This window comes from Girardinichthys multiradiatus, chromosome 2 (assembly GCF_021462225.1).
Source record: "Girardinichthys multiradiatus isolate DD_20200921_A chromosome 2, DD_fGirMul_XY1, whole genome shotgun sequence".
NCBI lineage: Eukaryota > Metazoa > Chordata > Actinopteri > Cyprinodontiformes > Goodeidae > Girardinichthys > Girardinichthys multiradiatus.
Window position 1 is genome coordinate 13787462 of NC_061795.1, and position 72089 is coordinate 13859550.

Sequence of the window (72089 nt, forward strand, 5' to 3'; positions counted from 1 at the left end):
TGAGCCACCGGTAGGTCACATGTTGTTATTAATTTCTCGACCTGCGCATGCGCAAGAATGATCATTCAGTGCTTCTGGCAGTCATCCGGGATTCATAGAACCGTAGTTACATTCGTAACTTTCGTTCAGCCTTCCTGTTATCTACTAAAAAAACAATCTTCCTTTCTTGTCCAGCCTCTATAAACTACAGACATGTTTTAACATGTCGTAGAAAATACCTTTCCTGTAAATATCTTATTTTCTGTACTTTCTCTGACTTCAGTTTTACCCACCTTAGAAATACTGAAAATAGCTGAGTGTTCTTAACTCAAAAACAGCAGACACACCAGAGCTGAGTGGTTGTCAGCATAACCAGGTAGCATTTATGTATGCTGCATTCACTGACCGGGAACCTGTGGGATTTTTCCGACAGTCCAGCCACTAGTTTGGGCTAAGGTTGTCACGACACTAACATTTCAAACTCGATACTGATACTAACAAAAATACTCGATACCATTTTCGATACTGCGGCATCATTTTCTGAAGGTACAAGGTTCTTTCTAGCTAAGAGCAAAAAATATGAATATTGACAATATTTCAACTTCCTTACTTAGAACAATACAATTACGTAGAGTATAATTGAGACCTTATCTAGAAAAATCTATGATTTAAGTGTCACTTCCCTGTTTGGCAAAAACTGTAGACAAGATGATGCTAAGTAAAGGTGTTAACATTCGTTTTAAAATGCTTTAGTTTGTATCCTTTTCGTTTATTTCCTTCATACTCCTGTATTCTTGCCAACTTCATGTGTGTCATGTTCCTATTTTGTTGTTTTTAATAGAGTTTGAAAAAAGGAAAGTGATGGTCTGACAAAGACTGATCAGTCTAGCAGGTGTCTTCTAAGGGCAAGAACACTAGTTCTTTACGGTACGTTTGTTCATTTAACAACCCCTACCCTGTGTTTTTATCCTAACCCTGTTTTCTGTTTACTTCATGTATTTTTACCTAACCCTTAACTCAGTGTTTTTCTGTTTAAAATTAAAAGGAGACAAAAGTCTCTATAAAGTCCTTGACAAACAAATTTGTGTTTTCTTAATGTTAATTTTGTATGATTGGCCGAATTTTTGACATGCAACCGTTGCGCTGATCACTTTTTGGCAGACCATCACTTTATGGCACAGCATCGGAGTGGTTCAGGACTCTGCACCTGGGAAGCGCTTCTCGACGCAGGAGCTCAAACTGACAGAACTGTGTCATTGGGCCGTCCGTGAAGCTAATATTTGAACAGACAGCATAAGCTAATGTGCTCCAGGAGACTTATTACTTCACTGTTGCAAATACAGAAGCTTCACTGAACTTCTGAAGTTGCTCTCAAACATCCGTGCCATAGCATCTCTTCTCCCTGAAGAAGTCCAACAATTTGGGCAAATGTGAATGGGTTAGTTTAAATCTATTTTGACGCAAATGAGTATCTTTAAATACTTAGGGTTTCTAGCATCAATTATATCGATATTTTGATTATTTTTACAACCTCAGTTTGGGCCGATACTGAAAACACAAAACAGTATTTTATTTTTAATTTAGAATCGGCGCCAATCAGTATTGGCAAATAAAAGTCCTTTAAAGTATCGGTCACACAAACTCGGGCAAAAAAACCACCATCAGTGCAGTTCTTGTAATGAAATAGTGCGTGACACATGGTAAACGGGCTCTCTTATGCCCTTCCTGTTAATTTTAGAGAGAACAAATGACCAAGGAAACGAACAATTAAAAAGAAAACTCAACAAGGGGCTTCATAGGCTACAAATGTCATTTTTTATTATTACTTTAAATAAGGTCTAAGTAAAGGGACTAAAGACATGCTTGTGTGACTTCTTACATTATCAAAAATATGGTGTGGTTTGCAGAAAACTACCCGGGAAGAAGGAAGCGTGCCGAGGGGTCCGCTCTTCTGAGCTCTGAAATAAGTCTCACTATTACCTTGGACGGTGCTGTCAAAAGGAGGCAGTGATTTTTGACCTATCAGTTGTCACAGGCAAGAGGACGACAAAAAAAAACAAAACAAAAAACACAAGACCTGGATACATTTCTACTTCCCTCTCCCCTCCAAATGTTCTTACTACAGAAATTTAAAAGCAAAGACATAAAGAAAAAACACAAAGGGGGCAAAAAAATTATAATTATCAACTCCCTTTGGTAGAAATGGTAATAAATGGGCTTGCATTTGTGGGTTTCATATACATCCTAACTTTAGCCGTTAATCACTAAAGTCCACAATAAGCTTGGAAAGACTAGCACAACAACATGGATCTGTCATAAAAAGTCTGAGATTATTTACAGAGTATTTACAACATGAGTGGGACAAGGACAGTCCTCCCAGAATGAGCCAGGTGTGTGTGTATGTGTGTGTGTGTGTGTTTAGTGAGTGAGCTGGTGTATTGGCAGAGGGCATCTTTAAAAGGTTGACTTTCCAGGGCGGCGAGGATTTTGTGTTAATAGAATTATATATAATATATATACACAACACATACACTGGAATACATGTCAGGATCTGACATTTACACGCTATACAGTTTTACAGTCTGAGACCAAACAGTGTTGTGAGTTTATTTTTTTTTCCTTTTCCTTTTTTTTTTTTTTTACATGAAATGCAACAGTGCTTTTCTACGGTAACCCGACAGCACCACTTAGGGCTCAGGCACAGTCTTTGATAATGCTGCCATGTGTTTTGGAAAAAAGAAATGTGACCCCTCTTTCCGGCTAGTGATGATGCACCATCGGGATTTGGCCGTGAAGGCAGGAATGTCGGAACCAGATGTCTCTGACGTGACTGAGCCCCCTTCCAGTAACCCTCTTCCTCTTCCTGAATAAGTGCACTTGTCCATCACATTGTTTTCCATAAATAACACCTCAGTAGGAAGATGGGAGCTCTGATGGCTTCTGACGGGGCTAGCTAAAGCGAAGCTCAGTTCTGATAAAAGTCCACAAAGCACCACTCTTCTGTTTTGCACCGCCTGTCGACCTGGCTCAAGGAAGTTAGTGCCGTGGCTCTGAGTGCTGGTAAGAGCTGAGGTCTGTGACTGGAACGTGAGCACTCCTAAGTTTTGGCACCAAAGGCCCTGTGAAAAAACTGGGCCCAGCTAAAAACGCTGGTAAAACAAACAGAAAAATCTGTCATCCTGCCGCCCTGGATGCAACACACAAGGGAGCGACTATCACTGTTGCTCCCATGTTGGCCTTGTAAAAAAAAAAAAAAATCACATGAAGCCCTAATCCCTACCTATAAATCGTGGCCTCAGGCCACACCTTCCACCCCCTCCTCCACAGGAGTCCAACAGGCCCCCTTTTTTTCCTCCACACTGACCGGGTCGGCTACGGCGCCTTGCTCGGCGTCCCGTATTTTACACGGTACTTGTTGATGTTCATGTACTGAAGGACCTCCGGGTGGCGTGTGGTGGTGCAGGGCAGCAGGCCGTCGCGTCCTTCGCCCATCAGCCATTTGGTGGTCTCAGCGCTCATGTCACGGGTGACATGCTCTTTGACCCAGGAATCCACCCAGGCCTGGAAGCGCTTGTGCAGTCGCGTGCTCACCCTCTCGTGGGACTGAGGAAAAAATTAAATCAAAATCAGAGTTGTTTGTTAAAAGGATGCAACGGTCTGCGATTCGAAATGCGAGCCCAAAGTTCAATGGATTTCATGTGACAGACAAATAAACAGAAAAAAAACAACAAATGTCTAAGACAGCAATTACCTTTTAACTGCCTTGCAGGTGCTGCAAACAGCTGCAGGGTTAAAAGGGAATTTCACGGGAAAGCCTCGGCTTTCTAAGAACAACATGGCCGTGCAGCCCTTATTTTGAAACGCTACACCGGATCAAGCAATGAGACGTGTTGTCCAAGGCCCTTTGGACCAAAGCCCAGATGTTTGTCCAGGCTGGTCAAGCATGGTGGGAGGGGTCATGATTTGAGCTTGTTGTGCAGACACTGAGTAGACTCCATATAGCAAACAGGGTTCCTACACAATTTTCATTTCTAAAATTCAATATTTATATACACTAAAAATGACTTTAAAAAGTTTCTGGACATTTGAGTATGAAAAAAAACCCGGTTTTGGTCTTAATATAAGCTCTATCAATCATGATACACCACAGTTCTTAGGTTAGCTTCTGAATCAAAAGCGGGGTAAAGGGCACTGGTTTATTTATTCGTTTTTTATTTACTCGGCTGCATTTTAAAATCAAGTCTGGACTCAATTATCCAACAATAAACTAAGTTATTTTAAAGCAAAGTTTGTAAGGTTATGATAACATTAAACTTTGTAAAAGTTCAAAAAGAATAACCCCTTCTTAAAGTCAGATATATGAAGGTTTTGATGCCGGGAAAAAAGCAGGTAAACATTATTCTTTAGGTTCTCTTGCTCACCAGCTAAAACTAGCACCCTAGAAAAGCTGTTATTTTTACTGTTTATTCTTTTTTTTAACAATGTGGTTACATCCTAGATTATGGAAGAAAGTAATAAAGAATGTAAATGAAACCAATGCAAGACGCTCTGTATTGTTTAGAAATTCTGGATTTTTTTCCCACGCGATAAACTAATTTTCTATATTTTTTCCTTTTTTCCCTACTTATCCAGACAGTGTAGGAAACTTGAAAAGTCTTCTAGAGTCAAATGTGAGGCTTCTTAACAGCTGAAGCTTGGCTGAAATTGGGTTCCAGTACCATCCCAAACACAGCAGCAGATCTACATGCTGGCTCAATCTTTTGCAATGGCCCAGTCGAACTCCAGACTGGACCATCATCTGATCAAATCGTTTTTTCCCCATATTTTGTCCCGTCGTGTAAAATCTTAATGTAAAGGCGGATGAATCTACTTCTTTTCATGGCTGGAAGTCAGAGAATGTGAGTTTACAGCGAAATGCCATACTGAAAGGCTTAATTTTCAGGTGAACAACTGAGGCCCTGTTTACATGGAGTTTTCTGGTGAAAACGGAAAAGTTTATTAGCGTTTCTACTGTTTGTTTACCTGACAAACGGCTCGCGTTTACTCTGAAAATGGCACAATTTGTTGTGTAGACGGGAAAAATTCTTTCTTACAGGGAAGCCCTGGCTCATTTCTGTATGATTGAAATCTGTAGAAATGAATCCACACGCGTATAACACCTGCTGACCAGTTTAAAACCCACAGAAGAAGAAATCAACAATAACAATGTCTGACTGCAGTCTACTAACTTGTGCTGCTTAATCTATTGATGGTTCTCCAATAAACTGCCCATTTTCTCCCCCTTTTTTAAGCAGGAAGTGTTTGCGCATGTCGCTCAGTTTCAAAGAACACACTGCCTACTAGTGGCATGGCAGGGGAATACCATTTTCATGTCTACTGTTGTGTTAATGGGAGATTTTAATTAAAACGTTGTGAGGATGTGTTCACAAACGGGATGTTGAGCATAAATAATTTTGCTACTACTATTATTATTCTGGAATTATTCATAATATTTGTAACTTTACATAACACAGAGCAATGTTTTTGAGTCAATAAAGCCGATCAGAACCCTGCAAATGTTCTTAAATGACCCAGAAGGTTTATGCCAGCTGTACCACCATGCTGTGGTAAACATAGCAGCAGAGTTGGAGGGATGTCCATCTGGAATTGTAACTCTGTGAAAGGTTTCGGTGAATACCTGGTGAGCCCTCATCAGGGCCGTGCGTCGATACATGTAGTCCTCAGACTTGAAGACGTAGACCATTTTGTAGGAGTTTAGTTTGAACATGCACTCCATCTTCTCCTTCTCCAGGGATTTCTTTCCTCCCTCGCAGACCTCCTTGTCCATCTGCTCCTTGCCTTTCTGGTTCTTCCTGATCCGTCTCAGGTTCCTGGTAGGGGGTGTGGAATGTACTGAGAAGGTTAATTGGCAATGTGACTGGGCAAATTTGTCAAACTCAAATGAATCCAGGACTCATGTCCGACTCTCATAGGGACATATAGCTATGACTAACTGTTCAGAAACTGGATATAGGAGGAGGAAGAATGAAAGAGTGAAAGAATGAAAGACCTTGGAAGAAACACGGGCTTCTGGGCGAGATGCTCCCTCAGCTCGGGAGTGGTGGAGTCTGGGTTTAGGTAGCGTTCAACGTAATCGGACCAACGCTGCAAACACAAAACAAGTCCAAGACAACCGCAACATTAAATGTACAGGTCCATTGCAGGAGGTTGGTAACTGGTTCTTACTAGTATTCCCACTCCAGCTGGAGAAGGGAACCTTCTTACTAGACAATATGTAAAAACAACATGACTTTTCAGTTTCGGCAAACACATGACAACGAAGTTCCTACACATTTTTGGGATGGAGCAGATAGATGGGTGGATGATGAAAAAAATCAAATGCCTTGGTGGATAGATAGGCCTCTGAATTTAATAATCAAATAGATGAACAATGGTCGAGTGGACGGATAGAGAGATCAGGCAAATGGCTGAGTGGAATTTCAGATAAATGGATGGACAGATGAAAAAGAGATTGACAAATTGATGGATGGACAGACGGATGAATTAATAAATAAATGGGTGGATAAACAGAAATAACTCAATGGATAGATGAACAGGCAGAAAGACTAATACGTGGACGGACAGATGGATGGACAACTGAAGAGATGGAAGGACAAACGGATGAATGGACAGATGGAAAGTCAAACATAGCTGGATGGAAAAAAAAAAGATGAACTGGTAGATATATGCGTGGATGGAGGGCTAGGCAGACAGATGGATGATGGATGAATAGATGGGTAGACTCAACGATGACTGGATAATATGTGGATGGACGAATGGATGGAGAGAACGTTTAGACAGCAAATTAGAATATAAAGTCTGGAAATACTTTCCAAACATATTTTGACTAAAAAATTACTTTAAATTCTACATTTTTCCAGCCTGCAGGAACCCTGAGAAACTAATGCAATACCAACTAAGTGTTTATGGAGCTTACATATAAATGAGCAGGTTAACACTCTTATAGGCCCATGTGTGTTAGCTGCAGTGCTTTATTTCCTTCTTTATCACACAGTAGAATAAGTAGAGCAAAGCATCACAAATATATTCTGTTTTGTAATGTGGAACTGCAGTAGGGATTATTAAATGTTCAAACCAATCGGACCTCAGAACCGACAGGCATCAGGTGAGCAGCTTCTTACCTCGGCTTCCATGGGCTCGTCAGAGTTCTCCTCCTCCGTGTCGAGCAACTCCACTATGAGCTGCACTTGCCCTCTTTTTTTTGAAAACATCACCTGTGAGAGCAAGAAAGAAAAAGTCAAACCATTAAAAAACACAAAAACGTGATTTTAAAAATATTCAACAGTCTGCAAAGACTGGATGTTCCTCCGAGCAGTGAAGCTCATCAAGGAACTAACAAAATTTTTAATGGGCAAAAAAAAAATTAAAAATCATATTATAAAGAAAGAAAACCTAAAAATCTTAAAAGTGTGATGTTGTCTTTGGATTGCTTTATTAAATAAGTTATTCGTGGGCCCAAGAAAACTTTCTTTTTCATCAGTGTCTCAGCCCAATAAACAATAAATTGTACACAGCAGACAAACAGATTTTCTTCCACACATTAGCTTGAAGGGATTTCTGAGGGGAGTTGACAACATTATATTTTGAGAAAGGTTGGGAGACTTTTCAATTCAGTCAGTCAGTTTCTACCGCTTATTCCATAGTGGGTCGCGGGGAAGCTGGTGCCTATCTCCAGCAGTCTATGGGCGAGAGGCAGGGTACACCCTGGACAGGTCGCCAAGTCCATCACAGGGCAACAGACAGGACACACAACCACACACACCTAAGGCAATTAACCTAACAGGCATGTCTTTGGACTGTGGGAGGAAGCCAGAGTACCCGGTGAGAATCCATGCATGCACGGGGAGAACAATTCAAACTCCACGCAGAAAGACCCCGGCTGGGAATCGAACCCAGGATCTTCTTGCTGAAAGGCAACTGTGCTACCAACCGCGCCACAATTCAATTCAGTTCATTTATATAGCGCCAATTCACAACACATGTTGTCTCAAGGCACTTCACAAAGTCAGGTACATACATTTCAATTAATCCTAACCATTGAACAGTGCAGTCAGATTCAGTTATTTATTCAAATTGGATAAAACGTTTTTTTATCTAAGGAAACCCAGCAGATTGCATCGAGTCAGAGATTTGCAGCATTCCCTCCTCCCAGATGAGCATCTAGAGACAGTGGACAGTCACTGGCGTTAACTTTGCAGCAATCCTTCATACTGAGCATGCATGTAGCGACGGTGGAGAGGAAAAACTCCCTTTTAACAGGAAGAAACCTCCAGCAGAACCAGGCTCAGTGTGAGCGGCCATCTGCCACGACCGACTGGGGGTTTGAGAGAACAGAGCAGAGACACAAAAAGAACACAGAAGCACTGATCCAGGAGTACTTTCTACGGGAAGGAAAAGTAAATGTTAATGGATGTAGCTCCTTTAGTCGTTTCATCTAGAAAGAAAGAACAGATAAACTCTGAGCCAGTTTTCAAGGATACAGTCTGAAAGAGAGCACATAGAGTTAGTTACAGTAAAAGCTCAGTCAATTGTCATGTCTAGGAGAGAGAAAGGGTTAAACACTGAAAGACAGGGCTATGTGGATCATCAGTAGAGGGTGAGCATTAAGTTGTTGCCAGCAGAAGCTCGGACGATTTCCCTCTCCAGAAAGGTGTCACAGGTAGACACAGAGTCAGGCCAGGTGTAGCTTCTAGGAAGAGAATAGAGAGAGAACATAAAGTTAGAAGCTGAAATAACAGCAAATAATGCAGAATTAGAGAGTAGTGTGAGAATGTAGCGAAGAGGGTGAAAGTGGTCATTATGTCCTCCTTTTAAGAGTTTGACTGCCCTTAAAATCTTGTTTTAACAGCTTCATAACTGTAGAACGTTCAAATTATCACGTGCAGAAAAATGAGACATTCAGTTACTTCCATTCACTACTGCTATTTCACAACATTCATGGCATGGCTCACTAATAAAAAAGCAGGCCCTTCAGTTGTTGCAACTGAAATCTTTCATATTCCTGGGTAAGGTGGTGGTTTGTTAGGTCTCCAAAACAACCGGTTTTTCACCCTGACTGGACATATCGACATTCAAATCTTTGCTTTAACTGAGCCTGGATAGCTTTTCTATTCCTACTTTTGTTTTGAGTAGCCATTACGCTCTGCGCCGCTGTTCAGTATTCTCAATATGTAACATCATCACTCTATAGAAATGCTTGTTTTCTTTCCTTCACGCTTTTCTACGGCTTGTTAGATTAATGATTCCCAATGAGTTTGTTTCTCATCCGTTCTTGAATTTCTTTAAATTTGGGTGCAATGTGTTGTTTTTTTGAGATGTCTTGGCCTACTTCATGTTGTCAGACAAGTTCAGTTTAAGTAGTTTTTTTGATTTTACAGATCAGACAGTAATCTGGGCTAAGTGAAACCTGGGAAATAAACTCCTCACTTTACGAAGGGCACAATTGCCTTTTCACACTCCGTCACGCTGGCTAAGATATTATTTAGAATTTTAATACATGAAATCATGACTTGAAAACCACCTTTTGCATTTACTGTCTTTGTCTGATTTTAAGATTTTTTTTTTCATGATCTGAAAATTTAAGTCTGACAAAAAAGGAAAAACAGAAGAAATATTTTTTCAGTTTTTCTCAACTTAAGATAAAAAGATAATTGTGAACTTCAAACTCTAAGTTTAACTAAAAATAAAATGTAAAAATGATGATTTATGCCCTTTAATATACTAAGATTGTATGCTCAGCTGAAGGTTTTTCCAGGGACTTCACACCATGTCACTTACCTTGAAGCAGTTCTCATCAGACATGAGCTGCTCGGCTTTCCGCTGGTAGATCGCCTCAGCCGAGCTCCTTGAAGGCTGTGCAGACAAGGCTCCCCCGGTGGCCCCGTTCCCACTCTCCGCAAGGTAGAGGTCTGTCACCTGGATGCAGATCTCGTCGCTCACTATGTGCTGCAGCTATCGAGGGAGTGGGAAGACAAACAACTGTTACAGATCCGGCAACTCATTCCAAGACGCTTTTGAGAGACCGGGCTATTACCTGCCGGACTATGCTCTGGATGAGCTTGTCCATGGTGAAGGCGATGTAAGCATGGATGGTGAACATTTCCCTCAGAGAGTCCTCATACTGAGAAGCTTCCATGTTTCCATCAAGCAAATTCCGAACCATCTCCAGGAAAGCTGAATAGTAATCCTCCACTTCGATGTCCACTGGAGAGCAGAAACATTATGAAAATCTCAACCTAGTTTTTGAAGCTGCCCAAGAAAATGTCTTTTTTAGAGAGGCACCGATCAGAAACTTGTGTCCAAGTTCTGAGCTTGTTTTAGTAAGGTTCTGACCTGCCGATACAGATTGTGGATGATTCTGTCTTACAGGGTTACATCAGGGTTTTACCAATTAAAACAAAGACAAAATGATAAAGGCGCTGAAATTTAAGCTAACTTTAGCATCCTGTATTAGCAATTAGCATGATTAGCATAGCTAACTTCAAACAGCAGTCTCCACGATGCCCAGCCACCACTCCACAGCTGGTGGATCTTCTTTGTACAATAGTCTTGTGATGGCTTTCTTAGTTGCAGTAAGCAAGATTTTTACCAGGTACACATCTTTTTGAATTATATCATGTGTAAGACACCCAAAATAGAGTGCCTTACATGATCTGGGTATTCCATATCCAAATATTTTTTTTCAAAATAACACATGTTATCCAAGTATCCACTTAATCTTGGGCAGGACCAAAATATGTGGGTGTGGCCTACATCCATCTGACCGCAGAGCCTCCAGCATGGCTGAGAGCTGGTTACCATCCTCTTTCTAATCTTTGGGGTTATAAAAAATCTGATTATATTTTTCCAATTGAATTCTCTCCAAACTTTGAAGCAAGTGGCTGTACACTGTGTTTTACAGATTTTAAACCATTCATTCTCACTTATATGATCCTGCAGTTCCTTTTCCCATTTTTCTTTAATATATACAGTAGATGTTTCCCTGCCTCCCATCAACCCCCGATACAGTACTGAAATAGCTCTACATTTCTTCCCCTCATAAGCCTTCTGAAATATTTCAATTATTGTACCTATTTCAGTCCTCACCTCTTTCTCATAGTAGTCTTTTATCTGTAAATATCAATATTGATCATGATCACCCAGTCCAAATTTTGTCTTCAAGTTCTCAAAACTCAGCAGCCTATCTTGTTCTAGCATTTTGCATGTCGCTGTAATCCCTTTATCTGCCCAATGCTTGAACCCTTTATCATAAACCCCCGGTCTAAACCTCGGGTCCCAAGCAAACCAGCTTGGGCTCCTCACTTCTAGAGTGTAACTAAACACCGATGTAATATCAAAAGAGATGTCTGTGGTTTTCAGAGAGAACATTGTAGCAGCTTAAGAGTCTGGTAAAGATTTAAAGGGGTATAAAAAGAACTTAAAATAAAAAAAGGTACTACATGACAATCAGTCTACTAGTGAAAGACATTCAAAACATCTGCCAAAATTCCTAAGGTTTAGGCCACCCAAGTAAGTTCACTTCGAGAGCAGACCGCAAGATGCTAAAAGAAGTCTCGAAAAACCCTAAATTGTCATGAAGAGATTGCAAGCTCTTGCTACTATTGATCTGAAAGTGTAAAATCAGAGTCTGCACAAGTTTAACATTTATGGGAGATGTGCAAGGAGGAAAGCATTGCTAAGAAAAACATGAAGACCAGAGAGAACATAGCTTCCCATGTATCCTAGAAAAATGTGAGACCATGTGTAAAAACTGAAGCAGAACAGGACTCTGTAACATGGCATTAACCCAAAACATACTGAAAGATCCACCAGGGACAGGATGAAAACTCAAAGCCCAGATCTTGAACTCATTGAAATGTTGTGGAATGAACTGAATCGGGCTCAATCTGTAAGAAACCATCAAACATCTCACAGCTGATAGTGAGGAGTGGGGTAAACCTTCCTCAGGCCAGCATCACAGAGTGGAAGGTGTCCTTTTCTCAGTTAGAAAACAGACTTTATTGCCATCTAATGTTAAGTGACTAAAAACCGGCAAATATTTGATGTTTATATTTTTTGTTTACTGTCTTACTTTTGTTTCCAGAAATGAAGAGAAATGTGATTTCTTTGTCAAGAGCTGAATATTTAATGGGTGGTCCTAGTATTTTCTTGACTATGTTTCTTGACCAGTAAGTCAGTCAGTCATTTCCTATTGCTTATCCATAGTTTCTTAACACAAATTCTAAGTGCACTGTGCTGTGATGGCTTTGTAGTTACTCACTAGGCTCCTTGAGTCTGAGCTGGATCGCAGGATTATCGTTCTTCTCCTTCTTGAGCCCCAGGACCTCTCGCTCCCAGTCCCGCTCCCTGACGTCCTCTTCGATCTGCCGCTCCGCTTGCTCGTACAGTCTCAGTAAGCGCGAGCACAGCGTTTGGTGCAAGCGCAGGAAGATGTACCAGTTGTTGTTGACAAAGAAGAGGTTATAGGCGTCGTCGCAGGAGCGCAGCTTCTGCGCTGCTGTGTTGCCAAACAGCAGCTTGGACTTGGAGGGGCTCCCGCTACCCGAGACGCCGTTGTGCTTTTTGGAAGCGTCCTCCTCCAGCTCTACGTCCTCTTCTTCCTCCTCCTCCTCCAAGTCCGACAGCTCGCCGCGCTGCGCGAACAGCATGTCGGGGATGAAGTGGTGGATGATCTGCTTGATCTTGTACTTGTCCTCCTTCTGAATGCTGGTCTGCCGCTTCACGTGGTGGATGATGAGCGCTGCTGCGTCCTCCAGGATCTGGCTATCCTCGTACGCTAGGGTCAGGTGGGGGCCTGTGGGTGCGGAGGAATTCTCCTCCGACGCCTGCTCCTGCCGCTGGAAGTCGAGACAAAGCTTTAGAGCCACTTTGTTCTCCTACTAAGCACTAAAAATAAATAAATATGCAGTGAAAAATCATTACCTCATCATATATGGTTTCAATTTCATTTAGCAAAGACTTGGATCGAAACACTTTGGTGTCGTTCTGTTTGAAGTTGATGCCTTGATGGTCCAGAGATTTGAGGTAATATTTCTCATTCTGTTCCCTCCAGATCTTGTTGAAGCCCCGCTGGGCTTCCCGCCATTCCTCCTCCTTCGTCTTTAACCTGGTCGCAAAGAGCAGCTGAAGTCAAGAGAAAACTCTAACTCCGAGAGGCGTTCTTTATGCAGAAACCATAAACTTTAACACGATTTATAGCAAAAAGTGACAGAGAATCAGCTAAACGGGACAAAAATGAATTAATATAGTAAGTTGTCGGTTCAGCGGATACCTTTTCAACACGATGGGAACAGAAACAGCAGGGTTCTTCTTCAGGCCGTCAAGGATATCTGGAGCTTTGTCTCCGTATATCCTCTGGATGGCCTTGCGGTGTATAACCTCCGAGAAACCACCCAGCGTGTTGTCCAGGCGAAACTTGGCCTGCTCCTCCGCGGACATGCGGGACAACTTCCGCTGCACCGTCTCCAGCACCCTGATGGTGGCCAGGTTGGTCTCGATCACCACATCCAGCTGTGTTGAGACAAAGCTTTTAATACCTGTTCGCTTATTGCAGTTAGAAACCAGCCAAAAAACGACAAAAAAACACTCGCTGTCAGAATAAAAAGCACGCAAAAGGCACGGTTGAGAAAGTTCCTGCTCACCTCAAAACGTTCGTCCTCACACCTATAGATGTGCTCCTCATACTGGGTTTTCTTGGAGCTGACGAACGTGGAGTCCTCGGACCACGAGGGAAAGGAGACCCAGGTGTCGTTCAGGACCTGGACATGGTGGCAGAATTCAGGAAATCTACATTTCGATTGCATGCAGTGATCAGAAACTCAAACAATGTCAACAGATGAGACAGTAAAGGCGCATTTCGCTCCAACAATATACAGACCTCTGCAAAAAACAGTCTTACCCAATGAACATCTTCACATCATGTCAGGTTAAAAGCACAACAGTCATAATCTTAACGTAATGGTAACGTGGATGGTAAATGATCCATGATAAAGTTTTTACCATGAAAAAGTGCGTTTGTTTTCGTCCTCAATATGAACTGCCTTCAGAAGTCACTTGATTAGAAAATAGTCCATAACAGCCTCAGAGGTTTGTTAGAGAACATTAGTGAACAAACAGCATCATGAACTGGTCAAATCAGACCAAACTTGAACTTCTTAGTTTATAGGTATAACGCCATGTGTGACAGAAAACTACTACAGCACATAACCCTGACCCAAACACAACATCTCCCTGGTAAAGCAGGGTGTTGGAAGCATCACGCTGCATCATGCTGGACGATACAGAAGTGACGGGGAAGCTGGTCAGAGCTCACAGAAAGGCAAATGAAGCTAAATACAGAGCAATCCTGGCAGAGAACTTCTGAAAGACTTGAGACTGGGACGGAGATTCACCTTCCAGCAGGACAACAACCATAAATATACAGCCAGACCACTAAACACAGCCCAATTACTGAACAGCTAGCAGGAAACTCAAAAATCTGTTTTTACAAATCACTGTGAGTATTGCAAGTACAATGAGGCTGCACAGAAAATAACACTCCTCAGGGCGGATGTAGTTACTGAGTAAAGAAGATGTTTTTAGGCAGATAGATCAAGATGTTTAACATAAGGTCAGAGGAAACACAGAGATGTAAGAAGCTATCTAAAATGAAAAAGTATTATCTACGACACAATGATTTCAAAGTGTCCACTCCTCTCTGGCCGTTTGTGTCTCACCTCTTTACAAAGCGGAGTTCTGCCGGTACACTTGGGCTGCTGGTAGCTTTTGGGCAGAGCTCTGTAACTAGAACCCAGTCGCTTACAGGAAGCATAATCAATCTCCATGGCGATACCCTCCGTGGCCCGTTCCTTGGGGTATGTCTCAATATGGGACATTTCGCGATAGCCCAGGAAGTTTTTGAACCAGCCGAACAACTCGGGAAATTTTCTGTGAATCAGAATGAAGCAATTCAACAAAAAAACAAGACAATAAACAAACAAACATTAAGAGACAAAGGCTGTTTAAAGAAATTTAGATCACATGCAAAGAGAAACAGGGTTACATACCCCAAAAAGGGCAGCACCAGCTGCACCAGTTCAGCTCTGGAGATCACCTCCTGGTTAAAGATGACCAGACAGCGCAGGAAGTTGTCATAAGCCTCGGCACTCCGCAGGGCTTTGCGAACCTAAGAATATATTAGTCTTTAGAAAATGTACAAGCAGTGGTTAAGTTTTAAAGCTACCTTTCCCTTCATTATAGAGTAGGAAATAAAGTAAACTCCACTGTTGTCTCAGGTGTGTTCATTTGAACCTTTTCTCCCTAGACACGACAGAAACCAACTTAAGCCAAAGTTACCTTTTCAAAGAACAGAGACTCTGTGCCGACTCCATGCTTGTTGGGATCTGCCACCGGGGAATCCTTTAGATTCAGTAACTTGGGCTTCTTCTGTAGCATTACCGAGAGAGTAAATACAGAAACACAGGTATGATCATTAACGACCAACCAGAGGTGGAGGTAAAACAAAAACACAAAAACGGAGCTGAAATAAAGCTGTGGTGGTATGTGTGTGAAAAACCTTGACGGGTGGAGTGGCCCCTGGAGTCGGGTGGCGCCGGATCTGACACCCATTCTGATTGGGCCTCTGTTTGTTGTTGAGCTGCAGCTTTTTGGTGGTGAGGCCGTGGTCGTTCTTTACGGATTCTGCCTTTTCTGCGTTGGTCTTATTTAGCATCTGGCGAGAACACACAACAGTGATTGAGAAAGCGCTCGCGACATCTGACACAGATAACTATTCATTCATGTTCATCAATAGTGCCGTGCAAAAACATGCAGACTTGTTGAACTTCTTCACATTTTACCACATAACACCCCTAAACCTTAAGGTTTTATATTGAGATATCATGTAAAAGACCAACACAAAGTTGCACTTTTTCTTTTTGACAAGTCTGGCATATACAGGTCCTTCTCAAAAAATTAGCATATTGTGATAAAGTTCATTATTTTCCATAATGTCATGATGAAAATGTAACATTCATATATTTTAGATTCATTGCACACTAACTGAAATATTTCAAGTCTTTTATTGTCTTAATACGGATGATTTTGGCATACAGCTCATGAAAACCCAAAATTCCTATCTCACAAAATTAGCATATCATTAAAAGGGTCTCTAAACGAGCTATGAACCTAATCATCTGAATTAACGAGTTAACTCTAAACACCTGCAAAAGATTCCTGAGGCCTTTAAAACTCCCAGCCTGGTTCATCACTCAAAACCCCAATCATGGGTAAGACTGCCGACCTGACTGCTGTCCAGAAGGCCACTATTGACACCCTCAAGCAAGAGGGTAAGACACAGAAAGAAATTTCTGAACGAATAGGCTGTTCCCAGAGTGCTGTATCAAGGCACCTCAGTGGGAAGTCTGTGGGAAAGAAAAAGTGTGGCAGAAAACGCTGCACAACGAGAAGAGGTGACCGGACCCTGAGGAAGATTGTGGAGAAGGGCCGATTCCAGACCTTGGGGGACCTGCAGAAGCAGTGGACTGAGTCTGGAGTAGAAACATCTAGAGCCACCGTGCACAGGCGTGTGCAGGAAATGGGCTACAGGTGCCGCATTCCCCAGACCTGGGCTACAGAGAAGCAGCACTGGACTGTTGCTCAGTGGTCCAAAGTACTTTTTTCGGATGAAAGCAAATTCTGCATGTCATTCGGAAATCAAGGTGCCAGAGTCTGGAGGAAGACTGGGGAGAAGGAAATGCCAAAATGCCAGAAGTCCAGTGTCAAGTACCCACAGTCAGTGATGGTCTGGGGTGCCGTGTCAGCTGCTGGTGTTGGTCCACTGTGTTTTATCAAGGGCAAGGTCAATGCAGCTAGCTATCAGGAGATTTTGGAGCACTTCATGCTTCCATCTGCTGAAAAGCTTTATGGAGATGAAGATTTCATTTTTCAGCACGACCTGGCACCTGCTCACAGTGCCAAAACCACTGGTAAATGGTTTACTGACCATGGTATCACTGTGCTCAATTGGCCGGCGAACTCTCCTGACCTGAACCCCATAGAGAATCTGTGGGATATTGTGAAGAGAACGTTGAGAGACTCAAGACCCAACACTCTGGATGAGCTAAAGGCCGCTATCGAAGCATCCTGGGCCTCCATAAGACCTCAGCAGTGCCACAGGCTGATTGCCTCCATGCCACGCCGCATTGAAGCAGTCATTTCTGCAAAAGGATTCCCGACCAAGTATTGAGTGCATAACTGTACATGATTATTTGAAGGTTGACGTTGTTTGTATTAAAAACGCTTTTCTTTTATTGGTCGGATGAAATATGCTAATTTTGTGAGATAGGAATTTTGGGTTTTCATGAGCTGTATGCCAAAATCATCCGTATTAAGACAATAAAAGACCTGAAATATTTCAGTTAGTGTGCAATGAATCTAAAATATATGAATGTTAAATTTTCATCATTACATTATAGAAAATAATGAACTTTATCACAATATGCTAATTTTTTGAGAAGGACCTGTATTTGTATTCAGCCTCCATTTTTCTGCTACCCTTAAATAAAATCCAGTCTGACCGTGTTAATAAATAGAGTCCAAATGTGCGCAATTTCTATCTAATTTTGCTGTGAAAGCCTCAGAGGTTCGTTAGAGAACATTAGACAGGAAACGGCATCATGAAGACCAAGGAACACAGCATACAGTTAATGGAGGAACATGTGGAGAAGTTAAAAACAAGACGTTTAAAAATGGAAAGAGTATAGCTAAACTCCAAACCCACCAAGACCCAACTGTTCACCTATATTGACAGGCCGGGGGGGCTTTAAAGCTCACAGAGGTTTAAAGTTGTTAAACGTTCAAGGGGGATATGGGAAGGGGAATTAAACTAGAAAGTCCTAATACGTCCTAAAAAGAATCTGTAGATACGTTGCTGCTGCAAAAAAGGGAAAGTAGCTCCTGTCATCTTACTGCTGAACTGTTGGCATCAGGGAGAAACTGTCCAAACTCCGAGAGCAGATCCTCTTGGTTCTTGAAGAGCCTGGCAACCTGAGCGTAGACCTCCTGCTCTGTCAGAGCCGGCGTATAGTTCCCTCCAGCCTCTTTAGCATTACGCTGCTCCTTCTTTAGTGTATCAGCATAAAAAAACCAAAATCAATTCACCCTAATTACAGCATGCATCAAATAACAAATTCATCTGAATGTTACCACGTTGTAGTTTCAACCCGACGGACCTGGTATGTGTGGAGAATCTCTAGAAAGGCTTTATAGATGTCTGGCTGGCCCTGGAAGCGGTTCTTGATCTTGTTGACGTAGTTGATGGCGTGGTTGAACTCCACGGGCTGGTTGTTCTGCATGGGTGGACCAGCGGGGGTCCCACCGAGAGGTGGGTGGAGCTGCACTGGCGGAGAGCGGGGAGAGGTGTACGTGGGGATGGACGGATTGGTCTGGCTGCTTGGTGTCACCGCCTGTGGCTGAGGAGGCTAAGGCATAGAAATGCTCCTTTAAAACACATCCAGATTCACAAAGAAAAACCTTTTTTGTTCCACCTCACCTTGTTAATCTTGGCGGGGGTTGGCTGCGTCAGAAGCGGTGGAGCTGTGATGGCAGCAGCAGACGGGAGCTGGGGCGGATGCTGGGTGGCCGCTCCCGTTATGGGGATGTTCTGGACCGAAATGCCATGAGGGGTTATATGGTGAATCTGACCCGGAGTCGTCACATTGACCAGGTCATTGGTCTGGACCTCGATCTTGTAACCCGGGGGCAGAAAAGTGTTGAAGCCCATGATGAGGTCAGGGTGGCCTTTGAAGAGCTGCGACACTCTGCTTATGACCCCGGGAGTGTCGATGCTGATGAACACACACAAACACACACAACACAGCAGAGATGAGTTGACTTGAAGTGCTGAAGCAGCTGGGTTACCTGATTAGTGAGTTCTACTTAAGGTTGCCTCACCTTTGGGACTTGAACTCTTTCATTATATCTAAAAAGTCATTGTAGACCTGAGGCTGGTTCCCAAACTGTAGTTTCACTTGATCCAAGTACGACAAAGCATCTTCCACCTAATGGAGACAGAGGACAAGGCCAACTTTATCTACAGCATTCCCTGCAGACATTTTCATGTTTAACGACTCAACATTCAGATGCAACACCCTGCTGGGAATCACTTTCAACACGCATGGATTCGCTCACCTTGAGCCTCTGGAACTGCTGATGACCCTGTGCAGAGGATGGGGAGGGCGCCGTGTGCCCATGCCCCGACATCACTGATGGCCCATGGGGCTGAACGACGGGGCTGTGATGGTGGGGCCCGGTGTGGACCGCCGGACTCGGAGCATGCCCGTGTCCGCTGCTGTTCTGGGCCACAGTGGGGACCTAGGAAAGGAAAAGTTGTTTTTTTTTACCTGAATGGTCTCAGTGTAGATTCAAGAGTTACTGAACACAGTTAGTGCCCAGCAATTCGCTTACATTGACTTGCAAAAGTATTCATACCTCTTGAAATTTTACACATGATCAACCACAAACAAGTTGACAATCCCAAGCCTCAGTGTATTTTACTGGGATTGTACGCCATAGACCAACACAAGTTAGAACATAACTATGAACTAGGAACAAATTTATACATGTTTTTTTAACTTTATTTGTGGTATAAATCCAGCTGTTCTGTGATTGCCTTAGATGTTTGTTAGAAAACATTAGTGAACAAAGAGCATCATAAGCAGACAGGTCAGGGATAAAGATGTACGGGGGTTTAAAGCAGGGTTGGGTTCTAAAACAATATTCCCGACTTTGAACATCTCACAGAGCTCTGTTCAATCCGTTATCTGAAAATGTACAGAGAAAGGCCTAATGCAAAACTACCAAGATATGACTGTCCGCCTAAACTGACCAAGCATAATTTAGAAAAGACGTCAAGGGGCCCATATTAATTATGGAGGAGCTGGAGAGATCTGCAGCTCAGGTGGTATACACACAAAACACCACATGTAGTGGAAAGTTAACATTGCACATTATGCTCAACATGACTACCCCCCTACAAAACATTGTAGTGGTAGCGTCACGCTTTTCAGATATTTTAGCAAACACATCACAATCTTGTAAAAACAAAACTTGTTAGAGGCTGTAAACCACTTCAGACTGGGCAGAAGGTCCGCCTTCCAGCAGGATGACACTAAACATACAGCCATAGCTGCAACGCATCCCACCCATCACATAAAATCCCAATTAAGTAGACTTTAGTTTGTTGCTTTAATCTGACAAAATGTGAAAAAGTCGAGAGAGAATATTTTTGCAAAATATCAGAGGATGATTGATGATGACCTTTTTTTTTAAAAAAGCTTATAAACCAATTTTGCTTTACCTGGTATCCCTGGGGGATGGAGTACTGGATGCCAGCTGTGGGCTGCATGTTGTCGGTCACGGCTTCATACACGGCCGGAGCAGCAGGGGCAGGGGCCAGGATGCGATGCTGGAAAGGCTCAGGGTTGCCAGCAAGCCTCCGCTGCTGCGATGCAAAAACCGTGTCCTGATCCTCCAGACGCCGCTTCATTATGAACGCATGCCTGTGAGAGCTACAAGACCTGGGAAAACAGGGACAGTCTGAAGATCAACTTTCACTGGCGTGTACCTCAGTCAAGTTTTCAAACCCATGTACTGATTTTATCTGGTCTCTACTTACCTTTTTTTTAACCCCTCTTGTGAATTTATGAAGACACATGCAGTGCCAGCAATTTAGCTTTGACTAAATTGTCTCAGACCGAAAAGGTCTATTGAGACATCGAAGGTTTTAGCAGCAATATCAAGCCAGAAATCAATACCTGGGACCATATTGATTTATTACCAAGTGATTATGCTTTGTTGCTGCACAAACGTACACAGACCAAGAATGTGACCTGTATTGTAAAATAATTTCAAAGGGACACTTCAGAGTTCCTGATGCAAGGTTAAATTAAAACGTCATGAGAAGTTAGAAGTCCATTTACTTAGCTTCAGTAAATGGACTAATTCTATAGCACCGTTGAGGTCATACCTCATATCTCAGTAACTCTGGTTACTTCATCACATTCTCTGGCAGGTCATTAAAAGTGCTGGACCCCTTATGATGGAAAATATAGTGGAAATGTACACATTTTTCAGTTTTAATGCAGTATGTTTTTAAAAGCTCTATAAACGTTGTTACCAATAAAGTAAGCATAGGCATATTTTAACCTATTAACAGAACTTCACCTAAAAAAATCCCGTTATACCTTTAAGTGTCTTTTTTTTTTTTACTAGCTTATGATATTTGGGTCATTTTTCACACCACTGAGTCCAGACAGCCGTATGTTGGTCAGCTGTGACCAAACCACTTTGCTTATGTATCAATAGAGCGAAAAAACATAACTGTGTGTCTATTTAAGCAAGAAAAATAGCTTTAATAACATAAAGTATGGAACATTGTAAACAATTTTAGAGAAGCCACAATAAACTATCATCTTTACTTGACAATTGCAGTCTGGATAAACGTTTATCTGGTTACATTTTAAATGTTTCTATAGTCGCTATTTGTTCCAGCGTTGTATGTTAAAGCCGTATTTTCTTTGCTCCAATCTAAGCAACAGTGTGAATATCTTCTTTCGTTCAGATAGCATGGACTGAATGTGCAGCTCGCGGTCTCTCTAGCCAATGAAAACACGAGAAGCCTACGTCAGCGGTGCAACAAACAGGTGCTGTGGAAACGTGGGAGTCCGTCTACCATTCACAACTTCCTTTAGACACCAGCAGCTTCTAGCCGCTTGAATGAACGGCGTTTTAGGATTTTAAAGCTCCGCGAATAAATAATAAAGGGTTACAAAACACACAAGTCAAAGTGACACAGAGACAAGACTGAGGCGAAGCTTCGAAGCTAGCGGCTTTTTGTCCCGCAGTTGAGCTCCACTGAGCCGTTAACCAACAGTAGCACTGAAAGCAGCAGCGGAATGCTAAGCTATTGCATTTGTGAGGTTTACCGCCTCCGCCCGTAATAACTTTATCATCACACATAAATGCTGCTGTGGTTGTTTCATGATGATGTTGGGCAAAACCACTTCACCGTCGCGTTTATATGGCCTAGCCATTACAAGCACCGACCTCAAGTTAGAGCTCGAAGCTTTCCGCACGCCCGCCATTTAGCGTGGCGAAAAAGTTCGGGATTTTACACACCGTTTTTTTCAGGTAAGCCAAAGACTGACCGAGCCCAGCAACCATGTCATAGAATACTAATGCTAAAGCATGTTATACAGTTTATTTTTGATGACTTTCCCGGAAATGTGTCTTGTCGCCAGCGGTACCGAGCTGCCAGCTAGCTAATGTAAACAACATGGGTAGCCAGATCGGAGGATCCGTCCTGGGCTCGGAGGGAAACACATGCAGGTAACCGTTAGCGATCAGTCTGGTTTACACGGTAACTGTTTAAAATACATCAGTAATTACCGATCGAATTTCTATGAGGCACATTTTAGATCCGTCTGTGATAGAGTGGTAGGCAGGGAGATGCGGATGATCCCGTTTAGTGTACTTAAACCGTCAGCTAACTAGCTTGTATTAGCTTACTGAATGAATACAGCTGAACTCACCCCTCTCCCGAACAGCAAGCAGGAGTGTGCAGGCGATTATATGACGATCCGTTATATTTGGACCAACCTCTGCACCTCTGGTTGTAAAACACACGAGTGTGAAAAGCAACTTGTCGGCGGCGTGTGACTTAAAATAAACAATTCGGGCAGCGGCAGCAAAGTAAAAATCTCCCCGAGAGAGGAAAACAATCTCCGTTCGGTTAGCTGGAGGTAGGCGGACTTGCCAGGCGAAACCCCGCGCCAGAATGCACGCGATTGGTCAGTCCATTCAGATGCTCCGCAGCAGGGGCGGGGCCTCATTTAATGTTTTGAATTTGAGCTGTCAATCAGGAATTTATGGCACGGTTACCAAACACACCCCTCTGGACTTGCCTTGAAGTGCGACAGGCAGCAGAGGCTAAGTTCAGTAAATGAGACAGGTTCGTACTGTTTATAGTTGAAAATGCTCCGCAGTCAAAGCTGCAAAAACAACAAAACAAAAAAAAAAACTATTGGGCAACTTAAACTTACTTTTTTATAACTTCTTATAGAAAATTGTAGAATTATGCTAAATATTACATATTTTTCATTAGACATAATGTTGATATAGCTTCATTATAATGGTTATTGTCATTGTTTTATGTACACTGCGTCTGAATACCCGAGTAGGCCTGCTTGCACTTTTTAAAACAAGTTTTTGGAGTGCTGTGGTGTGGTTGCAGACCATACATCTCACATTAGAGATGATCAGACTATAGTCAAAAAGTCACTTTTTTCAGCAGTTTAATGAAAAACTGAAACACTTGTAATGGTGATCCATTACCCACAGTGACATATTTCAAGTGTTTATTTTTGTTATGATGATTACAGCTTAGCCTACATAAATAAATAAACTCCCCACATTCTTAAAAAACAAAAAAACTGCATAAGAGCAATAACAGCATGTGATTTTTTTATTTAAAAAAATGTTGGCCTGCTAACAAATATGTCCAGGTACTGTACAGTATATGCGCACAATATTTGTCCCGAGCTATGTTTGCATGAATAACTGCATCAGTGTTGAGGTGGCGTGGAGGCGATGAGCCTGAGGCTCTGTTGAGGTGTTAGGGGACCCCAGGTTGCTTTTAGCTTGTCTGGATTGTTGTGTCTGTGGTTGTATCTTCCTCTTGGAATGATCCCAGTGGTAAGGTAAGGTTGGCTTGCTGGCCAGTCTAGTACAGTGATACCATGTTCATTAAGGCATTGGTACCTTGGTTGTGTAGGCAAGGCCCAAGTTCTCCTGGAAAATTAAACCATTTTTCAAATCACTTCTGATTGGAAACTTCACTCTGGACCTCTAGCTGATTTAACTCCACGCCACTGCACTCTTCCCCCAGATTCCGGGAACTTTTTTTTTTATGTTGTAACTTTTTTTCTTACTATTTTTTACCTTTGTGTGCAATTGCATGCTTCCATTCACCGGTCACTTGGCTGCTGCTACACTTAAATTTCCCCACTTTGGGAAAATAAAGGATATTTCTATTTTTTTCTTGATTTCCCATTGCATATGCAAAATGTGCTTCTCATCTGAAAAGAGCACTTTGGACCACCATATAAAACACATGATTTCTGGTTCAGGCATGGGAGTTACATCATAATTGTAGCTCATGTCCTGGATACATCTATGTGTGGTGGCTCCTAAAGCACTGATTCCACACTATGTCAATCTCAAACTCCTGGTAGAACCTGGCTTCATAATCTTCTCAAGGCTGCAATTACCCATGTTGCTTGTGTGCCTTTTTCAACCACAATTTTATCCTTCCACTAAACTATTAACATGCACAGATAAAGCACTGAACAGCCAGCCATCTCCATGTGAAAGGTGTCAATGACTGCTGGTTAGAGAATTTAAAAACTAAAATAAATGGACATTTCCATGATATTCTAATTTATATCATTTATATGGACATGTACAAGGTTTATGTTTTCTAACACTGCTTGTGATTTTACAACCTGGGATCAGAAGAGTGTAGGATGGTACCTTTCCAAAATAAGGCAGGTCCAGGGTTCTAGCTGTTAGTCCTTGTAAGTAGAAATGATGCATATATGCAAACAGAGCAGAAAAATTGAAAACACATTTCAACCCGATAGTTACCTGATTGGCTCTTTGTGTTTTAGCAGGCTAAAGATTTTCCAGTAACTGCAGCCTTTATTTTGACAACGCAATTGCAATCCTCCAATTTCCCATTCAGATCCATCAGGCTCTGTCCACCCATCCTACCAATGGATGCAATGAAAAACCATTTACATAATGGACTACTTCCTGGACTCTAATGACACGTGACTCTGTGAAGGAGGGCCTCTTCCATTGCACTTTCAGACTCCTCCCACTTCATGTGCTGGAGCCAATCACTGCAGGCTAAACGTCATCACAAGTACTCGCCTACAAAAGGTGGAACTTCCAAAATAAACCATCGCCCACGACAGGCGGAGCCTCAGTAGTAGCCCGGGATTCCTTCTTGTAGTCCAGGTTGAGGAGTCATCAGCACCCGTAGGCTGCACCACACGCTCTCTACTCTGCTCTCAATGGTTTCCCCTTCCCTGTGGGATCGGTGCTCTATGCCGAACCAGCAGTTAAGACCACAAAACACCTCGGGGAAACTTCAAGCGCACAATAAACGAGTTTACGTCGATTGGCGTGCATGTTTGTCTTTGCAAGTTTGTGCAGAAGCATGTAACAAAATCGCACTGCGGGCTGCGGAAACACCCCCAACACCCAGCGCCACGGTTAGATAGATCGAGCAGCCCCTTGCAGTGTGCGTCAGTCGACTTTCTGCACGCTCCAAACAAAAGGATCCACGGCGCCTAGCCGCCTTTTCTGTCCATCGAAGCCCTTTTTTCCCTCCAGTGGACGCAAGGAACAGGGGGCCTCGGCAGCGAGCACGGCGTGCTTTCTGCGCGACCTGAGCCCGATCAATTTGCCCTTACTGAACAATGCCAAAGTCAAACGGAACGGGAACTGCTGTGCCGCCGCTGCACAGACACATCGGCGTGGCGGAGACCCGCCATTCCCCGCGACAGAGCAGCCCCGTTTCGGGAGGACCGACGCGCTATATTCTTTGTTTACCGCTTTTCTCCGGGGTTTAAACGTCTACGCTGTCTCACCACAACAACTCCCTCCCTCTCTCTCCACACCGATCCATTCGGAAGCGTTCCATCCGCTCACAAACGCTGGAGGCGTGCAGACAGAGGGACGCCTCGGACGGTCACCGCACATCCCCGAGATTGTTTACCAGCCGACATAATGCTGCAGATTTACCCTCAACTACCACGTTATGTCTTCCGAGCCTTCTCCAGCCTATACAGCCCCGCAATACAATTCATTTACGCGCACAAAAGGCGCGTCTAGCGATAAAACGCCTTCAGATTCTTCTCCATCGCCGCTCACCTGTTAAATACCGCTAGTTTAAATAGTAGTACGTTTAAACAGCTGTTACATACCCAGGGAAAAAGGCTCCTTTACTCCGGAATTGTGTTTGTAACAGAATAGTTGGAGACGCCCCCCTCTGCTGGCATTGGCGCAAAGTGCAGGACACGTCACTTTGTTTTGAATATCACCCGCTAAAAGTGAGGCACTGCCACCATCCACTGCAGTCTGAGACAGAGGGGAGCTCTTGGTTTTCACCCCACCTTCTTCATCAGACAACATCTGCTTTGAGATTAAATCTAGTTTCAGATGTGTGACGCTCAATACATCTATAAGAACAGAAGTTTGCCTTCTCGGATGTCAAAGAAGATTGATTTGGATGGATGGCTTTGAGGGACTAAGCTGTTGAAACTGAAACAGAGGAAGCTAGAGCTACATACAGGTCCTTCTCAAAATATTAGCATATTGTGATAAAGTTAATTATTTTCCATAATATAATTATGAAAATTTAACATTCATGTATTTTAGATTCATTGCACACTAACTGAAATATTTCAGGTCTTTTTTTGTCTTAATACGGATGATTTTGGCATACAGCTCATGAAAACCCAAAATTCCTATCTCACAAAATTAGCATATTTCATCCGACCAATAAAAGAAAACTGTTTTTAATACAAAAAACGTCAACCTTCAAATAATCATGTACAGTAATGCACTCGATACTTGGTCGGGAATCCTTTGGCAGAAATGACTGCTTCAATGCGGCGTGGCATGGAGGCAATCGGCCTGTGGCACTGCTGAGGTCTTATGGAAGCCCATGATGCTTCGATAGCGGCCTTTAGCTCATCCAGAGTGTTGGGTCTTGAGTCTCTCAATGTTCTCTTCACAATATCCCACAGATTCTCTATGGGGTTCAGGTCAGGAGAACTGGCAGGCCAATTGAGCACAGTGATACCATGGTCAGTAAACCATTTACCAGTGGTTTTGGCACTGTGAGCAGGTGCCAGGTCGTGCTGAAAAATGAAATCTTCATCTCCATAAAGCTTTTCAGCAGATGGAAGCATGAAGTGCTCCAAAATCTCCTGATAGCTAGCTGCATTGACCCTGCCCTTGATAAAACACAGTGGACCAACACCAGCAGCTGACACAGCACCCCAGACCATCACTGACTGTGGGTACTTGACACTGGCCCTCTTTCGCCTTTTTTTCATTTCCTTCTCCCCAGTCTTCCTCCAGACTCTGGCACCTTGATTTCCGAATGACATGCAGAATTTGCTTTAATCTGAAAAAAGTACTTTGGACCACTGAACAACAGTCCAGTGCTGCTTCTCTGTAGCCCAGGTCTGGGGAATGCGGCACCTGTAGCCCATTTCCTGCACACGCCTGTGCACGGTGGCTCTGGATGTTTCTACTCCAGACTCAGTCCACTGCTTCTGCAGGTCCCCCAAGGTCTGGAATCGGCCCTTCTCCACAATCTTCCTCAGGGTCCGGTCACCTCTTCTCGTTGTGCAGCGTTTTCTGCCACATTTTTTCCTTCCCACAGACTTCCCACTGAGGTGCCTTGATACAGCACTCTGGGAACAGCCTTTTCGTTCAGAAATTTCTTTCTGTGTCTTACCCTCTTGCTTGAGGGTGTCAATAGTGGCCTTCTGGACAGCAGTCAGGTCGGCAGTCTTACCCATGATTGGGGTTTTGAGTGATGAACCAGGCTGGGAGTTTTAAAGGCCTCAGGAATCTTTTGCAGGTGTTTAGAGTTAACTCGTTAATTCAGATGATTAGGTTCATAGCTTGTTTAGAGACCCTTTTAATGATATGCTAATTTTGTGAGATAGGAATTTTGGGTTTTCATGAGCTGTATGCCAAAATCATCCGTATTAAGACAATAAAAGACCTGAAATATTTCAGTTAGTGTGCAATGAATCTAAAATATATGAATGTTAAATTTTCATCATTACATTATGGAAAATAATGAACTTTATCACAATATACTAATATTTTGAGAAGGACCTGTATATCCTGGATATGCCTTAATACATGCTGTCCAGTGCTGCTCAGTTTGTTTGCACAGCACCAGTTCAACACAATTGTCATCCCAAGGCCCTTTGTGAGACAAACAGGTTCGTTTCATATCCCTAAATCTAATGTTGAAACCACATTTTTACATACACTATTTAAAAAGATACAACCATCTTTTCTTACTATTCGACATTAAATCAGATGAAACAAATATTGTATTAGATCAGTTGGGATTACCAAAACACTTCATATTTCTACAATGCCTGAATAATGAGTGGGACACAGTTTTTTACATATATTTTAACTACTCCCTTCAGTTCCCTTAGTATTTGGCAGTATTGCCTTATAAATTGAAATACTTTGGTCAAACATTTGAGTGTCCTTTCATACCCAGAACTTTAGCTCAACCCTGTGTCAGGTTGTTAGGCCAACTTGTTCACACATAAATCTTTAGCTCAGCCCACACATTTGTTTTTGGTACTGGAATATATAATGGTCACTCTAAGACACTGACTTAGTTATCTTTAAGCCACTTGATAACTAATTTGGCTGTACACTCAATTTCGTTGTGCATTTGGAAGACCCATTTACACCCAGGCTTTATCTTCCTGTTCCGAGATTTTGTATCAGTATTCTCATAATGTGTTCCTTCTTCACAGTCTATTTTGTAAAGTCCATCCTGCAGCAAAACACACACACACCATGATACTACCACCCTCAAACTTCAAGTCGGTATGGTATTCTCAGTTTTGCAAGCTTCCTTATATTCCTACAACTTTAATGATGGCCATTTATGCCAACCACTTGAATTTCAGTTTCATCAGATCATAGGACACGCCTCCACAAATGTATTTCTTTGTTCCATTTGCAAACTTTAACCTGACTTCTTATGTTTCTTTGGAGTTATTGTTTCTTCCATGCTGAGTGGCCTTTTAGCCCATGTCAGCGCAAGACTCGTTTTAAGGTGAATAATGACACTCCCTTACAAACTTCAGCCAGCATCTTCACAAAGTGTTAATAAATAAAGGCTTCCTGGTTTTCCATTAGACTTTGCTTTCATTGCTTGGGATGGTGACATAAAGGGAACATTGTCGCAGTTGATGCCAAGAAGATCCTGCTTACACTATTAGGTGTTCAGTAATACTACAGGATTATACAGAAAGGTAGATCTAAAAAAAAAACGAATATCATGAAAAAGTTCAAGATTTCTTGTCACTCATTTCAGAAAGTGAAACTTATATGTATATGTTTTCATTTTTCCGACAGTAGGTAGGCAGGAAAGAAGGCAAAGAGAGGGGGAGACATTCGGCAAAGGTCAGCAGGTCTAGGACTCAAACCCAGGACAGCCACATTGAGGACTGTAGCCTCTGCACATAGTCGTGCACTTAACCCCTACACCACCAGCGCCAGGTCAGGCCAGTTTGCTGGCCGATCGAGTACAGTAACCCCATGGTCACTGGACCAGCTTTTGGTATCTTGGCAGTGTGGGCAAGTGCCAAATACTGCTAGGAAGATTAAATAAGCATCTCCATAAAGCTTGTCAGCAGAAGGAGGCATGGAGTGCTCTAAAATATCCTGGTAGATGGCTGTGTTGACTGTGGACATTAGAAAACACAGTGGACCAACACCAGGAGATGACATTGCACCCCAAACCATCACTGACTGTGGTAACTCCAGACTCTGGAGACTTGATTTCTAAATATAATGCAAACTTTACTTTAATCTGAAAAGAGGACTTTGGACCAACGAGCAACAGTCCAGTTCCTTTCTCCTTAGCCCAGTTAAGATGCTTGTAGTCCATGTGTAGGATTTTTCTGTGCACAGTGGGTCTTAAAGCAATAACCAGTCTCAGTCAACTCCTTGTGAAGCTACCCCACATTCCTTTATTTTAATCCTTTTTTATTTTTGTGGCATTAGGGGCCTTTATGGAGATGCTTCAGGAGACAGCTTCAGGAGACAGAACCCCCGAAAAGCTGCTGGACCTGATTCTGTCTCACCAGCCAGCCTGAAGCACTGCGCTGATCAGCTGTCTCCAGTCTTCACAGACATTTTTAACACCTCACTGGAGACATGTCATGTGCCAGCCTGCTTCAAGTCCTCCACCATCGTCCCTGTTCCCAAGAAGCCAAGGACCACAGGGCTTAATGACTTCAGACCCGTCGCCCTGACCTCTTTGAGTGTCTTGTGCTCTCACACCTAAAAGACATCACCGACCCCCTCCTGGACCCCCTGCAGTTTGCCTACAGAGCCAACAGGTCTGTAGATGATGCAGTCAACCTAGCCCTTCACTTCATCCTCCGGCACCTGGACTCCACAGGAACCTACGCCAGGATCTTTGTGGATTTCAGCTCTGCCTTCAACACCATCATCCCAGCTCTGACTCCCTGACCATCAGCACCAGTTCCCCCCAAGGCTGTGTTCTCTCTCCTCTGCTCTTCTCCCTGTACACCAACAGCTGCACCTCCAGCCACCAGTCTGTCAAGCTTCTGAAGTTTGCGGACGACACCACCCTGATCGGACTCATCTCTGATGGTGACGAGTCCGCGTACAGGTGGAAGGTGGACCATCTGTTGGACTGGTGCAGCCAGAACAACCTTGAGCTCAACGCTCTAAAGACAGTGGAGATGGTTGTGGACTTCAGGCAGAACCCAGTCCCACCTGCCTCCATCACCCTCTGTGACTCCACAATTGACACTGTGGAATCTTTCCACTTCCTGGGAACCATCATCTCCCGGGACCTCAAGTGGGAGCCAAACATCAGCTCCCTCATCAAGAAAGCCCAGCAGAGGATGTTCTTCCTGCGGCAGCTGAAGAAATTTAACCTGCCAAAGACTATGATGGTGCATTTCTACACAGCCATCATTGAGTCCATCCTCACCTCCTCCATCACCATCTGGTACGCCGCTGCTACAGCCAAGGATAAGGGCAGGCTGCAGCGTGTCATTCGGTCAGCTGAGAAGGTGATTGGCTGCAGTCTACTGTCGCTCCAGGAACTGTACACCTCCAGGACCCTGAAGCGGGCAGGGAAGATTCTGGCTGATCCCTCCCACCCCGGTCACAGACTCTTTGAGACTCTCCCCTCTGGCAGGAGGCTGCGGTCCATCCGGACCAAAACCTCACGCCACAAGAACAGTTTTTTCCCATCTGCCACCAGCCTTGTTAATAAAGCCTGGAAACCACCCTGACACTCTCCCTTTCCCCCACACCCCCTCATTTTTGCTGACAGGACACCTGTAACCTGCAGCTCTATGCGTTACATTACCGCTCAGCTTGGACTCCTGCTTTACTTGCACTGCCATACTTGCACACTGATCATCTGCACTGTTGTACCGCTCTCGCATCTTATACTGCTCTACATTTACTCTCACTCACTTAAAACTGTGCACATATATTTATATTATATTGTAGATATGTTTATACTGTTTAATTTGTACTGTATTGCACCGACTACGCCAAAACAAATTCCTTGTATGTCCAAAAACGTACTTGGCAATAAAGCTTTTCTGATTCTGATTATTTCATAGAATATACAGGAAAAATGGGCAAGGTCAGAGAAGGGGGAAAGACATGCAGCAAAGGTCCCAGAGTCGGGAATCGAATCCCGGACGGCTGTGTCGAGGATTCTTTGCCTCTATGCATGGCTGTGTACAGGTCCTTCTCAAAATATTAGCATATTGTGATGAAGTTCATTATCTTCCATAATGTCATGATGAAAATTTAACATTCATATATTTTAGATTCATTGCACACTAACTGAAATATTTCAGGTCTTTTATTGTCTTAATACGGATGATTTTGGCATACAGCTCATGAAAACCCAAAATTCCTATCTCACAAAATTAGCATATCATTAAAAGGGTCTCTAAACGAGCTATGAACCTAATCATGTGAATCAATGTGTTAACTCTAAACACCTGCAAAAGATTCCTGAGGCCTTTAAAACTCCCAGCCTGGTTCATCACTCAAAACCCCAATCATGGGTAAGACTGCCGAACTGACTGCTGTCCAGAAGGCCACTATTGACACCCTCAAGCAAGAGGGTAAGACACAGAAAGAAATTTCAGAACAAATAGGCTGTTCCCAGAGTGCTGTATCAAGGCACCTCAGTGGGAAGTCTGTGGGAAGGAAAAGGTGTGGCAGAAAATGCTGCACAACGAGAAGAGGTGACCGGACCCTCAGGAAGATTGTGGAGAAGGGCCGATTCCAGACCTTGGGGGACCTGCGGAAGTAGTGGACTGAGTCTGGAATAGAAACATCCAGAGCCACCGTGCACAGGCGTGTGCAGGAAATGGGCTACAGGTGCCGCATTCCCCAGGTCAAGCCACTTTTGAACCAGAAACAGCAGCAGAAGCGCGTGATCTGGGCTACAGAGAAGCAGCACTGGACTGTTGCTCAGTGGTCCAAAGTACTTTTTTCGAATAAAAGCAAATTCTGCATGTCATTCGGAAATCAAGGTGCCAGAGTCTGGAGGAAGACTGGGGAGAAGGAAATGTCAAAATGCCAGAAGTCCAGTGTCAAGTACCCACAGTCAGTGATGGTCTGGGGTGCCGTGTCAGCTGCTGGTGTTGGTCCACTGTATTTTATCAAGGGCAGGGTCAATGCAGCTAGCTATCAGGAGATTTTGGAGCCCTTCATGCTTCCATCTGCTGAAAAGCTTTATGGAGATGAAGATTTCATTTTTCAGCACGACCTGGCACCTGCTCACAGTGCCAAAACCACTGGTAAATGGTTTACTGACCATGGTATCACTGTGCCCAATTGGCCTGCCAACTCTCCTGACCTGAACCCCATAGAGAATCTGTGGGATATTGTGAAGAGAACGTTGAGAGACTCAAGACCCAACACTCTGGATGAGCTAAAGGCTGCTATCGAAGCATCCTGGGCCTCCATAAGACCTCAGCAGTGCCACAGGCTGATTGCCTCCATGCCACGCCGCATTGAAGCAGTCATTTCTGCAAAAGGATTCCCAACCAAGTATTGAGTGCATAACTGTACATGATTATTTGAAGGTTGACGTTTTTTGTATTAAAAACACTTTTCTTTTATTTGTCGGATGAAATATGCTAATTTTGTGAGATAGGAATTTTGGGTTTTCATGAGCTGTTTGCCACAATCATCCGTATTAAGACAATAAAAGACCTAAAATATTTCAGTTAGTGTGCAATGAATCTAAAATATATGAATGTTAAATTTTCATCATGACATTATGGAAAATAATGAACTTTATCACAATATGCTAATATTTTGAGAAGGACCTGTATACGCTCTACCTCTACACCGCTCGCCACCCCAGCTCCCCCAAATTGGTGAATTGATTTTGCTTACCAATCCTCTCAAGGCTTCAGCTATCCCTCCTGCTGGCTCAAAGTTTCCTACCACACTTTTTGCTTCCACTAAACGTTCTATAAATGCTTGGACATAACACTCTGTAAACAACTAGCTTCTTTAGCAATAACCTTTTGTGGGTAACCCTCCTTGTGGAGGGTGTCAATGACAGTCTTCTGGACAACTGTCCAGTCAGCAGTCTCCCCCATCATTGTTTAGCCTACTGACCCAGAGTGAGAGACCATTTAGGGTCAGGAAACGTTTGCATGTGGTTTTTAGTTAATTAACTGATTAGAGTTTCCAAAATATAACTTTTTCACAATATTGATGTTTTCTAAAAGGCTCAATTTATATGCTTTCATTATCTATAAACCATAATCATCTAAATTACTAGAAGTAAAGGCTTATGTTATAATAAAGGACATATATTATAATATATATAAATAAATTTCACTTTCTGAAATGAGTGACAAAAACTATAAAAAGTTTTTAAAAATATATACATTTTCTGAGATGCACCTGTATACCAGCAGGGGTACCAGAGGACCTCAGAGCCTACCACAAGAGCCAGGCGAAGAAAGAATGCAGCTTACCCCTGTGCTGTGGCTTTTACTAGGACTATATGTCATTTGTTTACTTCTCAGTTTGGTTGCTTCCACACATGTTAGTGGTATGCCCCAGCTTCTTTCTACATTCAATGGTTATGGAGTTCATTAAGTAATTTTCAGGGAACTTGAGTGTATTTTAAAGAGCAAAAAAGGCCTTTCAGACATTGATCTGTCAGTTGAAGGGACAAGTAAAGAGCTGAGGTTAAATTCAGAGGATTATATGGCTCAGATGATATTGTTTTCATATTTAGCTGCAAATTAAATGACAACAAATTTTTCTCGAGCTCCACCTAACTGGTTTGTTCTTATCCATAATCTCTCCTGCATCCTTATTTTTAGGAGAATAAATACAGATATACAAAACACACATTTTCCTCTGTATGGTTACACCAATATTTAATACAAAGAAGCAGAAAAGTTCATCATACTTATGTTGAAACAGGTGTTCAGTTATGAAGACGTCTGTAATTATATTAGTCTGTTAGTCAGCTACCACTGAAACAAGATATCTACACACAAATATTTACATACACTATATTAAAAGACATACTATTTATTTGTCCTCACATCAAATCACAAGACCTCTTTTTTTTTGCTCACACACACCTTTTCAGCTCTGCCCACAAGTTTTCTGCGACAATGACATCAGATCTTTGTGATAGCCTCTTCAAAACATCGACTTAGTTGTCCTTAAGCCACTTTATAACTGATTTGGCAATTTGCTTAGGGTCATTGTCTATATCTGTGATGTTGCTTAAATGTTTTCACATAATGTTCTTTCCTCATGATGCCATCCATTTTATGAAGTGCAACCACATTGCCACCCAATTAACTTCACAGTTGGGATGGTGTTCTCAGGCTTGGAAGCTTTTGGCTTATTAGATGTCATTATGGCCAAACACAATTTTAGATTTATCAGTCCACAGGAAATGTTTCCTAAAATAACGTCTTCTTCCTTGCTGAGTGGCGATTCAGCCCACACCAGTAAAGGACTCGTTTCACCCTACAGAGGTTGCACAGGCAGTCCAACTACACCAGAATGGCACATATACGTGTCATTGCCTGTTTGCTGTGTCTCCCAGCACAGTCTCAAGAGCACGGAGGAGATTCCAGTAGACAGGCAGTTGCTCTTGGGGAGGTGGACAGGGATGTCATAGGTCCTTAACCCATCAGTAGGACCAGTATCTGCTTCTTTGTGCAAGGAGGAACAGGATAGGTACTGCAAGAGCCCTTCAAAGTGACCTACAGTGGGCCACTGGCCTAAATGTCTCTGACCAAACCAGTAGACACCAAAACCATTAGAAACTTGTGGCCTCAATGTCCTCTAGTAGGTCCTGTCCCCCCTGCCTGGTACTGTGGAGTTCAACTGAAATTTGGCAGAGAACACTAATTGGCAGGTTCAGCACTGATGCCCTGTTCTTTTAAAGGATGACAGCAGGTTTACCCTGAGCACAGACGTGAAAGGGTCTGGTGAAACTGCGGTGAATGTTATACTGGCTGCAACATTGTTCAGCATGATGGGTTTGGTGGTGGGTCAGTGTTGGTCTGGGAAGGCATATCCATGGAGGGATGCACAGAGCTGTAAAGGATTGACGATGGCACCCTGACTGCCATTAGGTATCAGAATGAAATCCTTAGACCCATTGTTAGACCCTTCTCTAGTGCAGTTGGTCCGTGGTTCCTCCTGGTGCATGATAATCCCCAGCCTCATGTGACAAGAGTATGTAGGGAGTTCCTGGAGGATAAAGGAATTGATACCATTGACTGGCATTCATGCTCTCCAGACCTAAATCCAACAAAACATCTGTGGAACATCATGTTATGGTCCATCCAATGCCACTAGGTTAAACCTCAGACTGTCCAGGAGTTCAGTGATGCCCTAGACAGGATCTGGGAGGAAATACCTTAGGACACAGTCTGTCATCTCAGGGACCATGCCCAGTTTACATTTCTTGGTGACCTCGGATTGAACCCTCTCTGGGTTGATCATTTTCATTATCATCAAATGATGTGGCATCCTTTGGTTCCTAAAACATTACCCACTCCTTATCAAAAGGATATCCAGCATGATATTTTTTCCAATTGAGATCTGATGTGTTTACCAAGTGTTCCTTTAATTTATTAAAGCTGTGTATAAAGGTATTTATTATATTATTAGTGTATATAAACTAGAATTTGATGAAAGTAATAATACAATTTCTAATTATTCTGGCATTTAACATATTTTTGGTAATATGAACTGATCAATATGAACTGATCTAAAACTGGAAACGGTTGGTCTGAAAGATTTTTCTAAAGTCTTTTAGATTTTTTTTAAATAAAAGTTGTAACTAAAATGGCCCGGACAAACAGCTTCTGTTTTCTTAGTAAGATTTATTGTCTGCCCCTTTATACCAAATCCCGACGCCCTCACCAACCATTCTGGCAACTGTAAAATAATACGTAATGGAAGTATTTAAGTATAGGTATTGGCTGGTAATCAATGCCAAGGTACATCGAGGATTTAAAAAGATGCGGTTTCAAAACATCTTACATTTGTACATCCATAACATCCCCACAGATTCAAGAGATTTTAATGAGTACTGATAGTACACAATTTTAACCTGAAGGGAAACTTATTTTGAGGTGAACCCTTTTAGGTCCCATAAGTTAGAAATGCATGAAGTAATTGTTATCTTGCTGTACTATATGTGACAAAACCAAGCAGATCGTTAACTCTGTTGTGCTCTCAGTGGGTATGGGCTGGTTTCTTGAATCAAGGTTTTTAAAAAAAAATATGATTTTAAAAACCACTAAATTTGGTCATATCCCTCCTTAAGTTTAACTTTATTTTGAGGTGCTAGAGCAACAACACTGTCCCTCCCCCACCTGTTGCTGCACAATGTCTGTTAACTGGCTGAAACACCAAAAACTTTACTTTGGCTTACAAGAAGGACAAATTTCACTGTTTGGTAATATTACCAGACTCAATGTGCGGAAACTATGGAAACTATAGGAGCACCACCCATCCATCTGTACTCGTACTCGTTGTATTCCGCTTTGTCAGGGACAGGGTCGCGGGGGCAGCAGACTCAGCAGAGACACCCAGACATCCCTCTCCCCAGACAGCTCCTCCGGGTGGAGCCCAAGCCGTTCCCAGGCCAGCCGAGAGACATAGTCCCTCAAGCGTGTCCTGGGCCGTCCCCTGGGCCTCCTCCCGGTGGGATGTGCCTGGAACACCTCCCGAGGAAGGCGTCCAAGAGGCATCCGGTATAGATGCCCGAGCCACCTCAACTGCCTCCTCTCGATGTGGAGGAGCAGCGGCTCTACTCCGAGCCCCTCCCGGATGGCTGAGCTCCTCACCCTATCTCTAAGGGAGTGCCCGGCCACCCTACGGAGGAAGCTCATTTCAGCCGCTTGTATCCGGGATCTCGTTCTTTCGGTCATGACCCAAAGTTCATAACCATAGGTGAGGGTAGGAACGTAGACCGACCGGTAAATTGGGAGCTTTGCTTTTCGGCTCAGCTCTCTCTTCACCACAACGGACCGGCACAGCGACCCATTACTGCGGCAACCGCACCGATCCGTCTGTCGATCTCCCGCTCCATTCTTTCCTCACTCGTGAACAAGATCCCGAGATACTTAAACTCCTCCACTTGAGGCAGGAACTCCCCTCCAATCTGAAGAGGACAAGCCACCCTTTTCCGGTTGAGAACCATGGCCTTGGACTTGGAGGAGCTGATCTTCATCCCAGCCTCTAGGCTGCGAACCGCCCCAGCGCATGCTGTAGGTCTTGGCTAAGACCTACAGCATGCGCTGGGGCCAAGACCCATCCATCTGTTTTAAATAAACGAAATTAGATTCTCCTAAATGTTTCTTAATTAAATTTTAGGGGAATTTCAATGAAAGTGTAAAATCCCGGTGTTTTAGAAATCCTCGTACTCGTCGTCTTCCAACTTGGAGGAGCTGATCTTCATCCCAGCCGCTTCACACTCAACTGCGAACCGCCCCAGTGCATGCTGTAGGTCTTGGCTAGAGGGGGCCAGTAGGACCACGTCATCTGCAAAAAGAAGAGACAAAATCCACTGGTCCCCAAACCAGATCCCCTCCGGCCCTTGGCTGCATCTAGAAATCCTGTCCATAAAAGTTATGAACAGGACCGGTGACAAAGGGCAGCCCTGCCGGAATCCAACATGCACTGGGAACAGGTCTGACTTAGTGCCGGCAATGCGGACCAAACTCCTGCTCCGCTCGTACAGGAACCGGATGGCCCCTAATAAAGGACCCCCGATTCCATACTCCTGGAGCACCCCCCACAGGGCACCACGAGGGACACAGTCGAATGCCTTCTCCAGGTCCACAAAACACATATGAACCGGTTGGGCAAACTCCCATGAACCCTCGAGCACCCTGTAGAGGGTATAGAGCTGGTCCAGTGTTCCACGGCCAGGACGAAAACCACACTGTTCCTCCTGAAGCCGAGGTTTGACTATCGGCCGGACTCTCCTCTCCAATACCTTGGCGTAGACCTTACCAGGGAGGCTGAGGAGTGTGATCCCCCTGTAGTTGGAACACACCCTCCAGTCCCCCTTCTTATGAAGGGGGACCACCACCCCAGTCTGCTAGTCCAGAGGCACTGTCCCCGACCGCCAGGCAATGTTGAAGAGGCATGTCAACCATGACAGCCCAACAACATCCAGAGACTTGAGGTACTCAGGGCGGATCTCATCCACCCCCGAAGCCTTGCCACCACGAAGCTTTTTAACCACCTCGGTGACTTCAGCCTGGGTGATGAAAGAGTCCAGCCCCAAGTCCCCAGCCTCTGTTTCCACCAGGGAATGCGTGATGGCAGGATTGAGGAGATCCTCGAAGTACTCCTTCCACCGCCCGATAATGTCCTCAGTTGAGGTCAGCAGCCTCTCACCCCCACTATAAACAGTGTTTGCGAAGCACTGCTTCCCCCTCCTGAGGCGCCGGACTGTTTACCAGAATCGCTTTGAGGCCAACCGGTAGTCCTTCTCCATGGCCTCACCGAACTCCTCCCAGGCCCGAGCCACAGCCCGAGCCGCGGCACGCTTGGCCTCATGGTACCAGTCAGCCACCTCAGAAGTCCCACAAGCCAACCACAGCCGATAGGACTCCTTCTTCAGCTTGACAGCATCCCTTACTGCCAGTGTCGACCACCAGGTTCGGGGATTGCCGCCGCGACAGGCACCGCAGACCTTACGGCCGCAGCTACAGTTCGCAGAAGGAATTAGGCATTTCTTAATATTTTATTCCATTTAAAGTATTTATAAAACAGCTCTAAACAATGCAAGCAACAGTTGGTCCATCTAAAAATCAAATGCAACTACAACGTGACTGCACAAAAAGACAAATATTTTAAGTGGAATACCACCAAATCAGTTCATCCAGGAGACTGAAACAAAGAAACGCACCTTTAAGACACGCTGACGTAGTTTGTGTTTATTACAGCATAGCATGAATCAATGCGCAATGAAATACAATACAAAGTGAAAACATGTTATAACTGAACAAATATAAAATTAATGGTAACTGCATATTTGAATGTAAACAGTTGCTGAATATAATAGAAAAATAAAGCGGCGCATTTTGTGTCAGTCATTAGAAAGATAACTAATTCTAAAGATCAGAGTAGGTAAAAATTCCAGGCTTTAAAAAAAAAAAAAGAAAACGCTTCACCACTAGCAAATTCAATATGAACTCTGGAGTGAAGAACGTAACACAAGTGACACACAAACGCAGCTTTGTACATGTACTATAATAATGGCAGTATACTGGGACATGATGAAAGCACTGACTATTCTTGACTCAAGTGTCCAAGGACTTGTAGGTTGTGGTTGGCACACATTTGTGCTTGTTTACTCAACTTTTCATGTCATCATTGCTGTCTGGTTTCCCTTTCCAGTCCTTTTCATTAGTCCCAATAAAGCTCTATGCAGATGATAACAGTAAATATCTCGTTTTATAGTTACAGCATCACTAAATATACAACAATCAACAAATCCCAGCAATCACATGTAGACTATATAGTCATCTATAGTTCCATTTCTCCTCCCATAACCACGCTGAAACACCAGAACACATTGGGATTTGTTTTATGTTGTAAAAAGTGCCAAGACACGATTTATGCATAAAAAAAAGTATTGCACTACTCGTGAGGTCTTACACCAATTTACACTTCTGTGATAGGCACTGCCTTAAACAACAGTCTGTGCAACTTTGCAGTACAATGCTACACAGCTAAGGCAGCCAAAAGCTTTTAATATATTAGGCAAGGTGGAAGCTTGTGGGTTTCACCGCTCTAATATTCGTAGAAAAGTCAAATAAAAAAAGCGGCTCAAGCAGATTGAAATTTTAGGAGCATTCAGTCAAACTATGTAGCAGCCATTGGGGAGTTGTCAGGTTCCAAATGATGGATGTACTTTCACTCACTTTGACAGAAAGAAAACATGCAAATTTAAAGTGATAATGTTTAGATAAATATGACATTTGGCAGCAAACTAACTACAATCCACAATTCCTTATGGCATTCGCTCTGGACTAATGATGCATTGTGCTGAATGTTTGCATTGACGAGACACTAAAGGGGGAAACAAAAACAACCTTATTATTTGTCACACCATAATAACTCAAGCTGTTCAGTTTAAATTGTACTGGTTTACAGGAATATTTTAACCCAACATTATGTAAAAAAAACAAAAAAAAAGACATTACACAGCAGAAGCTGCAGAGATCCACAGCTGGGAGAATATGTTGTCAGGTCAAAGTATTAGTTGTGTACTCCACAGGTCTGGCCTTTGAGTTGCAAGGTAAAAGTCATTGTTGCAAGGAAGCCACAAGAGGTACTGTCTGTATTTTTCTTCAAGGCATGTAGGGGAGCACAGTAAGCAAGTGGAAGGTGGTACACCATCCCCATTCAGCATAGTGATGGCAGTATCATGCTGTGAGGATGTTTTTTTCAGGGACTGGGAAGCTGGTTAGAGATGGTGGGAAGTTGAATGGAGCTAAACACAAGGCAATCCTGGAAGAAAACTTGTAAGAGGCTGAAAGAGGCTTGAGACTAGGATAAATATTAATCTTCCATACAGATGGCATTTAACATACAGTCAGAGCTACAATTAAATGATATAGTTCAATGCATATGTATGAGTTAGAATGGCCCAGTCAAAGTACAGGCCCTAATCAAATTGAGAATTTGTGGCAATAATTGCAAACTGATGTTTGAGTTTGGGCGGTATAGCAAAGAAAAATGAAAGTCTCTAGATATGTAAAGCTGACAGAGACATAGCCCAAAAAACCTGTGCAAAGGAGTGAAAAATGGTTCTACAAAGTATTGACTCTGCAGTGATGAATACAATGCATGCCACACTTTAAGATGTTGATTTGTAAACAAAGCTGAAAGATGTGTACCCTTCTCCTTCCACTACTTTGTGTCGGTCAATCAACTTAAATCTCAAATGCATCAAAACTGGGGGCAGTAATGTGACAAAATGTGAAAAAGTTTAAGGGTTTGGAGAATTTGCAAGGCATTGGTATTACCCGTTACAAAACTGAGCAGTTCACTCACTCTGCTGCATTTTTCAGCATATTTTCAACAAACTCATAACATCAAATTGTTGACAGCCACAGTATTATCACACATCAACAGCAATCAAGGCTTTAATCTTTAATGCATTTACTTGGTTTGCAAACGGGTTATGGCGATGCGTCTAAAAGCTCGTCTTCACGAGGCGTCAGGAGGCTACTTCCTTCAAACAGGAAGTCCCCCAACCTGGCTGCAGTGCTAGCAGACTGACTAAGGCTTGTCCTGTCGTTGGGCTGGGCTTTACTGATTGGACGGGAGCAGGCCCTGTCTCTGGGCGTGTTCCAAAATAGCATTGTAACAGAAATAGTACTGCTCCTGGGTCTGAATGCTGAAGGCCCTCTGCGTTCTCATGCGGCGCACCGTCTGAAACACGTTGAGAGAGCCGACATCCTGGAGCTGCGACAGACAGATGTCCAGGGCACAGAAGGTACCTGCCAACAACAGGGACCAGTTAGGACACGCACCCGTATCAGCTTTATTTAAATTGTCCATGCTTTTATATTTGTATTGCTCTAAACACTTATAGTCCTGCCACACTATTTTGTATCAGTGCTGTGGCATTATAACTCTGAGATGCTGAGAGCTCTGGGATGCACTGTTAGAAAATTGACACAAGTGCTACGGTAATGTCAAAGCAACGAGCCAATAATAACATTCTTTAATCTCATGCTACACTATGCAAACACTCTGTCTGCCCAATGAAGAAAAAGCTCAAGGTGCTGAATTCTAGGAGTCGTTGACACCTAATTGACCTACTTTTATTTATTTAGCCAATATATATTTGACCACTTGAGGGCACTCAAAGCATTGAACCTTAATCCTCAGATGGTGAGCTGATTCTTAAATATAGGGGGAAAAAGAACAGAGATCACAACAAACGTAACCTTTGAATTCTGCACCAGGGGTGTCCAAAGTGCAGCTCTCAGACAGATTCTGTGCAGCCCCAGACTGGTACACATTTGTGAGACTGGTACACATTTGTCAGGCCACCAAAGGTGGTTGATGTAGTTGGAGACTTTGTTTACTGACTAATTAAAATATTCTCACAATTGTAAATGTTAGACAGTACTGCAAAAAGTAGTGGCCTTTTAAAAACCACACTTTTGTCTTTCTTTTTAATTTGATAGCAAATAGGACCACATCAATCCAATGACTCAAACGCAGGCTTTGGTGTATCCAAATCTTTTTCAAATAAGTTTGGTAAACTTTGCTAAAGCTAGCAAGCATTTTCAAAGAGAGTGACTCAAGCCCCATTTCTATTTTAATAAAATAAGAAACAGTTAACCCCCAAAATATTTCCTAAGTGGAGACTTCTCTGGTTAAGTCAAATGTGCAAAATCCTACATAACGATGACTACTTTATAAAATTATTATATTCAATTAAATTTTATTCATATAGCGCCAGTTCACAACACACGTTGTCTCAAGGCACTTCACAACAGTCAGGTACATACATTCCAATTAATTCTAACCATTGAACAGTGCATCAAAGTTAGTTATTTATTCAAATTGGATAAAACGTTTTTCTGTCTAAGGAAACCCAGCAGATTGCATCCAGTCAGTAACTTGCAGCATTCACTCCTCCCGGATGAGCATGTAGAGACAGTGGACAGTGACTGGCGTTGACTTTGCAGCAATCCCTCAGACTGAGCATGGATGTAGCGACAGTGGAGAGGAAAAACTCCCTTTTAACAGGAAGAAACCTCCAGCAGAACCAGGCTCAGTGTGAGCGACCATCTGCCACGACCGACTGGGGGTTAATATTGCATGATTAGTTTTGTGTGTTTTTTAATAAAAAACAAACTGGCCCGCAAGTACTTTTGATTTGATGACTTTGACCCATGTGAAAAATTTTGGACACCACTGTCCTACACCTTTCATCCCAATGAACACACACTGCACGAAACAGAAGAGACTCTAAGCAACACCTTAAAGAAAATTAATGTTGCAAAATGCACTTCATTTTCCTTACATTTCGAACCATGTAACATGTTTTTCAATACGTCAGCACACATGGCATGTTTAAAAAACAAAAGTTTAACAGCAGGTACTGTACATCATTTCAGATTACAATCTTACCAATATAGTGGAAAGTACAATAATGTGCCATCATTGGAAAAAACACAATCTTCTGGTCTTACCTGTTCTCCCAATCCCTGCACTGCAGTGGACCACCATTGGCGGTCCCAGTGGGTGGCCGGTCCACCGAGGGCCCAAAGCCTTCACCATTTTTCTCTGTTGTCTCTTCACAGCTCCAAGGAAGTCGATGAGAGTCACCGCTGACGTGGGGACTCCGTAGTCCGGCCAGCTGAGGTACTGGAAGTGACTCACGTGTCTCTGCTCACATGTCTAACCGGATGAAGAAAAACACATCAGGATGCTTGTAATAAATTTGTTACACACTGTGCTTGTAAAACTATTTTAGGGAATATATTTTAGGCAATAAATGAAATGAAACACAAATGCTGATGGACTTCAGCAATAGTGCTAATGAATGAATTGTAAAAGCAAAAAACACTATTTAAATAAGTTTGAAGTCATTTTATTAAATTAGTATTTACATTTTTCTGTGATCTAACAATGTCTAAGGGTGTTGACAATTTTCCATACCAGAAGATTGTGATATCTTCTATAAAGCAGATCTTGTTTCTGCTCTATGATCATCCACAGACTTAGCTTTATTTCATAAAGTAAGAGTGAACTTTATTTGATTCAACTTGTTGTACCCGTACTCGTCGTACTTGTCGTCTTCCGCTTATCTGGGACCGGGTCGCGGGGGCAGCAGACTCAGCAGAGACACCCAGACGTCCCTCTCCCCAGACACCTCCTCCAGCTCCTCCGGGGGGAGCCCAAGGCGTTCCCAGGCCAGCCGAGAGACATAGACCCTCCAGCGTGTCCTGGGCCGTCCCCTGGGCCTCCTCCCGGTGGGACGTGCCTGGAACACCTCCCGAGGAAGGCGTCCAGGAGGCATCCGGTATAGATGCCCGAGCCACCTCAACTGGCTCCTCTTGATGTGGAGGAACAGCGGCTCTACTCCGAGCCACTCCCGGCAGGCCGAGCTCCTCACCCTATCTCTAAGGGAATGCCCGGCCACCCTATGGAGGAAGCTCATTTCAGCCGCTTGTATCCGTGATCTCGTTCTTTCGGTCATGACCCAAAGTTCATGGCCATAGGTGAGGGTAGGAACGTAGACCGACCGGTAAATCGAGAGTTTCGCTTTTCGGCTCAGCTCTCTCTTCACCACAACGGACAGGCACAGCGCCCCCATTACTGCGGCAGCCGCACCAATCCGTATGTCGATCTCCCGCTCCATTATCCCCCCCCCCCCTCGTGAACAAGACCCCAAGATACTTAAACTCTTCCACTTGAGGCAGGAACTCCCCTCCAACCTGAAGAGGACAAACCACCCTTTTCCGGTCGAGTACCATGGCCTCGGACTTGGAGCAGCTGATCCTCATCCCAGCCGCTTCACACTCGGCTGCGAACCGCCACAGCGCATGCTGTAGGTCTTGGCTAGAGGGGGCCAGCAGGACCAAGTCATGCGCAAAAAGAAGAGACGAAATCCACTGGTCCCCAAACCAGACCCCCTCCGGCCCTTGGCTGCGTCTAGAAATCCTGTCCATGAAAGTTATGAACAGGACCGGTGAACTTGTTGTTTACCTTTTAAATGAAAAACAGACTTTTTGAATTTGACTAAACATTTTGAGCTTTAGCTTCTCTTGGCTCAAGTTGACCAAATCGCAATAAACGATGAACATTGTGGGCTTGTTTTTCTCTTGATTTTTGTCCAGTCCTTGAACCTGACTGTAACAGCATATTGTGCAGTATGTGCTGGAATACCAACAAAAAACCAACAAATATCCTTCTTTGTAAAATGTCAAGGTACCGGACATAAAGTGATGTAAAAAGCAGCCAAACAAAAATGTTTTTTCTTAACAATTTCAACGACTGCAGGAACTCCTCGCTCGGGGAAGGCCAAGATTCTGGTGCCAGTTAAACCTTTCAAACGGTTTACTAAACATACACTATCAAAACTTTTTTTATCTGGTTCTAAATCAGAAACAGCTTGACGTGTTCAAGAGAGAACAAGCTATACATCCGTACATTATTTTCCTAGGCTCTACTTTGTGTTGGTTTAGCACATTACTCTCAATAAAATACAGTTTTCAGGTTATAATGAAAGCATCTCAGTTCTTTCAAGGTGCTGTTTGTGTTTTATGTAGTTAAAGAGATATCATTAAAACCTAAGAAGAGGGCTGTACCTCGGTGTTGTGCAGTTCCATGGTGGTGTGGTTGTAGTGGGTATGGTGGTCCACCCTCTGGTTTACCACTGCTATGTGGCCATAGACCTCCTGTCCACCTTCCTCCAGTGGCCAGTACTGTCCACACTTCCTCCGACTGCCTTCATCTGTCCTGTAGCACAGAGACACGGTGCACTCTAATGAAACCAGTTTCAACCAAGCTTGAGAAAAAAGAAGGAAGTGGGACCCTTTGGATTACCTTGTTGTCATGACAATCAGTAGGACGTTTTGTTCCCAGACCATTCTCCAGAAATCACCATAGGTCCTCTCCAGTGGTCCTGTGGAAACCAGATAAGCTTAGAACATGCTCTGTAATAAGTTGTCTCCCGCACCCCTCCCATATCTGCCCTGCTTCAGCTCTGTGTCTTGTCTTCTTTTTGGAGCCTCTTTTTACATATCTTCCAAATTCTGAGTTATGGATTTGGTCAGCTGGTCTCTCAATGCAATTGATCAAATTTTCTCGACGAGAAGACAGTGTGGAGGAGAACCCTCTTGTCCGGACGGGACGTTTTTCTCTGGATACACAATAGACTCCTGGCAGAAGTGGGGGATTGTGTGTTTGTCGATAATGTCAGTCGAGGATGTTGAAGATGTGTATATAATTGGATGTTTGATATCAGGATTTTTGCTTTTTGGAGCCAGCGGTTACCTGGCATATCGGGAAATTCGGAGAATGTCAGCAGCTGTTGTGACAATTGTGAGGCTGCCTGGCATGTGTGATGGGATCTTCAGAGCAATCAGCACTCAGACTGAGATGTTACGTGAGTTGAATCGCAGACTGGATGTGATCCTTACACCGGATCGCAGGCAGGTTGCAGTTCCTGGACTCAGGGGTGAAATGGGATAAATCTTGGAGAAAGTTGTTTGCTCGGATCTGGCGAAAGACCAGGAATTTGGCTGTTTGGATTTGCCTTTGAGAAGCACCAGCGAGACTCTCAAGGCTGATGGAAAATTAAGAGTCAGCCTAACCCAAATAATTATTGTTTTTCTGAATCTGGCTCCCCTGCACGGCCTTGATGGCTGGCTATCTTCAACTTCTCCTGGAAGTTATGTAAACATGATGCTCTGCTTCTTCTGCCCCCTCCCTTCCCTGAGGACATCTGTGGACCTGCTCAGAACTTTGTGGCCGGTTGATGAACATTCCAACATACCATCAAGGACAATGGCCTCTGTGACAGTGCTTCATGGACTTACTTGCACACACTCACTTACACACACACACATGCTCAAGATAAACATATGCACCCCCTCACACCACCTTCACCGTTCCTGGCATGATGTTGTTTTGTCAACTTGTTGCTTCTTTATGCTGAGGTTTTTTGCAATCTCAAACTGTATCCTGCTAAGGATAAAGTGTGAAATATGATTTTTTTTCCCCTCTACTTTCCTAATGTGGTCTCTTTTCTCATCTAGCAAGAGCAGCGCCTGTGAGTGGGCAGCAAAGCCTCGGTGACCCGTCCCCCTCCTTGTCTTGTGTCATGATGTATGTTTGGATGGGTTGTACTGGAATTCTAATTTCCCCTCTGGGATCAATAAAGTATCTTTGAATTGAATTGAAAAGGACCGCTGAGGGATACCACTGGCAAAACATCACACACACCACTTCACTGAGATTAATGGCTGTAATCCCAAATCCTCCAAATTAAATAGCGGTGGGAGGAGCTTTGCAAACAATCACAGTCCAATGGATAAATACAGAGTAAACACAGAAATGATTTGCCTGAGTGGAATTAGAGGAACTTTAGTTCAATATGTCTAACAGTTATACCTTGAGTACCAATATATGCGTTCTTCTGCTTGTAGCCGTCCATGAAGCTTGCGTTGATGTAATCTGATCTCTGAAAGAACAGCAAAGCACAAAGATGGTGGGAATGCACGGCCAGTCTTAACCATTTCTTAACATATCGGCCCGATAAGTGAAACTGGGCCAATATTAGCAACCGATATTTCTTTCCATATCGTTGCTGTCTGTGTGTGTGTGTGTGTTTAGGGAGGGGGAAGGGAGGGAGTTGGCCATGTGCTTTTTGTTTGGGTATGTGATAGCGATGCAGCACAGGATTGTGGGGTGTTAAACTGAAGCAGTGTCGGTGTGGAAGTGTTTTTTCACAGTGTCGAAAGGGTAATATTAGTTATCAGCCATAACAGCAATATTAATGTCGGCTGTCGATATAGGCCCAATTTTTCATATCGGCGCATTCCTAGATCGGAGGAATTCCTATCCAACTAAAAACACACATCGATTCAAAAGACATGGATCAGCTGAAAGAGCACGGCAATGTTTGGCTTCCAGTCTGAGCCTTCGAAGAAGACCTTACCTCGTTTCTGCAGGGTTTTAAACGAACTCTTGTTTGATCAAGGCACAGCACGTCTCCATAGCGATTCTTCTCCTGATTGTAGGCCGCTCTGTTGACCAAAACACCAAAGCTCACTACTTGACGTGATTTCCCTTGAAACTTTTCACATTTTGCGCTCTTAGTGATAACGTAGCACATAATTGCGAAGTGGGAGGAAAAAGAGCAGGTTTTAATTTTTTTTTTTTACAAATAAAAATCTTGGAAGTGATTTTATTTTCAGTGCCCCGCCACACTGAGTCTATATTTGTAGCCTTTTGCTACAATCAAAGCTGCAAGTCTTATGGAGCTTTGGTGATTTTTCTTTAGAAAATAGCTAAAATTGAATCAGACTGGTGTGCGTTGATCTAGGTCTGGCCATATATTTAGGGTATTTGTCCTTATGCAACGTGAACCTCTGTGGGTTTTGCCTCCTAACACAGGTTTGTTGTTTCCATCTTTTACAAAGCTCCAACCATCTTCCACTCTGACCAGATTCTCTGTCCCTTGGGGGCAGTGTGGTGGGGGTAAGGTGAAGTGATGAGTTTTCTGCCACACATAATGTTGTGCACATATGCAACAAAGTATGATTTATCTCTTTCTTCTTTTCAATCTTCCGTAAAAGCCAAAGTTGTGGAGTTCCTGACTAATAGTTGCCCTGACGCAGATTCTCCCACCTCGGATGTGGATCTCTGCAGCTCCTCCAGAGTTTTCTTGGCTGCTCCTTGGGTTACTACTGTCCTTGGCTGGCGAGTAAGTTTTATGTAAATAGTAATGTGTTGGTAGATTTAAACTTGGGCCATTATCTTTCCATTGTTCTGAAATTTAACCCTGCTTTAAAATTCTCCAGAACATTCTCCTTGACCTGTGATCCTTTGTCTTCATGATGCTGTGTTTTCACCAATGTCCTCCCACACTATGAGTAAGTTAAACACATAAGGACCCTATTTGCAAACGTGTCTACTTCTGCAGTAAAGTGTTTTCCATTACATTTATTTTAGGGGTATCAGAGTAAAGGGGCTGAATACTGTTGGTTGGAGTAAGGGGGAGTCAGGTTTAGCCTAAACCGGCTCAGTTATGGTTGAGGTGCAAACACACCCTCCATTTCTGCTACCTGTATGACCCCTTCTCTTTTTCGATGGTTATAATCAGTCTGATAGAGGGAGGTATCCCAATCCTTGTGGTTTTTAGTATAAATATGACCATCAGTGGGACCCTTTGTGGGGTTCCTTGAGACGACATTGTTGTAAATAAGCTCCGTTTAACTAAATAATCTGAACTGAAACTATCTGTGTAGTTATGCTGCTATAGGCTTAGGCTGCTGGAGGACATAACGGCCACTTTCACCCTCTTTGCTACATTCTCACACTACTCTCCAATTTTGCATTATTTGCTGTTATTTCAGCTTTTAACTTTATGTTTTATCTCTTTTCTCTTCCTAGAAGCTATACCTGGACTGACTCTGTGTCTACCTGTGACACCTTTCTGGAGAGGGGAATCGTCCAAGCTTCTGCTGGCAATAGCATAATGCTCACCCTCTACCGATGATCCACATGGCCCTGTCTTTTAGTGTTTAACCCTTTCTCTCTCCTAGACATGGCGATTGATTGAGCTTAACTGTAACAAACTCTATGTGCTCTCTTTCAGACTCTAACCTTGAAAACTGGCTCAGTTCTTTCTTTCTAGGTGAAACGACTAAAGGAGCTACATCCATTAACATTTACTTTTCCTTCCCATAGAAAGTACTCCTGGATCAGTGCTTCTGTGTTCTTTTTGTGTCTCTGCTCTGTTCTCTCAAACCCCCAGTCGGTCGTGGCAGATGGCCGCTCACACTGAGCCTGGTTCTGCTGGAGGTTTCTTCCTGTTAAAAGGGAGTTTTTCCTCTCCGCTGTCGCTACATGCATGCTCAGTATGAGGGATTGCTGCAAAGTCAACGCCAGTCACTGTCCACTGTCTCTACATGCTCATCCGGGAGGAGTGAATGCTGCAAATTACTGACTGGATGCAATCTGCTGGGTTTCCTTAGATAGAAAAACTTTTTATCCAATTTGAATAAATAACTGAATCTGACTGCACTGTTCAATTGTTATTATTAATTGGAATGTATGAACCTGACTGTTGTGAAGTGCCTTGAGACAACATGTGTTGTGAATTGGCGTTATATAAATAAAACTGAATTGAATTGAATAGAATAGCTTTAAACAGATGGCAGATCTCTTAAAATGTGGCCAGAAAGATGAAAGCTGACTTTATGCCTGGATGACACCAGGTACACTCACTGTGCACAATGGAAGGTTCCAGGAGGCGCCTCCCTGCGCAGCTCCTCGTATTCCTGGTAGACGCCCGAGCGCTGCAGCCTACCGAGGTGTGCCAGCAGCTCCTGCGGACGCATGGACTCGGGCCCCGGCACGTGGATGGATGAGTCCTCCAGGGGTATTCCCACCAGCTCGTCCACGGGGTCCACTCTGCCGTTCTGGCCCGCCAGAAGCTGCTGGTTCCAGCCGGACGCATCCAGAGGGAGCAGGCCACCGAGGTGCTGGGGGAGGCAGTCTCTGGGAAGGTGCTGACGCAGCTCGGCCATTTTTACCATCTGAACCTGGAGCCAGACGAGAACGAGATGGCAGTCAGGAGAAAACTGGGGATTTAGGGATTCAGCCTGAATAGAAACCACGCCTTAGGAAATTAGCGGGAATAATGCTATAAGAGGATCAACTTTAGTGACTAATAAGCTAAAAGCCTTCACATGTCACAGGTCATTCCATAGTAAACAGTGAGCTGCAGAGAGGAGTCAAAGAATGAGCCTTTACCCTCTCTCTGAGCTTCTCCTTAAGCAGCAGGCTGAGCAGATTGTAGGGGACTCGGAACCACACAGGGGCCCCGACAATCAACACCTTCTTCAGCCTGGCAGGGAACGCCCCCTGGTGGACAGAGACAGCACAATTTATAAAAAAAGAATATTTTCTTGACCAAGGGATAGTCCCTCTCAGATGCTAAGTTGTGTGTGGGCCGAACCGGACCATTAAAACAACCAAATTATTACTTAATTACTTAAATATGTGTGTTTAGCTACATTCAAGACACGTTTTGCTTCAGTCTATTTTTTTAATCGGAAAAACAAGCTTCCAGCTTTTGATATGGAAACAAGTGTGTTTGTCAGACATTGACACCTATGGTGATACACTGGGTTAGCCATTGAGTAATTTATTAAAATATGGCCAAAAAATAAGATTCGAAGTCGGTATAAACCCTGTTTTATACCGCCTCACTCTCACTCTCTCTCTCTGTCTCACACACACACACACACACACACACACACACACAGGTTCTGATCAAAATGTAGGAAGGACTTGAAAAAGCATTTTGAATCAGTTCCGAGTCCCCTGCTCTAGTTGTCACAACAGCATCTACTGAGCACCTCTGCAACACAGCGATTCCAACCTTGAGCAGGTTGAGGATCTTCTTGCTCAGGTCCAGCTCAAAGTTGGTGTAGTTGGAACCTGCCATGTCGTAGATGAACACCAAGCCATTCCTCTGGGTCTCAAAGCTGCAGAAAAAAAGAATCTGCATGTCATCATATGGTATATAAAATGTTAAACTAGCCAATAGAAAGCAGTTTCAAATATAAAATATATACTGTACATATATATAAAGTTAATTTATACTATTTTTGGCAAATACAGTTTTAGGATTCAATCCAAAAAAGGTTAACGGCAATTAAAATGTGCGGAATAATGAAGTAGGTAATGTTTTTAACCGAACGAAAAACAAATCTGAGATTTTACCTTTTTGATCTATGAGCAAAAAATCTTATTCTGCTTATTTTTATTTATATATGTTTGTGCAGTCACCTTTCAACAGCCCGATCCAGAAGGTAGAAGAGAGCCTGAAGCACGACATGGTTGCCCGTTTTGTTGGGATGATGAAGTTTGGCTGTGTACAAAGCGATGGAGGCTCCTGTTGGGTCCCGAACGTTCTACAAATGGAGGATATCAACAGGTTTTAGAAGTATTTAATCTAATCACTTACATCTGTGTTTTTGTGTTCTGAACCAGGAAGTCTCAGCCGAGTTCTATCTTCTGTACCCTTAAATTTTCTTTTGAATTTGTATTTGTATTCAGCCCCTTTAAGTCAGTACTTTGTAGAACCACCTGAAATCTGGGTTCATTCTTTGCAAAACAGCACAAGCTCAGTTAGATCAGGATTTTGAACAGGTTATTCTTCTGTATGTTCATGGTTGTTGTATTGCTAGAAAGTGAACCTCTGGCCCAGTCTCAAGTCTTTTTCAGCCTCCAACAAATTTTCCTCAATGATTACCCTGAATTTAGCCAATCTATCTTCCCAGTCTGTGGTAAAGCATCCCCACAGCATGATACTGCCATTTTAAGTTGCCAATGATATGTTCAGACAAAAAAAGCCAGATTTGTGAAGTGCATGACAAAATTTTGTCCCACCTAAGCTGTGGCTGTACGTAGCTCCTCCAGAGTTACCATAGGCCACAATGGCTATGCTTCTCTGATTAATTCCTCTCTTTGTCCAGCATGTCAGTTAGGACAGACAGCCATGTCTCGGTATAATTTTAACATGAGGCATTGAACAGAGCTCTGTGAGCTGTTCAAAGCTTAGGATATTGTTTTAGAACCTAACCCTGTTTTAAACCTCTGCACAAATTCCCCCTTGACCCATTTAAGTTACACAGATGATGACTTCATTTACTAATTAGGTGACATCTAAAGGCAACTGGTTGCACTGGATTTTAATGGGGGCATCAGAGTAAAGGAGGGGGGGGGGGGGGTGCATACAAAAGTTTTTGAAAACCACACATTTTCTTCCTCCCACTTCACCATTAGGTTCTGCTTCACCTTGGTCTATCGCTTAACAATCCCAAAAAAAAAAAAATCGGCAGAGGTCTGTGGTTGTCAGAGAAAATGTGGGAAATTTCAGATGGTGTAAATACTTTTGCCAGGCACTCTGGGTACAGCAGTAACAGCAAAGCTATGTTTTCTATTTTCTGTTTTTGAGCCAATAACATGGTACATGAAATATGGCTACAAGTGGTGGTTTGTTTGAAATTTATCAAAACTTAACTAAGACCGTTGTCAAATTGAAGTATGCAGAACGACCACAAGGGGACACCACGGTTCACAGAGTGGTTGAAAGGGCGGTCAACAACTCAGCAGGGCAAATAATCACCACCAGTAAAGATCCTGCAGGTATTATCACAGCTCCATTTTATTCTTTTCCAGAGGTTGACTTCTTTTTCTTTTCACTTCACACCCAAAGGCTGTGGGTACTACTCGAACCGCAGACCCCTCTGACCCAAGACACACCGGAACACGTCCTTTTGTACGTAAATAAGCCTGTCCATATTCTCTGGGAAGAGGGCTAAAAATACATCAGACAGGATATGAATCCTGCTGCTGAGGCTGGAGGACTCCGACGTCAGACCAGAGGATGTGCCGCATCAATACCACTGTGGCAGGTCAGAGAGGGGAAGGAAGGCAGGAAAAGTGGGAGTGCAGGCTTTATTTTCATTCGTTTTGTTTGGTTTTTGTCAGAAAACAGCTCAGTAGACAACTTAAAAATAGTGGAAGCATTATGTGCATCTGAAAAACAACAAAGCAGGATTACAGAAACAGTGATGTAATAACGGCTACACCCCAAACCAAAAAGGCAGGCAGAGTTAAACATAAAGACCATCATGTGAAATGGCTCCCATCGGAGGCACATACTGCCCATCTTACATATTACACAGGGACACTGGTCTTTGGGTTTAATGGCAGCTGTTCATGATGTAAGAACAGCTTCACCTTTAAAGTAATGACTCTTTTTAAATTTATTTGGCTTCAGGAAACCTTAACAATCAGACAATTTATGCATTTTTAGTAATACACAGGCATTTGCTGACTGAGTATCAGTACCATGTTTCATCATTATGATGTACAGTGCATGCAAAAGTATTCACACCCCTCTAAATTTATTGCAACATCTGCAAATTTCCCAGAATTTTACTGGGATTTTATGTGAAAGATCCACTTGAGGGGGGGCGTGGCGCTGATGGTGTAGGGGTTAAGCACACGACCATATACGGAGGCTACAGTCCTCGAAGCGGCCGTCCAGGGTTCAAGTCCCGGACCCGGCGACATTTGCCGAATGTCTCCCCCTCTCTCTACACCTCTTTCCTGTCTGCCTACTGTCAAAAAAATAAAGGCCACTAGTGCTGAAAAAATATCTTTAAAGATCCACTTGAGGTAGTGGGTCATAATGAAGTGGAAGGAGGATGAATGAATTTTGTTTTATCTACCGAAAAACATATTAATAGTAAATAGAGTCCACAGATGTTCCGGGAAAGCATCAGAGGTTTGTTTGAGAACATCAGTGAAAAAACGGCTCCATGAAGGTCAAGGAACACATCAGCAAAGAAGGAACGTTGTTGAGAAACTTAAAGCAGGGTTGGCTTCTAATATCCAAAGCTTTGAAACATCTCAAAGATCATTGTTCAATCATCTGAAAATGGAAGCAAGACAAGGTCCTTCTCCTGAACTGAATGGCCAGGCAGGGAGAGGATTAATCAGAGGAGTTAAGAGGCCCATGGTAACTCTGGAGGAGTTGCAGACATAAACACCTGAGCTGGGAGAACCTCACTGAAGGACGGCTCTTGGTGTGAACTCTGAAAAGCTGGAAAAGTGGCAAGAAGGTGGAAGTGTTCTGACCAAAATGTAACCTTTTGGCCTGAAAGGAAAACACTATGTGTGAAAAAAACTAAAACTGTGCATCATCCCTAAACCCACGATAACCTTGGTGGCAGCATCAGGCTGTGGGGATGCTTTCTTCAGCAGGACAGAGAAGGTGGTCAGAGAAAATCTGTTGGAGAATACAAAAACCCTGAGACTGGGGCGGAGGTTCACCTTCCAGCAGCACATTAACCATAAACACACAGGCAGAGCTAAAACAGACTGCTTTGTATCAAAGCATATTTATTTGGTCCAATCAACATCCACTTGAGAATCTGTGGCGAGGCTTGAAAATGAACGTTTTCAGACCCTCTCCACCCAATCTGACTGAGCCATACTGCAAAGAGGAATGGACAAAAAAATACTTTTATACCTTGTTAACATCCCAAGGCTGAGCCAAGAGCCAGTGAATGCAAAGGAGATTAGAAAAGCATTCTTACCAACACTGTAAATTTTCCACTGAGCAGCTCTGAGCGCAGGGGCTCCTCCTGAGGCTGGAGTTTGACGATCCCCTCTTTAAGACGCGTCTCCTGAAGACAGACAGATCAAACAGCAGGTGAAGTCAAGTGCTGGGGAAGCCATAGGAGGACATAAATTCCTCACTGCAAGCAAATTATTCCTAGCTAGCTTTGAGAAACCCTGTAGTGGTCATGTGAAGGTTCCCTCATCCTCATCTTTAGGTGTTTGGATAATCCACCTGGAAGTTTGCTTTTATAAAAACTGGGATGTTCTGCCATCTGAAGATCTGACCCACGTTTCTGGACATCCGAGAAATTAAACACACCCCAATACCATTATGACATAATTCCCAGGATTATTTGTTCCTTATGCAGTCCTCATTTGATATACCATCACAATCTGATAAGACACAAAGACAGATGGTAATGTGGATTGAAAAACACTCAAAAGCTAAACGTGTGAGGGATGGAGCATGCTCCAACACTAACCTAACTCTACCCTATTCTGTATAATACAAATGATCATAAATGATTGAAATCTAGCCTAAATGTACAAAAATCATACACCACAGATTCAACATAATGGTTTATTAGATAAAGATAAAAGGGTGAGATGCACCACCTAGACATTTTATAAAACACTTAAAGGCCTAGAATTTAAAAGAAGCGTCTGTACAGTGCTAATTATTTATCTTGTGAAACTTCCCCAGTAGCTGAATAAACTACTCATTATCTGAGGTGGGTATTAGTACCCTCTGACTGATTTGTTGCCCCCTGACGACGGATGTTGAGCATTAAATGAAGTGTGGTGTAGAGGTGAGAGATTAATCCTTCCTAAAAAGGTCAAAGTTTACATGAATGCACAATGCTGCCAGGTTGAGAAACTGTCTGTGCCGACGCTTTCATGGATTTTTGTTGGAAGTTTATGTCATAGACCTAAACAAAGTGGCACTTAATTGTGAGGTGGAAGGAACACATGTTTTAACCTTTCTTTTAACTAGTGAAAATCTTAAAATGTTCAGTGTATCAGAGTGAATACTAAATAGAACTGCCTTTCTCTGCAGCTACGGCTTTAAGTCTTTAGGGGTCGCCTCTAGCAGCTTTTTATATGCTGACACGAATATTTTTCTTGATTCTTTTTTGCAAAATAGCTCAAGTTCAGTAAGACTGGATGGAGAGTGTCTGTGTGCATTTCGGTCCACAGATTCTCAATTGGATTTAGATCTGGACTTTGACTAGGCCATTTTAGCAGGTGAATAAGCTTTGATCTAAACCATTCCATTGTAGCCTCTGACTACGTGTGTAGGAATGTTTTCCTGTTGAAAAAGCTCCAGAATCAAGTCTTTTGGAGCCTCTGGCAGGTTTTCTTCCAGGGTTACCCTGTATTTTTCTCCATCCATCTTCAACCCTGACCAGCTTCACTGTCCCTGTTGAAGAAAAGTGTCCCCACAGCATGATGCTGTCACCACCATGTTTCACCCAGGTGATTGTGTGCTTGTGATGATGTGCAGTGTTACTTTTCCTCCATATATATCCTTTTGCTTGTAGGCATAAAAAAATAAATAAATTTTGGTTTCATCTGACTAGATGACCTTCTTCCACATGTTTGCTATGCCTGGTTAATGGCTTGTGGCAAACTCCCAATGAGACTTTCTTCTTGCCGGTCTTCTATAGAGGCCAGATTTGTGGAGCGCACAACTAATAGTTGACACATGCTCCCACCTGAGCTGTAGATCTCTGTAGCTTCTCCAGAGTTACCATGGGTCTCTCTGCGCAGCCTGTCAGTTTAGGTGGCTGCGTTTGTAGATTTCAGGCTGCGCCATATTTTTTTCTTCTCCAGATGAATTAAACAGTGCTCTGTTGGATGTTTAAAATTTCTCTAAGACATTTTCCCCAGCCTGTCAGTTGTGTTCTTTGGTCTTTGTGATGCTGTTTGCTTCACAGAACACCTGATATTAAGCACTCTACTTACTCAATTTATCTTGGGGTATTAAATGAAAGGGGGCTGAATACAAATGCTACACTTGTATTATTTTTATTTGGGAAAAATGTGAAAACCATACACCCTGTGAATGTCTGGTTAAGTTCCTTTGGCTTATTGGATCATTCGAGGGTCTACAGGTCCTTCTCAAAATATTAGCATATTGTGATAAAGTTCATTATTTTCCATAATGCCATGATGAAAATTTAACATTCATATATTTTAGATTCATTGCACACTAACTGAAATATTTCAGGTCTTTTATTGTCTTAATACGGATGATTTTGGCATACAGCTCAGGAAAACCCAAAATTCCTATCTCACAAAATTAGCATATTTCATCCGACCAATAAAAGAAAAGTGTTTTTAATACAAAAAACGTCAACCTTCAAATAATCATGTACAGTTATGCACTCAATACTTGGTCGGGAATCCTTTTGCAGAAATGACTGCTTCAATGCGGCGTGGCATGGAGGCAATCAGCCTGTGGCACTGCTGAGGTCTTATGGAGGCCCAGGATGCTTCGATAGCAGCCTTTAGCTCATCCAGAGTGTTGGGTCTTGAGTCTCTCAATGTTCTCTTCACAATATCCCACAGATTCTCTATGGGGTTCAGGTCAGGAGAGTTGGCAGGCCAATTGAGCACAGTGATACCATGGTCAGTAAACCATTTACCAGTGGTTTTGGCACTGTGAGCAGGTGCCAGGTCGTGCTGAAAAATGAAATCTTCATCTCCATAAAGCTTTTCAGCAGATGGAAGCATGAAGTGCTCCAAAATCTCCTGATAGCTAGCTGCATTGACCCCGCCCTTGATAAAACACAGTGGACCAACACCAGCAGCAGACCATCACTGACTGTGGGTACTTGACACTGGACTTCTGGCATTTTGGCATTTCCTTCTCCTCAGTCTTCCTCCAGACTCTGGCACCTTGATTTCCAAATGACATGCAGAATTTGCTTTCATCCAAAAAAAGTACTTTGGACCACTGAGCAACAGTCCAGTGCTGCTTCTCTGAAGCCCAGGTCAGGCGCTTCTTCCCATGTTTCTGGTTAAAAAATTGCTTGACCTGGGGAATGCGGCACCTGTAGCCCATTTCCTGCACACGCCTGTGCACGGTGGCTCTGGATGTTTCTACTCCAGACTCAGTCCACTGCTTCCGCAGGTCCCCCCAAGGTCTGGAATCGGCCCTTCTCCACAATCTTCCTTAGGGTCCGGTCACCTCTTCTCGTTGTACAGCGTTTTCTGCCACACTTTTTCCTTCCCACAGACTTCCCACTGAAGTGCCTTGATACAGCACTCTGGGAACAGCCTATTCGTTCAGAAATTTCTTTCTGTGTCTTACCCTCTTGCTTGAGGGTGTCAATAGTGGCCTTCTGGACAGCAGTCAGATCGGCAGTCTTACCCATGATTGGGGTTTTGAGTGATGAACCAGGCTGGGAGTTTTAAAGGCCTCAGGAATTTTTTGCAGGTGTTTAGAGTTAACTTGTTGATTCAGATGATTAGGTTCATAGCTCGTTTAGAGACCCTTTTAATGATATGCTAATTTTGTGAGATAGGAATTTTGGGTTTTTGGTATCACTGTGCTCAATTGGCCTGCTAACTCTCCTGACCTGAACCCCATAGAGAATCTGTGGGATATTGTGAAGAGTACGTTGAGAGACTCAAGACCCAACACTCTGGATGAGCTAAAGGCCGCTATCGAAGCATCCTGGGCCTCCATAAGACCTCAGCAGTGCCACAGGCTGATTGCCTCCATGCCACGCCGCATTGAAGCAGTCATTTCTGCAAAAGGATTCCCGACCAAGTATTGAGTGCATAACTGTACATGATTATTTGAAGGTTGACGTTTTTTGTATTAAAAACACTTTTCTTTTATTGGTCGGATGAAATATGCTAATTTTGTGAGATAGGAATTTTGGGTTTTCATGAGCTGTATGCCAAAATCATCCGTATTAAGACAATAAAAGACCTGAAATATTTCAGTTAGTGTGCAATGAATCTAAAATATATGAATGTTAAATTTTCATCATTACATTATGGAAAATAATGAACTTTATCACAATATGCAAATTTATTGAGAAGGACCTGTATTTATGTTTTTACATGGTTACATTTGGCATATTAGACATTAAGGCCCAAAAAGAAGTTTATAGTTAGCTTTCTAACAGTTAATGCTGACTGGAAAAGATCTTCACTTACTCAATACTATGACATCATCAAACAAATAGGAACTAAAGTTCGATTACCATTGTCCACTTTGATGGTGGGAATATCAGAGGACATCTTAACTTGTTGTCACTTTGATTCCACAAATTCAGCTCCCCTCACAGGATTCCCTATGGCATAAACAGGCACGCCCAGCTCCTACAGACATATAAGATGTGTGAACCTCTTGTATGTTACAAACACTGGGCGGGTTCCCTTAACGCTCCTCTCCCAGGGAGGTGGCTGAGAGCGAGGCAAACAAACCGGAAGCCGAAAAAAGGAGATCAGCTCCTTTCAGATGCACAGCTGTTGCTCATCTGTTATGCCTCCCCCCCCCCCCCCAAAAAGTCCTGAAAAAATAAACAGAAAATCCCACATTCTGTTTCCAGAAGCTGCAAGCTGCATGGTTCTCAGTCTCTGCTGTTCCATCCCATATGTCTTCTGATAACACAAGAAGTATTTGTTGATGAGCTTTGGTTTTCCAAAAACTTTGAAACGCCTACGCGGCGCCTCCTGTTATATCCCTCAGTCTATGAGAGCCTGTTCCTGGGAATGTTGTGTTAGTCGTCAGTTTAAGTAAAAAAGGTCTTCTGTCGCCGTTCGCCGGGGATGGTAAGGATACCACACATGAACTTTCCACTGTAGGATGAGCCCATTATTTTCATGTTAAAAAGTTTAAATTATTTGCTGCTGTATGTTTTGTTTTCTTTTACAATCCCTCAGCAGGTTGCATCTTCACCACCCTGAAGCCATCAGCATGCTCCCAGGACTATTCTGGCTGAATGTTTGACCACTCCTCATGGCAGATCTGGTAGAGTTCATATAAAAAGGTCAGTTTTCCTGATGGGGACCCAATTTAAACATAGGTCAGTTTCGATGTGCGTTTGGGAGCGTTGTCCTTTTGGAACACCCAAATAAGTCCAAGATTTAACCATCTGACACAAATCGCAACGCCTCAGGGTAAAGAAGATTAGTGAGGAATGTTGGGACCCCAACCATGGATTACAACATTACAGGCCGGTATGAACCTTTATGGAACCTTCAAAATAAATCTCATTAACTTACTTCCAGCTCAGCCCAGGAAGAGGAGGAGTCAGAGTTGGAATATTTGACCCAAAAACACCTTATCCCCTGCTTGGTCTCATTCTGGCTCATTGTTGGTTTTATTCAAAGTATTATTTCCTTAAATATCATTTTAATATTTCCTTAATAATATTTCCTCAAATATTACTCTACTAAATAGATAGCTAATTAATCACCATTGACAATTAGTCACCTAAAAGGTTGGTTTATTCAGCAAATGTTTCTTTGAAATTGTATTAAATTAAAATAATGTTTTATCGGATGTTGCGAATGTTTGATGTTGTTAATGGTTATTTGAAGGTGCCAGTATTACCTAAGTTAGTTCCAAGACCAACTTAACCTCATTTCCAGATTCTCCAAGATAATCCTTACCTCTCAAAAATAAATAACATTGAATGTGAATGTTGCATCACTCTTTCGGCCATGGTTTATAACCATTTTTGATTCATTTCTTCATATTGTGTATAGAGTTCATTAGTCTTCCTTATTCTTTCATTTTGCTTGGTAATTTAGTTGGTTTGTTCTTATAGTAAAGAGTTTGTTGATTGAAATATGCTTGAATTTGAGTTGACTTATTTTTGTTAATATATTATTGTATTTTAAGAAATTGTGTGAATTTATTCCATTGTGTGTGCAGAGTTTTGCTGTTCAGTAATATCATAGCTTGGCTCACCCCTTTCACTATTAATAACTAATAACTATTATTAATACCACTGCCTTATTGGGCTGGTGTTCACAGGACAACACTTAACAGACCAAATTATTATTTAATAAAATATTAAATTATTATTATTAAATATTCAATAATAAAATCATAATAACAATAATCACAACAGGAAATTCAAGAACAACCCAGGAACCACCAAGGCCCAAGCTTATGGCAGAAAACAAAATTTTAACTCGACTAATTTTACAAATAATGATTAAAAATTATACCAAAAAAATTGTTTGTTGGTAGCTACTTTTTATAATTTTCCTGTATTTAGCAGCTCAAATGTATACTGAGCAAGATGTAAACATGGCACTTAGAAGATTTTAAACCTGGGTATAGCTCTCCATGAACCCACCCCCAGCCCCTGATGAAAGGGATTTCAATTTTCAGGCCAGGCAAAGATTCAGTGCCGAGACGGATCCAGGTTTTCTACAGTAGACTCTGTGCTTCAGCACTGGACAGAAAGAAAACAGTACTAACTAAGCACTAGGACTACTTTGGTGGAAAAACCCTTATAAAACGTTCTCTATATTGCATTAGTTAGAGCAAGGTCCGTAGGCCATTTGTGGCCCTCAGAGTGATTTTTTGTTGCCCCTTGACAACAATTCAAGAATGGAGCAAATCTGGTCTGCAAGCAGATGAGGTTGATGCAGATCAAGACTCTTTTAATACTTTTAAGGGTGAGGTTTTCACAGACAAAAACAAAATATTCTTAAAATGAAGTTTGATACAACTCTAAATAGTCAGTCAGTCATTTTCTACCGCTTCATCCATAGTGGGTCACAGGGAAGTTGGTGCCTATCTCCAGCAGTCTATGGGCGGGGGGCAGGGTTGCACCATGGACAGGTCGCCAGTCCATCGCAGGGCAACACACAAACAACCAAGCACACACTCATTCACACACCTAAGGCCAATTTAGAGAGACCAATTAACCTAACAGGCTCCCTGGACTGTGGGAGGAAGCCAGAGTACCCGGTGAGAACCCATACATGCAGAGGGAGAACATGCAAACTACATGCAGAAAGAGCCCTAGCCGGGAGTGGAACCCAGGACCTTCTTACTGCAAGGCAACAGTGCTACAACTCCACCACCGTGCAGGCCAACTCTAAATATTTTTCTTTTATTAACAATGTCTCTACTTTTGTCTAAATTTAGTAATAGAACCCCAAATATATCCCCACCCAACATTGGTTAAACCGCTGTGGTGACCCATGAACATTTTCTAGCCCACCAATGAAAACAATCGACCCCCAAAGATTTTGAAATGATTTTCCTGTCTTTTAAAATGGCAACAGAGTGGGACCTTTTTTATGTTTTAAATAAACAATGATTTACAGATTACTTTTCTACAAAAATGACCCCACCTTCCATCTTTATTTCATGGCCGTTCTGCTCTCCGACATTTTTTGTAGTGGCAGCCAATAACACATGCAATTTCCTAATTTAAATATGGCGGTCTGCACCACTGTCGGACCTGTTATCTATTACGCACTGAATCTTTGTAGATTGTGCACCCAGGTATTGCACGTGCAATATTTTTTTGCACGAGCAATTTAGCGCTCCTTATTTAGAATCTTTGAAGATAAGGCCCCCAGTTTTTTTAACTCAACAAAAAAAAAAAAAGTGGTTTAAGTACTCGTCGTCTTCCGCTTTGTCCGGGACCGGGTCGTGGGTGCAGCAGACTCAGCAGAGACGCCCAGACGTCCCTCTCCCCAGACACCTCCTCCAGTTCCTCCGGGAGGAGCCCAAGGCGTTCCCAGGCCAGCCGAGAGACATAGTCCCTCCAGTGCGTCCTGGGCCGTCCCCTGTGCCTCCTCCCGGTGGGACGTGCCTGGAACACCTCCCGAGGAAGGCGTCCAGGAGGCATCCGGTATAGATGCCCGAGCCACCTCAACTGGCTCCTCTCGATGTGGAGGAGCAGCGGGACAACTCAGAGCCCCTCCCGGATGGCCGAGCTCCTCACCCTATCTCTAAGGGAGTGCCCGGCCACCCTACGGAGGAAACTCATTTCAGCCGCTTGTATCCGGGATCTCGTTCTTTCGGTCATGACCCAAAGTTCATGGCCATAGGTGAGGGTAGGAACGTAGACCGACCGGTAAATCGAGAGCTTTGCTTTTTGGCTCAGCTCTCTCTTCACCACAACGGACCGGCACAGTTGCCGCATTACTGCGGCAGCGGCACCGATCAGTCTGTCGACCTCCCGCTCCATTCTTCCCTCACTCATGAACAAGACCCTGAGATACTTGAACTCCTCCACTTGAGGCAGGAACTTCCCTCCAACCTGAAGAGGACAAGCCACCCTTTTCCGGTCGAGAACCATGGCCTCGGACTTGGAGGAGATGATCTTCATCCCAGCCGCTTCACACTCGGCTACAAACTGCCCCAGTGCGTGCTGTAGGTCTTGGCTACAGGGGGCCAGCAGGACCACGTCATCCACAAAAAGAAGAGTCGAAATCCACTGGTCTTGAAGCCGAGGTTCAACTATTGGCCGGACTCTCCTCTCCAATACCCTGGCGTAGACCTTACCAGGGAGGCTGAGAAGTGTGATCCCTCTGTAGTTGGAACACACTCTCCAGTCACCCTTCTTATGAAGGGGTACCACCACCCCAGTCTGCCAGTCCAGAGGCACTGTCCCTGACCGCCATGCAATGTTGAAGAGGCATGTTAACCATGACAGCTCTACAACATCCAGAGACTTGAGGTACTCAGGGCAGATCTCATCCACCCACGAAGCCCTGCCACTGCGGACCTTTTTAACCACCTCGGTGACTTCAGCCTGGATGATGAAAGAGTCTAACCCCGGGTTCCCAGCCTCTGTTTCCCCCAGGGAATGTGTGATGGCAGGATTGAGGAAATCCTCGAAGTACTCCTTCCACTGCCCAATAATGTCCCCAATCGAGGTCAGCAGCCTCCCACCCCCACTGTAAACAGTGTTGGCGAAGCACTGCTTCCCGCTTCTGAGGCGCCGGACGGTTTGCCAGAATCGCTTCGAGGCCAACAGGTAGTCCTTCTCCATGGCCTCACCAAACTCCTCCGAGCCACAGCCCGAGCCGCGGCACGCTTGGCCTCATGGTACCAGTCAGCCGTCTCATAAGTCCCACAAGCCAACCGCAGCCGATAGGACTCCTTCTTCAGCTTGACAGCGTCCCTTACTGCCGGTGTCCACCACCAGGTTCGGGAATTGCCGCCGCGACAGGCACCGCAGACCTTATGGCCACAGCTACGGGCAGCAGCATCAACAATAGATGCAGAGAACATGGTCCACTCGGACTCTATGTCTCCAACATCCCCCAAAATCTGGTCAAAGATCTCCCGGAGGTGGGATTTAAGTATTTTTCATTAAATAACAGGTTGAAAATATCCAAGACTGAATCTCGAATATTTAAGGCCAAATCTACCTGGAGTTTTTGTTTTAACTCACCCATATGGATTTTACAAAAGCACAGTGAAAATGTACATTCTTGATGTGCATTAACTTTTTGGCAATCAGACTAGCAGCAGCAATTGTAGAAACAAGATTCAGATCTAGAAAGTTTTGTCTGTTTAAAATACAAAAGGAAACTGAATTAAAGTAAATATTAATCACAGCAGAGGATTTTGATATAGGTCCAAATAATCATTACTTACTATCAACCAAATCCAGCACTACCAAGTTCTGCTGGAAGATGTTGCTTTACAGAGATGACGACACAGGCTACATCAGGCAGCAGTGACAACATCCCCCTCCTTACCCTGTAATTGTGGAAGAGCTCAATGGCGCGGAGGACATCAAACTTGCGAGCCATGAGAAACTTGACGGCCAGTTCCCTGGACAATGGAGACACTCCATGCTGACTGGTCCACTTGTTGATTTCCTCTAGAAACTGCCTGGTGGCCTGGAACAGAGAGGAGAGGACGTCAGTGACTTTGTGCTCCCCCAGTTGGAGGGTCAAACAGGGCAGGAAGTGAAACTGTACACAAACACACACACACGCACACACATACACACAGCCTTAAGTTTGCAACTTAAACAGGGTCACAGACTCATCATGGCTTTAAAAGCAAGCATAAACCAGGAAGGTAGTTGAGTTCTGCTTGGTGTCAGTAATCCCAGAAAGGCACATCAAACATGTGAAAAAAGGACATTCAGTTTTTCTCCCCTGACAAGATAAGTAACTAACCTACGTGATCGCAAGTCTGACTTGTAAATCTGACACCGAACAAAAGGAGTTGCTGTTTTGATCAGGGAAGACAATCACACGGTACACTGGAAAAGTCTTCACAGTCTTTCCACATTTTGTCACATTACGACCATAAACGTCCGTGTGTGTTAGTTTTATTTTTTTATTCCATGTGTCCTATTGCAGCATTTCAGGGTCACCATAAGAAGAATCTAGTTACCTACATGCAGCTTTGCTCTACAAAAAATATATTTGAAGGATGTCATCCTAATTGTTCCACATCCCCCAGGGCAGGCCAAGTCTGGAACCTAGGCAGCCCAGTAGCCAGGCACCCACACAAGCCCCCAGCAGTAGAACCACCCAGCACAATGGAGAAGAACGTTTAGCTACATATTAAGTGTTTTGCCTATTTTCTTTTGGTAAAATAGTGAAGCTCAGTCAGTGTCAGTGAAGAGCGTAAGTCCCCCAGAATCTCAGTTTGATGTAGGTCAGGACTTTGACTGGGCCATTGGAACACATGAATATGCTTTGACCTAAATCCTTCCATTGCAGCTCTGGCTGAATGTTTAGGGCCATGGTCCTGCAGGACGGTGAATCTTAGTCTTCAGTAGAGCAGCACAGTTCATCAAATCATAATCCTCATCGCAATACTAACTTGTGCAATACTGCAACTGCATATTATTATTATTGTCACAAGTCTTCTGCAGTCTCTAAGAGGTCTTTTCTCCGAGTCCTGTCCTGTATTAAGCTTCATATCAACTCTGACCCTGTAACAGCAGAAGAAAAGCATGCCACCACCATGCTGTTTTTATAGTGGCGGATGCACGGTGGTACAGTTGGTAACACTGTTGCCTTGCAGCAAGAAGGTCTCGAATCCCAGCCTGGCATCATGGAGTTTGTTCATGCGTGGGTTCTCTCCAGGTACCCCGGCTTCCACCCACAGTCCAATAACATTACGGTTACTTGGTCTCTCTAAACAGTCCTAGGTGTGAGGGTTTGTGTGCATGGTTGTCTGTCCTGTGTGTCTTAGTGTTGCCCTGTGATGGACTGGTGACCTGCCCAAGATGTACCCTGCCCGTAGACTGCTGTAGACAGGCTTTTTTTTTTTTTTTTAATGAAGATATGTAGAGTCGACTTCTTTTCACTGTGGTGCAAAAAGAATTATGACTTTTTTGACCATTTATTTTTCATTCTCCACCAGAGTTTGATTCCCAGTTGTTTTGTGCCACTAGGACCATTGTTCAGATCCATAACATGCTCTGTGCCCTTCTTTAGCCACAGGTTGCAATATCAGTAAACAATAAAGTCCAAGAGGTTCAAGGAAGTGGAAAGGAGCACAATCAGCATATTTCTTCGCAAGGTTATCTGATTGATTATTTGCCTATATGAGCACTGATTTGTATAGCTTTAAAAGTCCATTTCCTCAACCATAAAGCTATTTCATCCATGTTGCATGTAAGCTGTGCATTTAGACAGTAGGGGTTTTAAATTAAACACTCATTCAGGTCTTAACAACATTACATCTCATCCCAGCAACTCAAAGAGTAAGCCTGTCAGCATGCAGTGAATCCTCAACAGGCTGCAACAGCAGGCACTGATAGCTCAGGCTTTGAACACAGGGTTTCTCTTCTCCGCTCAGCACCAGCAGCAGAGAGGCTTGCACTGAAGACAGGAAGTCAGGTTCTGGGAATTGGTGGCTCTTTAGGAAGACAAAACGATCACTGACGAGAGCTGAGGCCGAAGACAAGATGCCAGTGTCTCTCCTCGGAAAAGCCCGTGCTTTCAGAGGCGGCGGGGCCTGCAGCTTCCTGCTCTGTTCAGATGCCTTGGCATGCAAGGGATGAAGGCTGATTGCACCTGACAGGGCAGAGGCCCCATTAATATCCGACTCTCACGAAGAAAACGTGAGCGAAGGAAGAGAGGGGTACTCTGGAACTTTGGACGGAAGAGAAGGATATTGCACAATAACAGGATAATAAAGCAACTAATGTTTTTGTAAAAAAATGAGAAACCTTAGAAGGGAAAAGGCGTAGAGAATAGATCACTGAATGACATATTTACGGGAAAAGCTTGTGCACCGCAGTCACAGAGGAAATTATCTGTTTATCAGCAACTTCCCATTTCATTTTACTGAACAAGACTATGGCATTGAGGTAAAATCTCCACAATACAGAAAATGAACTTCAGATCAGATTACTTACAACATCTTCCAAATTTACATTCTAAATTTGCAGTTTAGAAATAATTTAAATTTTGCGGTGTGAATGCTTTTACTGAGGGAAGAAGACTCAAAGTTAGCTATTTTTAGTAGCAATGAGGTGTTCAAAAATGGAGTCAGTGAAGACAGAGACACTTAAAAGGTTAAAGGAAAGTGTATTTTTGACAGCATTTAAAAACACGCCAGGACATTCAGGCTGCAAGAGAGTGAGAGCAAGATACCAGGAAGGCTAGATTGGATTATGCAGTAAATGACATTGGAAAATGATGTTTTTGCAATGCTAGCTGCACGAACCAGAATGATCACTAAAACAAGATGCTATGCCAGTTTAAAATGTGAACCAAGTAATTATTTTGTTTTAAAATAGTACAACCCAGTTTCACAGCATCTGCTCGCTAATACAAGTGCTGTGATGTCCACTAGCCTAATATAAATACCTCATGGCTAACCACGGCTGGAAGGCTTGGCTTATATCTTATTATTTTATATTTTTTAAAGAGCAAATGGAAGCAGCTTAAATTGGCAGGTCAAAGATTTACAAAAACCAGGGATTGCAAACTGGTTACAAAATTCTGATCTGTGCATCCATAATTTTGAACTTAACAACTTAAAGTGCACTTTGTCACATACCTGATTTAAAACAAGGTTTTCACAAGCAACCACTTTGTTTAATGTGGGCTGCATGCTTTTTGTTGAAATGTTAATCCTTTGGTATGTTCCTGTTAGAATTGTACAGAACAGCCTGCCAGCTCATAGCGGTGATCCAGCGATTTTGTACAAGCCACTCTTGTTTGGTATTTAAACACTACGGCCATATCTGCTGGAGCGGTATTTGAGGATGAACCAGTCTGTTTTCACTGTAGTTTTCACCGGACGGCAGTGAAGGACTCACTGCAGAGTAGTGACTTATCCAACTCCTGGAGGACGCCATAAATATTTGCCTTACTTGCTCCAGTTCTCAAATGGCTGGAAAAGCCCCACCCAACTTTAAAACACCAACTTCCAGCTAACTGTTTCTGTTACAGCCCGTGAGGTTTTGCATGCAGCCACAAGCCTTCATGAATGCCAACTCAGGTGTTTTAAGATCGAAGTTTGTGGCCTTCCAGCACAGCGACATTACATAACCAAGGTTGCTGAGAGAGTTGTTTATTGTTACCACTTTTTTAGCCAACTATGGTTTACATTAGGCCCAGTCTGGTATGAGAATCTGATGGTATTATTTTTTTTTATAGATTTCATGGTATTAAAATAAAGTTTAAAATGAAACAAAATTATTGAACTGCTTTCATGCAGATCCAACTGCTGCTAAAATAACACCACATACTGCTAAAATCTCATCGTCTGTATGTAAATTTATAGCAGTGAATAACATTAGGACAGTGAAAGTCCACAAGTTCGTGTGCTTTTCAGCCTACCTTATCAAAACCCGTGTCAGCTGCTTCATATACTTAATGACAATTACATATTTTAAAGTTCAATATCAAGTGGTTAGATGTGTTTTTAAATCGGACACTAGAGAGTCTACGTGTTAAAAACTAGTAATTACTGTTAGCTGCCCTGGTTGCCAGCTGGCAGTAGGCTGTTCATCGTACCGTCAGACATGCCAGCTATTGCAGCTCGTTAGAAAAGTTGTTTCAGAACACTACTGCCTTAAAGCTAAAGTAGGGAGTTCTGAGAAAACCTTGGACTTAGCCTGAAATAAACAACTATGGCACATTCACTGGTAGGGATGAAACATCAACGATATGCTTTACATTGCTGCCCATACTTTCACCACAAACTTGGTCCTCAAATCATTACCACAGCGACATTAGCACAGCTGCAGCACACCACCAATTTTTAGCTTGAACGACGATTCGCGCTGTGCGGGGAAGGGATGTGTACAGAGCCAACACGAGGGATTGTGATTGACATTTCTTAGACATTCCTCCTGGCTCTAATTGGTCGTTTCTGAGCGGGAACAGTGTATTTCTGCAAATGGCAGTAGGACCACTGAGAGGAGTCCGAGAAGCCTGATTTTTTTCACATATTATAAGTCTCATATTATACTGTCAGGGCATTGTAACAGTTTAAACACAGATGTTAAAAACAATTTTTTTTAAACTAAAGTTACCTACTGCTGCTTTAAACGAAGTATGTGTATCCGTTAACCAAAAACTTTGTTTAAACGGGACTCTTTTTTCTACCAAAAAATTAAAAATTCCAAACCAGACCAAAGTTTAGCTACATCTTTGTTGCTTACACACACACAGCTGACTGACAGCTCACAGCAACAATTTGGTTGTCTCCGTGTCAGGTATCTCATTAAAACCAGTTTTAAGCTGAAGTGACTGTATGACAGAAAATGACCTTTTTTAAAACCATAGTATACCTTGCAACTGGAAACATTACTAATAAGCCATCTCAAAAAACTGCAGCACTACTGAGATGTGAGGTGCATCGTTCTCATTTTCACTCACTTGTTACTTACTTAAAAACCTTTCCAGTGTGGTACCAAAGATAATATTCAGACCCTAAAAATAAAGATTCATTACAGTTGCATAAACTACAACATCATCATCATCACCCCTCACACAGATGTCTTCCACATCATAAGACACTGAAGAAACCACAATTTAAAATGAGGGAAAGCCAGATAAACAAGCCCAGGGCCACAGTTTCCTGCTTTAACTTAATTGTTCTTAAAAATCATAACTATGTCAAACCAGTCAGAACATGAACGTGTGATAGTTTCATCCATCTTCTTAAAATATCATTCTGAACGTCATGCACATTTTATACCACCTACAACTTTGGTGGTGAGCTCCAGCTCATCATCTTCCACTCAGGCGCCCACATCAGTTGTACAATGGGTGCTGGCATCACGCCACATTTATTTTGCCTTCAAGTTGCCAGTCATTCCTTCACATGGGTGAATCACAATAAATATTCACACCTTGATGTGTTAACTTATTGGAGACATTGTTCTGCTGTATAATCGCTTGGTGTTTTAGACTGTTTCAAGCAAAAATACGTATATTTATACTTATAAATACTTATATGGCTTAAAGTATCCTAAGCAAATAGCCACTGCATGAGCAAAATCTTGAGGTTCAAAATCAAGATCAAGAACAATGTCTGCTGTGTTTACTGCGCTTATAAGCTTATACAGATGAACGTGAATATTTATGTCCTTTGGATGCTATTACTCCTTCAGACCAGAGGTGCCGCTGTGTGACAGTGTAGTTCGGAGGGAAAAGAAGAAAAACAAGAGAAAGGATAAGAGTGAATTGTGAGGAGTTTTGCTGAAATAAAGCCCCTACATTGAGCCATTGTGTGAAATGTTTGATGCAAACACAACATGGTTGTCTAAAGCGCTTATGTGGTTTCAAAAAGTGATTGAATCTGCTTCACCATTCTTAAGAGACCATTGTTTGTAATGAATAGAACATGATTAAACACAATAGTGCAATGTCTGAATAAAATATAAAATGAATATAATATAATATAATACTTTCTAATTTCACATGTAATCTACCCTTGTAGCTAGCCAGCAGTCGGCTGTTTATTTTGCCAACAGACATGCTAACTACCGCAATGTTAAAACAATGTTTGTTTCAAAACAATGTTCCCTAGGAAGACTAATGTGTGGCGCTATTCTGGTAGCCAAGCAACGGCTGTTTTTTGATAAAAGAAACATTTTCCAAACAGTTGACTTTTGCTTGTTTAATTAAGGGGGGAAAGGTTAGCTTTCTTTGGTCATCATACACAGCTGACTGACAGCTTACCCTACATTAGAAAACACAGGAGGAAACTAAGCACTGTCTTTGGTATCTCATTAAAAATGATCTTTTACCTGCAGAAACAGTGACAGAACACTTAAGAATTGTTCTAATTCAGTCACACGAATCAGGACTATTGGGCATGAAGTGCCTGTTTAAGGTCATGCTACAGCAACTTGATGTCCAGACTTTGTCTAGGACACTCCAAAACCTGCATTTTATTTATTTATTTATTTTTATCCATGCAAGGGTGGACTTGCTCATATGCCCAACATCATTCTCTTAATGCATAGCACAGGTGTGCTTGAGCTTAAAGTCCTGTACTAATGGCCGGACCTTCTCCTTCAGGGTTTTTCTGGTCATGAGCAGAATTCATGTTTTCATCATGTATGGCAAATCATCCAGGTCCTAAAGCAGCAAAGACCATCATACTACCACCACCATATTCAACTGTCACAACGATGTTGTTTTTCTGGATACTGTGCTAGTTATACACCAGATATAATAGGATACACACATTCTAAAGAGATTTTTTGGGCAAATGTGAGACAAGTCTTTGTGTTCTTTTTGCCTAGCAGTAGTTTTTCCTGGAACTACCCCAGGACGTCATTTTTGTCCAG

The 72089-nt window shown here is 43.0% G+C and overlaps 2 protein-coding genes across 6 annotated transcripts in view; both read right to left on the bottom strand.

Annotated features, from left to right (window-relative positions):
• Positions 1-1775: 1775 nt before the first annotated feature.
• sin3aa (SIN3 transcription regulator family member Aa) lies at positions 1776-26146 on the bottom strand. 4 transcript variants are annotated; one of them, XM_047345555.1, is made up of 21 exons: positions 26067-26146; positions 20375-20594; positions 19207-19389; positions 18970-19076; positions 18569-18863; positions 18249-18497; positions 17986-18138; positions 15593-15748; positions 15373-15462; positions 15084-15202; positions 14754-14964; positions 13680-13796; positions 13310-13548; positions 12961-13144; positions 12299-12875; positions 10073-10242; positions 9817-9990; positions 7161-7253; positions 6029-6123; positions 5657-5849; positions 1776-3582 (listed from the first exon to the last, which is right to left on the bottom strand). In XM_047345555.1, exons 2-21 carry the CDS (start codon positions 20561-20563, stop codon positions 3352-3354), a joined length of 3825 nt encoding a protein of 1274 aa, XP_047201511.1. In that variant the 5' UTR covers positions 20564-20594; positions 26067-26146; the 3' UTR covers positions 1776-3351. The 4 variants fall into 4 exon arrangements, with proteins under 4 accessions (XP_047201511.1, XP_047201519.1, XP_047201525.1 ...); XM_047345563.1 differs by lacking the exon at positions 26067-26146 and adding an exon at positions 24721-26035; XM_047345569.1 differs by lacking the exon at positions 26067-26146 and adding an exon at positions 22608-22905 and having other exon boundaries at positions 15373-15459.
• Positions 26147-39371: 13225 nt separating this feature from the next.
• ptpn9a (protein tyrosine phosphatase non-receptor type 9a) overlaps positions 39372-72089 on the bottom strand; it is a 38244-nt gene continuing 5526 nt past the window's right edge. For both annotated transcript variants that reach the window (XM_047387714.1, XM_047387722.1), the window contains exons 2-13: positions 65062-65205; positions 55332-55421; positions 52009-52133; positions 51599-51704; positions 50968-51078; positions 50440-50756; positions 48146-48233; positions 47599-47668; positions 46030-46108; positions 45792-45942; positions 43671-43878; positions 39372-41960 (exon numbers count right to left, since the gene is read on the bottom strand). In XM_047387714.1, coding sequence (XP_047243670.1) covers positions 41770-41960; positions 43671-43878; positions 45792-45942; positions 46030-46108; positions 47599-47668; positions 48146-48233; positions 50440-50756; positions 50968-51078; positions 51599-51704; positions 52009-52133; positions 55332-55421; positions 65062-65205 — 1680 coding nt within the window. In that variant the 3' untranslated portion in view covers positions 39372-41769. The remainder of the gene's footprint in view (positions 41961-43670; positions 43879-45791; positions 45943-46029; positions 46109-47598; positions 47669-48145; positions 48234-50439; positions 50757-50967; positions 51079-51598; positions 51705-52008; positions 52134-55331; positions 55422-65061; positions 65206-72089) is intronic.

Excerpts from the sequence above, each read along its gene's own strand:
- sin3aa (XM_047345555.1), bottom strand. The coding sequence starts at position 20,563 with ATGAAGCGGCGTCTGGAGGATCAGGACACGGTTTTTGCATCGCAGCAG. Across the intron at positions 14,965-15,083 it reads CTGGTGCTGCCCTTTTTGGG|AAAATTTCCCGAGTTGTTCG; the intron begins GTATGTAACCCT and ends TCTGATTCACAG. Across the intron at positions 10,243-12,298 it reads GCTCAGACTCAAGGAGCCTA|TGGACATCGAAGTGGAGGAT; the intron begins GTGAGTAACTAC and ends TCTGCTCTCCAG.